The 72,089-nt window shown below is 39.8% G+C and overlaps 1 non-coding gene across 1 annotated transcript; it reads right to left on the bottom strand.

The window, feature by feature from the left end:
- Window positions 1-55,159: 55,159 nt before the first annotated feature.
- LOC132224190 (U6 spliceosomal RNA) lies at window positions 55,160-55,263 on the bottom strand. The gene has a single exon (XR_009450618.1). It is a non-coding gene; the product is annotated as a U6 spliceosomal RNA (small nuclear RNA).
- Window positions 55,264-72,089: the final 16,826 nt, after the last annotated feature.

The raw sequence follows: 72,089 nt of genomic DNA, 5'->3' as shown, positions 1-72,089 counted from the left end.
AGCTCAGCTTATTGTATGAGACTGTAGAGTTATTTACCCAATGCATGTATATTTTAGAAAGACTTCATAGAGGTCATTTGTAAAAATGCTTATCAAATTAGAAGATAATTTTTTGTTAAATTTTCATTCCAATTGTCAGTCACCGAAAGGCATGCTGATTGAAATTAGAAACCTATTATACATGGAATTTTATGGGCTCAGAGACTATTTTCAAATCACTTAATAGCTTAATGTCACATCTAACCTTTACCATATCACCTTTCTCCAAATCTCTGAATTATGAAACTTTCTTTCAATAATCACATTTGTTTATGCCCCACATAACTTGTTATGGTTTAATCTGCGGATAACTAGCTCCTTTTTCTTGGTAACAGATAATGGGGTAAATAAGTAACAGAACATGAATTGATGTATGCAAAAATTATGAAGTTGAGAAACCAAGGTACATTATTGGCAGAGAGATGGTAGCAGATTTGAAGTATTTTGGAAAGAATGTTGAATAATGTGTAAGTGAGATGATTACCAAGGGCTTGTTTTGTCTTCTGGAAATATGACTCAGATGATTACACTTTCTTTAAAGAAAACAGGATCTAGCATGATGCCATAACAACACTCAAGTGCATAATAAAGAGCTCAACGCTGATGTGGAGGAGCAGCCCATGAACACAAGAGTAACTGGTCAACTGAACTTAAAGTTAGAAATGCAAGTAACCTGAATAGGCTGGATAACCTGAATAGTCCAGGAGCTGGTGAATTCAGAGGCCTTAGTCTTCTCTGGGTTTGCTCATTTTCTGTGCAGCAGTCATACTATAGACTGAGCTGACTTTTCTAATGCACGGGACTATTTGACAGTCTTCATAACATGCCCCTTAAATTGACTTTACTCATAAAACATGGAGTGCTGAAATTTCCTCAAGTAGCGTGCTGGCTAAACTTCCTGTAATCTGAGAAGGAGAGGGTTAAGTATTGTGATCATCAACCGTACAGTAATTGCTCTCAGATCTATTAGCCGAATGTCTTGCATAGAGTGTCATCCTGCCACTCCCCACGGGTCCTGTTCACTAACCCCTTGCATTTTGACAGTTATTATCATCCAAGCACAAAGCACCGTTTCTACAACACAGAGCTATCCACCTAGTAATGTATCAACATCAACTTGGTTTCTGAGAATAATTACCAAAATTCTGATTTTAATTAGAACATGGGAAAGTAAAGTTGATATTTTACATTTATTTTTCTAAAAAGATGATAACAACAAAATTAACTTCATAGAGATCACAAGAAACAACTGCATGCATCTCCTTTGTAGGCAATGTTTTCACATTTACAGGCAATCAGGAGTCCTGGGCATAATTCTTGTGCACTCACTTTGAAAATATTGCCTGTACATCTAGCTCTCTTTAGGATTTCATGACATGTAAATGATACACTGAGAAGTTCTAACCTTTTTTTCTTCAGTAAGATGGAATGTTTTCCTTCTGATCTCTTTTGCTGTGATGCTTGCATTAAAAAATCGTCCTATTCACCACATGGCTCATTTCTCCTTTATCCCTGTATGCATTTTTTTATTTGTGGACTTCATATTGGTTTGCTTTCTCTCCTTAATTTTATGACTCCTTTAAAAAAGGAAGCTGTTTTAAAGAAAGAGCTTCCTGAATTCTGAAGTTGAATCTTCACTCATTAGGTAAATATTCATTATATTCAACTTTTAAAATAACAGACTGGGATTCACTTGTCTTTTTATTCATTCATGTAATGACTGAGTGCCTACAATATTGCAATATAATAGGGGCTCTCCTAAGTGATAGATATACAAAAATAATAAAAATGCAATGTCCGCGCTCTTGAGAAGCGCACTGTGTGGCTGTGAACTATAGTCTATGGTCATGCAGTGAGTCGGAAAGATGAGATCCTATTACAATGGTTTAATTTATACATATCTACCTTACTCTGAACCCTAGTCATCGTCCATTTATCCATCTTTGAGTAAAACAAAGCCTAGGGACTACTAAATGCTACAGAAAATTTATAATTGGTAAGAGCATTTCTGGCTTCAAAGTGTAACTTCTAGTTTAATTCATTAAGTCAGAATAATGCTACATAACACTTGACCCCAAAACTCAGTGGCTTAAAATAACCAAATTATTATTGTTCACAGGGCTTCAGGTTAACTGGGAGGTTCTTCTAGGCTCAACTGGGCTCCCCGTGAGCTGACAATTAACTATGAATTGGGTGGGCAGCTCTGCTCATTTTGGTTAAACTCTCCCACATATTTGGGGGTCAGTTGATGGATGGCTTGTCTGGAATAGCCTGAGTGGCAGAGGTTTAGGAGTAAGCAAGCCCGAATGTGAAGTGCAAGCAGAAGTACACACACATGCATTTTTTAAAGCCTCTGCTGTCACTCCACTGGGAATGTGAATTTGTGTTTCTTCTCTAAGCTCTTCTAAGGGATGTCTTAAATATCACAGAGTTCTCATTTCTCTTCTCTTCTCTCCTCTTCTCTTCTCTCCTCTTCTCTCCTCTCCTCTCCTCTCCTCTCCTCTCCTCTCCTCTCCTCTCCTCTCCTCTCCTCTCCTCTCCTCTCCTCTCCTCTCCTCTCCTCTCCTCTCCTCTCATCTTCCCTTCCCTTCCCTTCCCTTCCCTTCCCTTCCCTTCCCTTCCCTTCCCTTCCCTTCCCTTCCCTTCCCTTCCCTTCCCTTCCCTTCCCTTCCCTTCCCTTCTCTTCTCTTCTCTTCTCTTCTCTTCTCTTCTCTTCTCTTCTCTTCTCTTCTCTTCTCTTCCATTTTCCCTTCACTTCCTTTCACTTTTCCTCTCTTTTTTCGTTCTGTTTCCTGGTCTTTCCTCCCTTCTCTTTCCCTTCCCTCCTGTCTTCCTTTCTCCTACTTTTCTTCTTTATCTTCCTTTCCTTTCCCCCTTCCCTCTGTTCTTTTTCCTTTCTTCCCCTATAGTATTGGAATGGATTTGAAAGAATTGGTATGAGCTCACATTTTTCAATGTCTTTTGATACATCTATACTAATAATAGAGATATATGCAAATTGTCTGGGATGCCGTAATGTAACAACCAATCAAGACAGGGGCAGGGCCACAGTGGAGAGCTCTCAGCATGCCTGCACTGGGGTCCAAAGGGCACAGAGAGGAAGGGAGAGCAGATAGGCAGTTAGGGGAATCAGGCCAGGAGGAGAGGGCAGTTAGGGGGATCAGGCCAGCAGGGGGGAGCAGTTAGGCAGCTAGGGCCATCAGGCCAGCAGGGGAGCAGTTAGGGGCATTTGGCAGGCAGGCAGGTGAGCTGTTAGGAGCCAGTGGTTCTAGATTGTGAGAGGGATCCTGTATTGGAGAGGGTGCAGGCCAGGCTGAGGCACCCTCTGCCCCCCATGCATGAATTTCATGCACCGGGCCTCTAGTACAGAAATAAACACAGATCTAAATATACATACATATATTCCCCACCTTTGTCCAATACAAGGGCTTGGGAGAGGAGGCATCACAATGGCAGTTAACACCTAGATATTGGCTTCGCAACATTATTTTACACTCACACAAACCAGGGTTCCTTGAAGAAATGGATGATTACCAGAGCTGGAGCAGAGAAAGTGAAAGCTGAGGCTGGAGCATCTTGTGTTGCAGTAAAGATGAGTAACATAAGCTATAAAGACATGAAGCCCACTTGAAGGAGCTCCCATTGGCCAAATCTGGAAAAATTTTAGCATCAAATAAAGAATTGTAGCAACTGAAAATAATGCAAAGAATGAAATATGTGTCCATTTACATGGAAATAGAAATAAAATTATAATTTTGATGACAAAACAGGAAATATAGAATTTCAAAATACCATCCTGCAAAATGTGTATTAATGTAACAAGGAGAGTGTCTTTACAGTGGAGACAGCTAGCACTAATCACTAGACAGAAGTGAATACTCTATGTAACAGGACAAATTAAAACTGGGCACCGACTGATGGGCTGCAATAAAAACACAGCATCACTTCTGTGATGTTTTTGCCAAAGGTACATAACATGACTCTAAGCGTGATGAAACATGAAACTGTAATGGAGGAACATTCAACCAGACAACTGGCCCGTTGTCTTCAAAAGTGTGAATGTCATGAAAGACCAGGTAAGGCTGAGGCACTGTTGTAGTTTGAAGATTAAACAGACATGACTAGTAAATGCCATGTGTTATTCTGAACTGCATTATTGTACTATTAAGAACATTATTGGAACAATGGTGAAACTTGAATGAAGACAAAGACAAATCTACATACAAGTCACTGAACAAATAAGACTGCTCATAGATATATTCCATAATTTTAATATTAATTAAACAAAATTATAATTATTTCTTGATAATTTTTTGTGTCTCACTAAATACATAGTTATAAATATACATATTTTAATCCTTTACTATTATTCACTAGTAAAGTCTAGGAAAATATGTTTCTGGCAAGTTAAGTCATACTGTTAGCAAGGAGTGCAGCTGAGATTTAGCTCCATCTGTCATCGGCTTCAGAACACCCTCTCCAGCTGCATTGTGCAGCCACCACTTTGCCAGAAGATACAGCTTTCAGATGTTGTGGTTTGATATGGGTGTTCCAAAGTATTTCCATTTTCTTAAATATTTCCCACATTACCCTGACACATACCTGAATTCCCCACTGTTATAGTGATGTCTTTGAGATAAAGTGTTCTTGTGTGGTTTTTTGTTGTGTTTTTTTTTTTCCAGAAGCCTTTGGAAGAGTAATCACTAATGATGTGATATATTTTGAAGAATAGTGGTGTTTTGTATTTCAGGGAAAAGTAGCACAAGGGGACTAACTGAGGGTTGGGAATTAGAATTGGAAGAAGGGTTATTGCCATGAGCATAGGAATGTTTTACTTACAATAGTGTCTACCACATAATAGGTGCTCAATAAATAAACTTTGAAGGAATGAATGAGTACGTTGGAAATAAAGGGATCCCAAAGGGGGGGGGGATGGCCTACTCTACCATTTTGCCTAAAGCTAATTTGTATAGATGCATTTAATCAAGTTATGCTGAGTAACTGCTCCTTAAGCAGTGCTGGTTTCAATAAGGAACATCATATTCTATGATGTCTATTAAACCTAATGTAAATCTCCTTGATGCTGCATAATGAATGCTAATCCCGAATAAAAAATAGATGACGTCTGTTCAACTGCATTATAATTTGATTTGGCATATCCAAAATATTTCTGTCCCCTGATGAAGCTCTTATAATAAATGTGTTCCTGCTAGAAGATATAATTTGACAAATACAACAAAACTATCCAATGCAAGTCAAGAACAACTTGAAAGTGTGGAACAATTCCCAAGTGTCTCTGGATAGATAATACAGAAACAAGGTGCTCTTCAGTGATTGGTATTATGTCCGGGTTTTGATAGCAGTAGAAAAAATCACCACACAAAGCAAACCTCAGACTTCCCATCAGTCTTTCTGGATGAAGCCCAGCTTGTAAGTCTGCCCAGAATTGAGTAGGAATTAATTCTTTCTTGACACCATGTGTCAACCTAATTTGTGGATTCCTCCCCTCCTGAGTTATTGGCAGAGGAAGATAGTCAGTTGCATGTTCTCACCTGAGCCACAGTTAGTTCATCCTAGTGTTTATCTGAACAATGACCAACATAGAAATAAAAAAGTGGTGATTAAAGTAAGTTCAAAATTTTAGAATTTTTGAGATCATTCATTTAAAATCCTCTGCTAATGTGATACATTTTATGTATGAGAAACAATAGAAATACCTTGTTTCTAAAATTCTTTTGGTATATCACTAAATGCTTTATCTTTCCCTGGAACGCTGTGTATCAGCAGCTATATGTCCATCCTTCTTGTAGATCTACATGAGTTAGGAACTACATATAATCCTACATGTAATAATAATGTAATACTATCCTATATAATAAAGGAATAATATGCAAATGGTCATCATGTCCTCACACCCTCATGCCGTAATGGCTCAGACACTCAACATTGGAGAGAGAGGATTGGGGACCAGCCAGGCACAAATGAGCTCGCGAGAGAGGAATAGGGACCAGCCAGGCTGTGGCCAGGAGAGGAACAAGCCACCCACCCCATGGTCCCGGGTGCCAGCGGCTGGGGCTGCGGCCTGGAAGAGGGACAAGCTGCCTGCCCCTTGGTCCCGGGTGCCAGCGGCTGGGGCTGCGGCCTGGAAGAGGGACAAGCTGCCTGCCCCTTGGTCCCGGGTACCGGCAGTTGCACCTGCACCTGCGGCCCGGGAGAGGGACAAGCTGCCTACTCTGTGGTCCCAGGCACCAGTGCCTGTGGCTGTGGCCTGAGAGAAGGATGAGCCACCCACCCCATGGTCCCAGACACCAGCACCTATGGCTGCAGCCTGGGAGAGGGACAAGCTGCCCGCCTCACGGTCCTGGGCACCTGCAGCTGTGGCCTGGGCAAAGCCACCCGCCCATGGTCCCCTGTGGCTGTGGCTGGCCCAGGCGAAGCTGGCCCAGGTCCTGGGTGCCTGTGACCAGCCAGAGGAGGGAATCCTGGGTCCCAGGTGTGGGATGAGGCAGAGGCAGTTAAGGGCAATCAGGTAGGCAGGCAGAGGGGTAGGAGCGATCAGGCAGGCAGGCAGGCGAGCGGTTAGGAGACAGCGGTTCCGGGTTGTGAGAAGCAGCCGGACATCCCCCTAGGAGTCCCAGATTGGATAGGGTGCAGGCCTGGCTGAGGGACCCCCCCACCATGCACGAATTTCATGCACCGGGCCTCTAATATATATATTCCCAGGCCTTTTATATAGTGGTCATGAATAAAAAGAGACTATTTATAATGTATTATTTATCTTGATTGGTGGGGCCACCATCTATCCAATAATCTATCTAATAATCTCAACTAAAAACTTAGGACTCATTCTTAAATTTTTCCTCTGCTAATCTCCCCCAACTCCATCCTACCTTATTTTGAATAATTATGTCCTATTTGTTTTGCTTTCTAAATATTTCTGGAATCTATCTCCTGTCTATTCTTACTACCACTATCTATCTTTCGACTCCCTCCAAACTCAGATTACTGCAAGAACTCCGTAATTGTCTCCTTGCATCTAGTCTTGGCCCTGTCAAATCTGTCCTCCACATACAGCCATAAAGTTTTAAAACCTTACTTAAATTTCTCAAATATCCCACCATTAATCATTCTACAAAAAGGGAGACCTCAACTCTCTTGTTCAATGGTGTATACCAGTGATGGCGAACCTTTTGAGCTCAGCATGTCAGCCTTTTGAAAAACCCTAACTTAACTCTGGTGCCGTGTTACATATAGAAATTTTTTGATATTTGCAACCATAGTAAAACAAAGACTTATATTTTTGATATTTATTTTATATATTTAAATGCCATTTAACAAAGAAAAATCAACCAAAAAATGATTTCGTGTGTCACCTCTGACACGCGTGTCATAGGTTCACCATCACTGGTGTATACTGTGTCTGGAGCATTGCTTGACACAAAGTAAGCACTCAACAACTGTTTGCTGAAGGAATGACTATATGGTTCTGAACAAGGAGAGCAAGACAGACTTACTTGGGGCTATTCTTCACGCTGCACACACTGGCCTTCTACTGGAGTTTCTGATAAGTTCCTGACCTAGAGAACAGAGTCTATGATTCTTAGCACTGTGTGCCAGGGTCTTCCTGATCTGGCTGCTGTCTACAGTTCCAGCATCAGCTTCTGCAATACCTTTCAAATCAGCCATTTAAGTAATGACAACTTACTTGTAGTACTGACACACTGCCCAATATCATGCCCTGTCCATTAGAAATATATTTTACCTCATCTTTGCCCCTACTAGGAATTCTCCCCTGGTAAGTCCCCCTCCCTCCCCTGCAGCCACACCCACACCCACTTCTCAGGCTAAGGAAGATACTTAGACTATTCTGTGCATTTAACTGTTTTTGTCTTCATTTTGCAACAATCTGTTCAAGCATCATTCAACCTCCATTTAGTGTCATATTTTGGGATTAGGGACCATGACTTACTCACCATTGTATCTTAATACAAATCACAGGCTTGGTATACTCAGTGTCACCTTGTTGAATAAATAAATGATGCCAAAATTAGGGAAAAATAATAAAAGTAAGGATTATGATGTATCTATGCTTTGATAATGTTGTGATTTTTAAGTTAAGATATTCTCTTGATCAAGTCTTTGGTTCCACTGAGCAATGATAAAAAGTATATTAAAATTTCAGTAGTCAGATCACATTTTATCATTATTTTTGCCTTTCTCAGAACAAACCCAGACTTAACTAACACTTTCTTTGCTGGCATCTGTAATCAAGACATTAGCTTTCACCCATACCAATCAAATATTACCAATCATAATAGAAATGTAAGGAGGTCATTGCTTAAATGTGTGACTCTCTTTTTTTGTTAAGACATTTTTTGTTTAGTGAACAGAGTTCATATAAGCTCTGTCTGACCAAGTTGCTAACACCATGTTTGAGATGGAATTAAAGACTTTGTATAGAGCTGCTTTTAATGTGGCTGTGAAGTCTTTCCTTTAATTAGCATTCATGTCTGCTGTTTGAAAAGCATGCTGTTTAGTCCAATTTCTATATTAAAAAAACCCCCGCACACACAGAAACATTTCTTGCACAAAGAGAATGTAACAGAAAAACATGTTTGAACTGTTTTAACCAAAGTGGTATGAGCTGCTTAGGCTCATTCACTGTCCTTGCAGAGTTCTGATGGGCATAAGGCCCACGGGCAGCATGGCTTGGGAGACATGCACTGGGGCTGAGGCTGGAAACCTAGCTGGATGTAGCATGTCTCTCTGAGAGGCATGGTTAGAGGTAATTGATGGTCAAGAGGGGCTGGCTTTGTCATTTCTGTTCTTTTGAACTGAACCTGATGGGACTCTTGTTATTCATGGAAATGTTACCTTTACCCCCACAGAACTTTTTAATTGTTACCCACTTTAGACAAATGATTGAGTCTTTCCATAATACCTTTAATGGACACTGTGCTGCTAAAGCAAGAAAGCTCAGGATGTAAGAGACAAGTATTTATTTTTGATGGAGTCACCCCATATCAAGTGAAACTCTGTGCTTATGGGCCAAATGCAAGTGTCACACTGAGTGGATGTTTCAATAAGATGAGCAGGGAGTAGAGCTTGCTCACAACTGGTGGCATGGAATAGCAAGACTCAAGGACAGAAGGTGTCCATTTTTTCTAATTTACATAAATATTTTGCCTTTTTGATATTTCAGACCTAGATATTCCTAGCATTTGAGCTTCTCTTTATCTATTATTGGGAAGATCTTGGTAAAATATTAGATTTTTCCTTGACCTTCTGAATAGGATTGAACTAATTTCTGTAATTAAAATATCCCTGTATTGTGGAATTTATATCTTGAGAATAACTTTACTCTTCTTCAAACTTTTCACCTTCAATACTTTCAAACATATTATTCGTAAAATAAATTAAGAAAGCTAACATTCTATTCTACCCTTGATGTTAAACGTATGCATTAGAAATAAAAAATATATTAAGGTTTTGTGGCAGGATAGTGAGACATGAGTGTGAGCCATTGCGTTCCTTATCTCAAGTAGTCAAGGAATGAATTCATGGACAAGGGAAGCGAAGTTGTAACAAAGCTCTTGGCACTTGAGAGGGGTCCTGAAAAGAGATGCCGCAGAAGCTCACTAGTCTAGGAGTTTATATTTCCTGCTCTTACCCTCTATTGGCTCTTTCAAAAAAACACCAGCTAATCTCCTTTTGCCCTCAACTCCCTGCTTTTCCTTCCTGCTCTTGGGTTCAGGGGGAAGGGCAACTCTAAGGTGGACTGGTACATTCTGCCTATCTTGCTCACATCCTGCCCATCTGGCTCATCTCCTCTTTATCTACCAACTTCCCTCCCTGTGGCCCTTACCCTAAGCTGCCTGATCCCATCTAACTCCTCAATAGTAAGAAGCTAGGACAATTCCTGAGCAAGTGGAATAGAGAAACTGAGACAAGACACTTAAACCAGGCCAAACAATTTGAGCAGCTTTTGGCCAGCCTGTGAAGTCTAAGACCTTATCTTCCCTAACCAAGGACATTGAGAGAAAATGGTTTATACCTCTCCTCCCTAACCAGAGAATACATAGCTTAAATCACTCTGGCCTGGGAGACCAAAGAACAATGACCCAATTAATACCATTTGTGCCAGCTAAACCCAAGGGCAAATAAAGTCTGGGGGGCAAACGACCAAACCCCAAAAGTATTAGAATGGTATCACCTGGGGGGATGTTAGACACATAGACAGAGAAAAGGGGCCATTTGGATAAATCCTTGGAGGGAAGGTTGGGCAGAGGAACCAAAGGGAAATTTCATGAAAGATAACTTCGAAGACCTATTTTCAGCAATGTGCAGACATTTTTCAGTTGGCAGTATGAGTCACAGTATGGCAATGTTTACATGTATGTCTATGAGTGTGGATATGGGAGGAGCAAACAATAGAGAGGCAAAAAGCTTGAGTCAAAGAAGGAAAGTACTGAGAAAAGTTATATTTTTACTGAAAATAGCATTACACAGATGAGTTTTGTATAGGTAAAATATGTTTGGTTGATATATTCCCCCCCTCCCCCCCATTCAGTTTGTTTGCAGCTATAGAGACCCTGTTTCAAATAACTCTTGAATCAAAAGAAAATGCAGCCCTAGCCATTTTGGTCAGTTGATAGAGTGTCAGCCTGTGGACTCAAGGGTCCCAGGTTCGATTCTGGTCAAGGGCATGTACCTTAGTTGCAGGCACATTCCCAATGGGGGGTGTGCAAGAGGCAGCTGATAGATGTTTCTCTCTCATTGATGTTCCTAACTCTCTGTCTCTCTCCCTTCCTCTCTGTAAAAAAAATCAATAAAATATATTTTTTTAAAAAGCAAATTCAATGTTAATTTATGAGAAAAACCAAATGACACAGGACCTACTAATCAAACATGACATATAATCTTTTGCTGTATATCCTATCCAATAAAAGAGTAATATTCAAATTAACTGTCACTCTCTCACTCCCTCACTCCATTAGTCCGTCACAAAGATGGCGGCAGCCATGGAGCTGGAGTGAGCAGGAAGCTTATATTGCCCCAGCAATGGAGGAAGCCAAGCTTTCTGCCTGCCCTGGCCAGCCCTGAGCTCCGCTCAAGGCTACAAAGTTTCAATTATAGAAGATAAATAAACCCCAGATACCTGCTTCCAGCGGGCATGGCCTCCACTCAAGGAGGGGCTGGGAACATGGGTTGCCAGGGGAAACTCAGGCTTTGAGTGGGACCAAGGCTACAAAGTTTCAATTATAGAAGTTAAATAAATCCCAGATACCTGCTTCCAGCCCATGGCTGTGGCCATCCTGGAAACAGCCCTCAGCCCCTCACCCAGGCTGTCCAGGCAACCCAGTAGGGCCTCCCACCCTAAAGGGGGTGTGGCCAGCCTGAAAACAGCCCTCAGCCCCTCACCCAGACTGGCCACACTCCGATGGGGTGAGGGTCCCCACTGTGGGGCTTGACCAGCCTGCAAAGAGCCATCAGCCCCTCACCCAGGCTGGCCAGGCACCCTAGTGGAACCCCCAACCTGATCCAGGACACCCTTCAGGACAAACAAGCCTGCCCCCACCCATGCACCAGGCCTCTATCCTATATAATAAAATGATAATATGCAAATTGACCCTAACAGCAGAAAGACTCGGAATGAATGCTCACTATGACACACACTGACCACCAGGGGGCAGACGCTCAATGCAGGAGCTGCTCCCTGGTGGTCAGTGCACTCCCACAGTGGGAGCTCTGCTCAGCCACAAGCCAGGCTGACGGCTGCCAGCACAGCGGTGGTGGTGGGAGCCTCTCCCACCTCCTCAGCAGCACTAAGGATGTCTGACTGCAGCTTAGGCCTGCTCCCCACTGGCAAGTGGACATCCCCTGAGGGCTCCCGGGCTGCCAGAGGGATGTCTGACTGCCAGCTTAAGCCCGATCCCCCAGGGAGCGGGCCTAAGCCAGCAGGTCGTTATCTCCCGAGGGGTCCCAGACTGCGAGAGAGCACAGGCCGGGCTGAGGGACCCCCCCAAGTGCACAAATTTTTGTGCACTAGACCTCTAGTATAAAAATAATTTGTTTATTACTTAAATAAATATTTCAACCACATCACAGAAAAATTTGCAAAATGAAAGAAAAAAAGGAATTCATTATCATATCACAATGACTATTGTCTTTCATTTGGGGGTTCCTTCCATTTCTTCAAATTTGTTTTTTTGTTTTTTTTGCTCACATACAATAAAATTCACTATTTTTTATGTATAGTTTTGAGGTTTGACAAATGCATAGGGTCATAATCATCACCACAATCAAGACACAGGATGGTTTCATTACCCTTAAAAAATACCTTATGCTGATCTTTTGATGTCAAATCCTCCCCTCTCCCATCCTTACCTTTAGCAACTACTTATCTATTCTCTATTCCTATAGCTTTGCCTTTTACAGAATGTCATCTAAATAGAATCATACAAGTGGTAGCAATTTGTATATAGCTTCTTTTACCTATCATAATGCGTTTGAGATTCATTCATGTGGTTGCATGGATCAATATTTCTTTCTTTTTTATTCTTAAGGTATTGCTGAGTATGTTATTCTATGGCTATTCCACAGTTTATCATTCATCAGTTTAAGTACATTTGTATTGTTTCCAGTTTTTAGAGATTATAAAAAAGTTGTTATAAACATGCATGTACAGATTTTTGTGTAAATATAAGTTTTCAATTCTAGAAGTGTGACTGTTGGACCATGTGGTAAGAGTATGTTAAACTTTATAAGAAGCTGTGAAACTGTTTTTAAGGAGACTTTAACATTTTGTAGTCTCACTAGAAATGTATGAGAGTTATAATTACTTTGAATCTTCATCAGCACTTGGTATTGTCAACTTTAGATTTTTAGCTATTCTAATATATATATATATATATATATATATATATATATATATATATATATATATATACACTAGAATATCATAGTGGTTTTAATTTGCCATTCCTAAATGACAAATGATGCTGGGCATTTTTTCTTATACTTATTTTCCATCCAAATATATTTGTTTGGGTCAAATATCTATTCAAATCATTTGCCTATTTTAAAATTGTGTTTGCTTTCTTACAGTTGAGTTTTAAAAGTTCTTTTCATATTCTTGATAAAGTCTTTTGTGAGATAGTAAATAATTTCTCTCCTATTTTTAATTTTGGTGAAAATATATTTCTAATTTTTTTTCTTATATAGCTGATGCCTTTGTTATTATTTTTCCTTTTTAAAATATTTTGAAATTTTGTATTTTTTATTCTCTATTTTCTTTAAATGTTATCATGAGCACCTTTTGGGGTTATGATATACTTTTCACAGTCATTATTAAAAAGAACATACTTTTCCATAAAGGCAAATAATTCATCCATTCAATATAAATTTATTAAGTACCTATGATGTATAAAGTATTATGGTAGCAAACAAAACACTAAAAGTTATTTTCACATTAAGCTTTCATTCTAGTACAACATTCTCTAAAGTTACTTGATTTATTTCTTTAAAAATGCAGATTATTTGGTTCTTTCCCTGACAATTCTGATTTAATTGCTATGAGGTACAGACCCCACCCCCAATTTTTTCTTACAAATACTTATAAGTCAAAGTTTTAAAATGATTAATCACATGGATATTAACAATATTTTGTTTTATAGAAATTTAACCTTATTGAATGTTTAGATTGCTTTTTGTTTTTCTATAATAAAAATTATGTTAATGTGCTTTCATTGTTTTTAGCAAAGCCTGTCAACACAGGGTAAGAAAATGATGAACACTAACCACCAACGGGCTGATAGAGAGATCCACATATATTGGTATCTAGTGAAAACAAATTGCATTCTGTTTATGAAAAGCCTTCATCAGCGAATATCAGGCATGTCCAGGTTGCTTGAAAAGTAGGAATTATTATGTCTTTGTTTTTACCCAACTTGAGTTCACATTTATAGAAATAAATTAACTATTTATTCTCATGATTAACTCAGATGAATAGTAGGAATGAAATTTACATTGCTTTCCTAGCATCTCTTGATGTCATGTCAGCAAGCTGGAGCTACAGAAGAGGAATAAAAGACTATGAAGGATCTATATAATAGGAAAATACAGAAAAAACTTCCCAGCCAAACAACTGATATTCTTTTCAACAAAAGTTGTAGCCCAGTTGCACTATATTTAGTTCTTTGAGCTTGTAACTCTACAGTTGACACTTGAGCAACACAGTGTTCAGGGGTGCTGACACCTCACCTCACCCGATGGTTAAAAACATACATATATCTTTTGACTCCTTAAAAATTTAACTACTAATAACCTACTGGACCCACTCAGTATGAACTTGCATTGTTCAAGGGTCAACTGTGTCTTTGTTTCTGAGGTAGAAGAGTGAAATACCTAGGAAACTTGACAAAATATACATGATTATCATGATTGGGTTCAAATGTGAGGAATTGAAATGACACATTAATACAAACCCATTATTTTTTACTGGCCTTAGCACTGCCCCAGGCTGTGTCAAGATAATATATTTATGACCTGGTTGTCCACTTCCTGACTCTCCAAACTCTTCAATTGGCTTTTAGAATAGACCTACAAAGAACAAGGAAAAATGTACTTGAGAAGATTGTCAATTCATGTACTGAATATGCACAGTGAACCTTTCTAGAAAGAAATGAACTATTACTCTAGGACAGTGGTCGGCAAACTCATTAATCAACAGAGCCAAATATCAACAGTACAACGATTGAAATTTCTTTTGAGAGCCAAATTTTTTAAACTTAAACTATATAGGTAGGTACATTGTTATTAACTTAATTAGGGTACTCCTAAGGCTTAGGAAGAGCCACACTCAAGGGGCCAAAGAGCCACATGTGGCTCATGAGCCACAGTTTGCTGACCACAGCTCTAGGACTTTAGGATTAGTGTAGAATACAGTATTCAAATAAATGATGGATAAATACAGTACAAGTATCTTCTATTAGCTACAAACTTCAAAAAGGTGTAAAAGTAAGGAATGATAGGTTTACATAAAGAACATGGGTATTATGAGAACTATATCTTCAATACCTGGTTTTCATGTCATAATTACCACATCTTACATGATGCAACTTTTAAAAAAATCTTATGGTTCAAAATATTATGATGTAACTTTTTAAATATTTTTGGAAAACACAAAAATATTTCCAGACCTCCATCTGAGAATTTCAGCCCTTTTACCCCTTTTCAGGATTAAAGATACAGCCCATGAATTTGTACTATTTCTTAAAAATATAAAAGCTACTCCAATTACCAGAAGAAGAAACAAGGAACTTATACTATCTGGGTACAAGTAATTTTGCATAGTTCCTCTCATTTAACCCTTAAAATAACCTTTCAAGGTCCACATAATCTTTTAAAGGATGATGAAAGTAAGGTAGAATAACCCCAAAGTAAACCTTTTAATCTTGATGTCTTACACCTCCCGAGATAGTAAAACATCATTCTTTTTTGATGGAATATAGTCAGATGATCTCCTGAATGTGTTATTAATTGACTAGAGGCCCAGTGCATGAATTCATGCGCCAGTGGGGTCCCTCAGGGTGGCCTACAGAGATCAGGCCCCAGCTCGCACCCCCAGCCTTGCAGCCCCAAAGCCCCGCCTGGCACCCCGCCTTGGCCTGGAACCACCCCCTCACCTGCTCCAGCATTCCCCCATTGTCCTGCTCTCTTTGGGGCCCATCAGGAGCGGCAGCACCTCCACTGCCACTCGCCAGTGCCAGTGCTGTGTCACCAATGCCTGCCATGTTCTGTGCCGCCCCCTGGTGGTCAATGCACATCATAGTGAATGGTTGAACTTGTGGTGAAACAACTGCCTGAAGGGACAATTTGCATATTAGTCTTCTATTATATAGGATGTAAGGAGTGAAAATAGAAGAACATGTCACATCATTACAATGCCCCTTGTCATCCTAAAATAATGCACTTAATATGTATGCAGGATGAATGCATCTAAATGGTTGCCTATGATACTTTTTTAAAATATGTTTTATTGATTTCAGAGAGGGAGAGAGAGAAAGAGATAGAAACATCAATGAGAGTGAATCATTGATTGGCTGCCTCCTGCACACCCCACACTGGTGATCAAGCCCGCAACTCGGGCATGTGCCCTGACTGGGAATCGAACTATGACTTCCTCCTTCATAGGTTGACACTCAACTACTGAGCCATACAGTCCTGGCGCTTATAATACTTTAGAAAATGAATGTGATCTCCTCAATAAATCCTTTGTCTACAAATTAATCAATTAATTTATCTCTCTTTAAACATGTATCAAGAAAATATTGTGAAACTGGTGCTTTAACCCACATTATCAGTTTTTTTTAAAAAAAAATCCAAGCAGGATTTTGTGATTGCTGATTTATACATGAGGAGATTAAGCCTCAGAGATGTGAAGGTGACTCAGCCAGCCAGTGGCAGAACCAGGATTTCCTCCAGATCAGCTCAAATCTAAGTCCAATTGTTGCCTCAGTACAATTTCTTATCTAGATGCTTAACAAGTTGCTCAGTCTGCAATGTATGTTGCACTTTCTACATTGAATTTTTACACTTTATCTTAAATGAGCATCCTGGCAATTCCACCTGAGGCTTATTCTCCTTTTCTTCTACTTGGCTCATCATTTCTCCTCTCCAGGTTGGTATCTGATAAAATCTCCCAGTTTTGCTTTAATTGGCATTGGCAGCATGTGGTCTCTGATAAAAAGCATATTTTCTTTCGAGATTGCATTCATCAGTTGGGCTCATTTTTTTGGCCCCTCCATCAAGCTGAACTTATTTGGAAAAAGAAACAGCAGCTTGTGGGTTACTAAATGCCAGAGAGCTGAACTTTAAAAAAGAGAGAGAGAAAAAGTCACCCAGGAAAACAACTTAAAAATACATTTAGAAACCGTGTGTGTGTGTGTGTGTGTGTGTGTGTGTGTGTGTGTGTGTGTGTGAGTGTGTGTGTGTGTGTCCGTGCACGCACATAGACTTGCCTCGATCACTCTGTTCATGTATAATACATATGCAAGTGTAGTCTGTGTATGTAAAACTCTTAAAGGGCATGATTTTTAACCGTAGCCTATTTAGTCCAAACATAGTTCAATGAGGAGGCCAAATACAGAAAGTGATGCTCCAGGGGCACTACGCCCTATATAGAATTTAAACTCAAATGATTTGCAAAATCACTACTAAGACAGCTTGCTCATACTGTCAGCACGCCAGCGCCAGAAGCTTGTCGTGTATTTTTGTCTTGACAGATGCACATTCTGTTATAAAGGTCTGTTCATCTGAGCCTTCCTTGTTTTCAGGTAACGCTCAGTGCCTTCTTGCAGGGGGAGGAGTGTCGCGAGCCCTGTCCCTCCTCTCTGTCCTGCAGGAGAGACCGTCTGCGCGCATGGACTCTGCTGGTGGGACTGGTGTCCTGGTTTGCCCCCAGTCCGAGTTCATTTCTGCTCCTCAAAACTACAGGCCATGGTGTTCTCCTTTCTTCCTTTTTGTATGATCCGATTTTATTTTCCATATTTGCCAGAGCAGAGGGAAATGAACCAGTGTCAGTATCCACAATGAGTATACTTCATTAAAAATCACCTTAGGTTGTGAGGGGGTTGGAGGGTGGTTGTTTTTTATTTTAAAGATTAAAAATGGTTTCCCAAACTGATTAGCATAGTTTTTCAGCCACTCTGAAGTGTTTGTTAGGCTTGCATGCTGGTCTCCATATGCCTCTTTTCAATTACATGTGCCGCCACAAGTATGGCTAAACGAAACGCTTCTTTAAAAACAGAAAGCAAACTGTTAGGCTTTGTGCAGTGTAACTAGTTAGAGTGCAACATCTCAGACTGCCCTGATTTCATCACCGAACTGCTAAGTGTTCTGACTGCAGAAATAGCCACTAAAATAGTACCTTAAAATGAGATGTTCTGGGAATTAAAGGGGAAGTAGGGGGATTGGAAGGGATTAAAGTAATAGGAAATGGAGTTTCGATCATAATTGTCCTGGAAGCTCTCTGTGAAGAGGATTTTCATTATTGATGGTGGTAAAAGTAATAATAACAACAATGCTGACAATAATGATAGCTAATGTTTATGGAACACTTGCTATGTGTTAGGCATGATTGTAACATCTTCACATTGTCAATTTTTAACCCAATTAATTAATTATCACAGCAACACTATAAGGAAAGTATTATAATTTTACATATTTAGTGATTTTCCTAAAGAACAGCTTTGGGAAAGTGGTGGAGCTGAGATGAAGAGCAGGTATTGTAGTTCCAGAATATGCATCTATTTTAAGGTTTCTTGGAGAAATAAATGCAAGGCTTCTATTAGGAAGCTCTTTGTTCATGCATTTGTGTTGAGTTACATTGCCAGATTGTAACTTGTCTTGTATCACCCACTAGAGTGCCTGTCATATCCAGTTTTCAGGAAATGTTTGTGGAATGAATGGATATTGAATGAATGATATCTTACTTTCTAGGAAGTGCCATAAGTAAACCAATTAGAGTGCAAAACAAGACGTCAGTTGGGCAAAACAAACAAACAAACAAACAAAAAACTTGTAAAGATCTTCAGTTTCTCATTTGCTCTTTTCTTTTTCTAGCTTTACTGATTTATAATTGACATAATATTGTGTGAGTTCAAGGTATTCATAAACATGAGGTACTGTTCCATTTATTTGTGCCTTGTTCAGTATTTTTCATCAGTATCTTATAGTTTTGAGGGTATAGATTTTATACAAACTTGGTTGAATTTACACCGAAGTATTTTATTGCTTTTGATGTTATTGTAAATGAGATTGCTTTCTTTATTTCTTTTTTGGTTAGTTCATTGTTATGTATAGAAATGCAATTGATTTTTGTTATAAAATAATATTCTTTTACTAGGTTGAAAGGCACTGTGACATTTTAGGAAATACATACACCCTAATTTGAGAGCCAACTCAAGTTCTAGTCCCACCTCCAAGGCAGCTACAAACTCATCATTTGATTTTATTTGGTCACTTCAAGTTGGACTTCATCTGTTTTTTAAATAAATGTATTTATGTAGAAAGCAAACCCTTCTAATTCTCATATCTGAAAATATTATTAAGCAATTGAAATTAGAACTCTCTATTTTTAAAGTAGTTGCTGAGTGCCCATGGAATGGAGGCAAATATCTATTTAAGAACATGGAAAATATTACTTTTATCAATACTATAAAAGGCACATAATCTCTATGAGAGAAAGAATAGTTGGTTTTTTTTGTTTGTTTTTTTTGTAAGTAAAGTGAGATAAGTTGCTTAGAGAACAGTAGAAGCTGTTGATTTCAGCAAAATTTGGTACTTCCCTCATCCACATTCCCTCTGGCTAACCCTGGCTCATTAGCACCCAGAACTCAAATACTAGAAGATCCACAAAAATAGGTATGTGAAAGTTCTGAATTTTCTATAACACAATGGAATTACCATCAAATCCATTTATTCTTCTTTTATGTAATGGCTGTTTTTCTGAAAATGCTGTGTATCATTAAATAATTATAAAACCAATAATATTTTAAACATACTAGAGACATTTGAAAGGGCTTATAGGGGGTAAAATAGGCAGGGTTAGGGAGTTTTAGAAATAAAGAGGGTCCATGGGGGAGGAAGGCTTGGAGCCCATAAGTGGGGGCTTGGAGCTGCCAAAAGGCACACATTCATCGAGAGCAAAAGGTGCCACAGGATAAGGGGAGAGGAAGACACCCACTCACAGAATTTAGGGAAAAGCCACAAGGTGTGGGGAGAAAGAGGAAACAAACTTTCACAGAAGATAGAGAAATGCTGACAAATGGGAGAAAGAGGAAAACAGATTTTCACAGGAGGTAGAGAATTCTACCACTGGAGGGGGAGAAAAAAAAGGGGACACCATGTGGGTTTGGGCTTTGAAGTTGATATTCTACCAATTGGAAGGCAGCACCAAGGAACAAAGAACTGCAGCCTTTATAAACCTTAGGAATAGGGGCTTAGACGGCTATCCCCTTCGGGACCCCCTCCCTATGTGGGACTCTGTACTGGTTTCCAATAAATTTCCACCTTTCCATCTACCACCTTTTGTCTGTGGCTTCATTCTTTGAATCCACTTAGACAAGAACCCGGGAAAGAAACCATCATTGCGTCCCTCTCAGGAAAGGCTATTTTTCTGAACATTAAATAATTTTAAAATCAGTAATATTTTAAACATACTAGAGACATTATTTAATAAAAATATATAGAGAACAATCCTTTGAGAAATGTATTCTCAAACTTTAAAGGTTCATGTACGTAATTTTTTACTTAGCAAATAAAGTTGGGATCCAAAATACTACAAAATCCATAGGTCCCATATCCACAGAAAACATGGGAACTAGCTGTAGATGATTCTGCTTGTTTCTGGGACAGGATTTTGAGTTACAAGTATACCTGGCCACAAGAAATCCAGACACATGAAAAATCAGATTCACACATAGGATAAATTATTTGAAGGGTTGCCTGAGCACCAATGCCATCATCCATCAGTGTGAAGCTGCTTCCCCTACAAATGTGCATGCGTTTCCTGAAAGGATTTATAATCCAGCCAATACGGTACATTTTGAATGTGTTACAGAAAGGACAGATTTACAGGAGACAATCTGCCTTCATGATGATTGCATATTGTGGCATTTCTAGTCCATATGGATCAGTAAGACTTGGATAGCAGGCATTTGACCTTCAAAATCATGCAAATGTGAAACCAAACTTCTACTCTTACAGCTGGGAACGTCAGAGGGATTTCTTTAGCTTATTCTGGACGCATTGATTAAAAACATAATTTGACTTCTAAAAATTATTGAGATTTTATTTCACTGCTTACTAGGTATTTCCCTCCTTGGAGAATGATTTAGTTTTTTGCTCCCCTCATCCACATTCCCTCTGGCTAACCCTGGCTCATTAGCACCCAGAACTCAAGTACTGATCATTTAAGAGAGAACTTGCTAACTCAGAGCCACAGGCTAACAATAAATAAGACTTCCAACCTTTTTGTTCATGCCATAGCTAATCTCAAATAATAACTTTTGATGAGCTTTGAAAAGGTCTGAGAATGGCTTTGTCAGAGGCCTTAGGAAATGGTATGTTTTCTCACTGTGAAACCTTGATCATGCCAGATATAATCAGAGGGCTTCTCTTTAATGTGAATTTTTCTTGGTTTACAGTATAATACAGTATAATAATTCTCAAGCATTACTGGAACAAAAAAGTTATATTTGTTAATTTTTTTAAAAAAAAATTCAGTGCAAAATGGTATCACATTTTCTAGAGTATAGACAAGACTGTGCTTTAGCCCTAGCTGGTGTGGCTCAGTAGATAGAACTTTGGACTGTGGACTGAAAGGTTCCAGGTTCGATTCTGGCCAAGGGCACATGCCTGGGTTGTGGGCTTGATCCCCAGCAGGGGGCGTGCAGGAGGCAGCTGGTCAATGATTCTCATCATTGATGTTTCTATCTCTCTATCCCTCTCCCTTCCTCTTTGAAATCAATAAAAATATATTTGAAAAAAAGACTGTGCTTTAATAAATGCATTTTGTCAAAGCAAAAGTGCCAAACAGAAATCTCAAGATTGAGCAAAACAATGTTAACAGTTTCCCTCTCTGTGTGCTCAGGCTTTGAGAGCCCCACAGGGAATGGAGCTAGAGGCATCTTTGTGACCACATTCTGAAGATGACAAGCAAAACTATCACACAAGGAAAACAAGAGGTAGATTTGGGCAATATCTCTGCTTCTAAAAGGGCAAAATGGGATTTCTCCAACCATCCCAATTACTCCGCAATCCTATGTAATAAAAGCCTAATATGCTAAGTGTCCAGTCATCTGGTTGGCCATTCAACCAATCAAAGTGTAATATGCTAAAGACATGCTAAGGCTGCTCAACCACTTGCTATGATGTGCACTGACCACCAGGGGGCAGACACTCCAACCAGTAAGTTGGCTTGCTCTTGGGGTCCGGCTGATTGGGATTGACCAAGATGGGCTGGACATTCCCTGGAGCTCTCCCATGGTCCCTCCTTGGCTGGCCAACCTCCCACATCCCTCCCTGGCCCCGATTGTGCACTGGTGGGGTCCTTTGGCCTAGCCTGCATCCTCTCTCAATCTGGGCTGAGGTACCCTCCTCCCCGAGTGTACGAATTTCATACACCAGTCCTCTAGTCTATATATATAGACTAGATATATAAAGATATGTCTCTCTCTCTCTCTCTCCATATATATATGAGAGAGAGAGAGAGAGAGAGAGAGACCGTTCAACCATTCAACTGTTCAACCAGTAGCTATGACACACACTGACCACCAGGGGGAAGACGCTCAATGCCCAGGCATGGAAACATGGAACAGACTGATGAATCTCAGAGGGAAGTGGGGAGAGGAGAGGATAGGAAGAGATTAACCAAAGATCTTATGCATACTAGAGGCCCGGTGCATGGATTCGTGCACTGGAGGGGTCCCTCAGCCTGGCCTGTGGTGACTGGGCCAAAACCAGTAGTCCAACATCACCCGAGGGGTCCCAGATTGCGAGAGGGTGCAGGCCAGGCCAAGGGACCCCACTGGTGCACGAATCAGTGCACCAGGCCTCTAGTCTCTAATAATAAAAGCATAATATGCTAATTAGACCAGACAGCTGAACGACCTTCCGGACGTCATTCTGGATGTCCTTCCAGATGAAGCCACAGTGACAGGGGCTGAGGCAGAGGTGGTTAGGGATGATCAGGCAGGCAGGAAAAATGGTTAGGGGTGATATGGCAGGCAGGCAGAGACAGTTAGGGGTGATCAGGCAGGTATGTAGAGTGGTTAGAGGTGATCAGGCAGGCAGGCAGGCGAGCAGTTAGGAGCCAGCAGTCACGGATTGCAGTCCGACATCCCCCAAGTGGTCCCAGATTGCAAGAGGGTACAGGCCGGGCTGAGGGACCCCCCACCTCCCATGCCCAAATTTCGTGCACCAGGCCTCTAGTATTATATAAAGGGATGGGTTAGAGCAGTGGTTCTCAACCTGTGGGTCGCGACCCCTTTGGAGGTCAAACGACCCTTTCACAGGGGTCGCCTAAGACCATCGGAAAACACATATAATTACATATTGTTTTTGTGATTAATCACTATGCTTTAATTATGTTCAATTTGTAACAATGAAAATACATCCTGCATATCAGATATTTACATTACGGTTCATAACAGTAGCAAAATTACAGTTATGAAGTAGCAACGAAAATAATTTTATGGTTGGGAGTCACCACAACGTGAGGAACTGTATTAAAGGGTTGTGGCATTAAGAAGGTTGAGAACCACTGGGTTAGAGGCTTCTGGTTTATACAGCCTTTGGGTTTTTGGCTGGAAATCCTTAAATAATTTATTTATTTGCTATTTTATGCATTCCTGCTTCAAGATTTTGCTTCTAGCAACTCATTTTAAACTTCTGATGACCTCATCATTGAATAAAGAATAAATTTTGTGTCACCTGGTTTTGTCTCGTAACTCAATTTAGCCATTTTCCAAGTGGAAATTTCTTTCTGTCCAGCATTAATTGGCAGTAAATTTTAGCAGATGCAAAGTTTACTGTCTACATTTATTTATGACTAGGGCCATATTTTCTAGTTTTGTATTTGATAGGTGTGGCCATCCAGTGTACTCATAGTCCAAAGCACTTAATACTGACAATTGTTAGCATGTATTGATAAAGCTTATCATGGGTCATTTATAGGGTTAAGTTTTACCATGCATTTCTGCCCATTTATTTCTCACATCAACCCCATGAAGGAGGTGCTCTGATTGTCCTAATTTTACAGATAAGGAAAATGAGGTAAAGAAGCTAGTCACATTTGGGCCTCACAAACCAGAGTTTGAAACCGAGCAGTCATTCCCAAGAGCCAGCAATCTTGACCATTTGCTTGTACAGAGAGAAAACTGCCAATGCATTGATGGGTACTTATTTTCATTGTTTATAGACTTGCTCAATTGTTACATTCAATCAAGAACTTCAGTAGCAAATTGAAAATTCTTATCAATTTTAAATTCATTCTAATACGCAGTTCAAATGATAGCCCAGAACCTTTAAGGTACAAATAAAGAATCGAGAATGTGATAGATGTACATGTAGTGGTAAAGTCATATTCTCTCTTGTTGCTGGTGGACATCCTGTTCTTTCTTGGGATCATGATAAAAGCATTCCAAGGACCCGTGCATGGGAGATGGTGGTGTCCAAGATTTATTTGCGTTCTTGATGCAAAATCAAGAGTGCCAACAAAGGCCAGTGTCCAGAGGTTCTGTTTCATATTAAAGCTTAGTCCTTTGGAGCCTGCAGGTGACTGCTAAGCACTCGCAATTCCATTTCAGGTAGCTTAGCGCTGTTCCTGGCTGCACTGCAGTACCCAAGCTCCTGCCTCCTGCCTGGAGCTTGCATTTGGAGTCTATGTGGCCAATGGACCATGTGGCTACTCTGGCCACATGGCTATGGAGAGAGAACACACAAATGAATGGGGCCAGTGCGGCAGGAGAGAGAGAGAGAGAGAGAGAGAGAGAGAGAGAGAGAGAGAGAGAGAGATATTCTCTGTCCCTGGGATTTTATTATCTTGGGCTTGGTAAGAAAGAACCAGGAGCTTTTTCGAAATAACCAATCAAATTCCCAAGCTTTCTCTGGCTTCTGATGGGTCCATCCCTGAATAATGACACCTTTCCTAGGTTAAACTGACAGGTCATGCACTTTGCCCTTCACCACTTTGACTTCTATTATGCATGTGCTTACCTCCCTCTGCTCCACCCCCCCACCCCCCCACCCGCAGCCCCTTAACCTGGTCCTAAAGTGGGGTAAAGGGAGTATTAAATCTTGATGGGGCAATACTATGATCCCTTGGAGTGTATGTGAAGCTGTAGCTTCCTGGTGAAGCAAACAGTCTCAATGTCCGATTACCTTTGCTTCCTTGCTTTTATTAATAACTAGTGACCTGGTGCACGAAATTCGTGCACATTAAAAGGGAATTAATTAAAGGAAATATTTTAATATTGCTATTTTCCCTTTCTCTATAATAGAAGTGTCAGAGATGAAAGAAAATTAGTAAAATGTGTATGAAAAATCTCCCTCCTGTCAGAGTCTGGGGTACGCTGGAGGACCCAAGGTCAAGTCCCTGACCGCCCGTGGGTGCCTTGAAAACCCAGACCCAGCTGGCCCCACCCCCATCAAGCCCTGCAGAGTTGGGGGGGGTGTGGCCTCAGGTCCCCTGGCCCTGGCACTGGGGCAGAGGGCATAAACTCAGGTCCCCCATCAAGCCCAGCTGGGCATGAGGTGCAGCCTCAGTTCTCCCATCAAGGCCCACTGGGTTGGGGGCGGGCAGCCTCAGGTCCCCTGGTCCGGCCTCAGTTCCCCCAGTCCAGGCATGCGGGCATGACAAACATTTGCATATTAGCTCTTTATTATATAGGATTAGCTACCTATGCTAACATTCTGAGGTATCAGTTTCCCTATATAAAATAAATAGTTGGATATATAAATTCAAAGGTCCCTTCCATAGCTTACATTCTATGACTTTATGTTGAATCTTTAGTGGTAGACATAACAATTGTGGTTTAGAATGTTGTTTTCATTTATAAAATTTGGTATATGTAATCATTACTCAGAAAAAGATGCTCATTACATTTATCTGTAGAAAAATAAGCCATATCTGAAAGCTCTACTTCTAGCATATTTAGTCCTGTGTACATGACTCAATATAGAAGCAAAGAGGGGTGTGATTTCTGCCCTGGAAGAACCAGTGTGGCACTTTCAGAAGAGCCATATAAAAAGGAAATTGCAGATTGATTCCTGTAAGACATTTTTCCTACCTTTAGTATATTCCTACTATTTGTGTTTATATACCCTATCAACCTCAATGGTCTCACCTATCACAATATACATTTTACATGCTTCAGGGAACATTTAGAACCTTATCTCTAAATATGTTGAGAGCTTTTGAATATTTCCTTAAGAAAAATATGCATGACAACTACCTTTAGCATAAATTCCTCTTTGTTTCAGGACCCTGTGTTTGAAGTCCAATCACAATAACTCTTGCTTGGAGACCTTTTATGATCCTCAGAAGAGTTATAATGGAGTTTAGCAAAGAGCAAAGGAGAATTAGTATGAATAAAGCAACGGATTTTCCCCCTAAGAGAGAAGATGGTGACTGGCAAGATGGCAGTGAGGAAGAGAGTGTGAGAGAGTGAGGGAGCGAAGGGGAAGTGTGTGGACTTGTGTGGTATGTGGGTGGGTGAATGAGGGACAGTTAGATTCAGCAGGATTTTCGTGGGCTGCAGACCAGGCTGTCGTAGGCAGGCAGACCCTGCTGTAGCTGCAAGCACTCCCAGGTGGCCAGGGCTGGCACAGGAACCATGCCACCTTGAAAGGTAGAGCTGCTGTGACTGGGAGCCCAGCCTCACTACCACCCAGACTGGCCTCAGACGCAAACTGGACAAAGACCTGCTACCATAGCTGCAGACCACAGACACCGAGACTCCAGCCATCCTGGCCGCAAGATCCTGTGAGTCCCGGAGCATGCTCCCCTCCTGCAGGCCTCTCGCCGGCCTGCAGTGGCCACACCACCTGGCCACCAAGCACCCGTGACTCTGATTCTTGGCGTATGCACACAGGGCTGCTGCCGAGCAATGGTGGCCGCACTACCAGTCTCTGAGTGTGCCCGCAAGTTTGAGTCTTGTCGCAAACTGTGTGAGGAGCCCCCGCTGACCCACTGTGGCCACACGACACACCCACCAAGCCCCAGTGACTCCAATTCTTGGTACATGCTCACGGGGTTGCTGCTGAACCCTGGCAGATGCACCACTCAGACCCTGAGAGCCAGTGACTCTGACTCTCTACTTGCATGCACAGGGCCCCCACGAACTCCCATTGTGGCTGCACAGGCCCATGATTCTGATTCTCCATGTACATGCAGCTCCCACCAATCCACAGCAGCTGCGCATCTCAGCACCTCACCTCTCTCATGACTCATGATGCTCCCGTAAAGCCCACTGTTGTGGCTCAGGCCCCTGCAACTCGGCACTTGGACACTTGGACACTTCGGTGACAGAAAAAATGGGGAAACAACGAAACAATCCCTAAAGGAAAGAAAAGGAGGAATCACCCCCCTCCCCAGAAAAAGAACTAAATAAAACAAAGGCATGCAATATGTTAGAAAAATAATTCCGAGTAATGGTCATTCAGTTTGTAACCAGATGGCAGAGAAAATCAAAAAACTATGAAAGAATCAAGAGGAAATCCAAAGTGATATAACTACAATAAAAAACACAATGTATGGTTTCAACAGTAGACTAGGAGAAGCAGAGGGCCGAATTAGTGAGATAGAAGATAAGGTAGAGAAACAAGCCCAATCTGAACAGCAGGAGAAAAAAATTAGAAAGCAGGAGGAGAGCTTCAGGGAGCTTTGGGACAACATGAAATGAAGCAACATATGTAAAATAGGGGTGCCAGAAGGATTAGAGAAAAGCAGCAAGGATTAGAGAACTTATTTGAAGAAATAATGACAGAAAACTTCCCTGATATCGGGAAGAAAAAATTCTCCCAAGCAAGGGAGTCCCAAACAAGATGACCCAAAAAGACCCACCCCAAGACACGTCATAATGACAATGGCAAACATTAACGACAAAGAGAGAATCTTAAAGGCTGCAAGAGAGAAACAGAGAGTTACCTACAAAGCATCTCCCATTAGTCTATCAAATAATTTCTCAATAGAAATGCATCAGGCCAGAAGGGAATGGAATGAAGTATACAAAGTGATGCAAAGCAAAGAACTGAATCCAAAAATTCTCTGTGAATGCCACATCCATTTGAGGCTAGGGTCCAAGGTCTGGAGAAGGGGTTGATGCACAAATGAATATACTAGACAAGAAATATAAATTTAGAAGGCATGGGGGAGCCAAGCGATAACTTTCCTCTAGTAGAGAAGTTCTCTGAAACCCCGGACCCATCAGCTTTTATTTACTAGAATATACATTTGCCCTTTAGCAAAGCAAACATATCAATGGTAAAATTTGTTAAACAAAAAAAGGGTTATCAGGTTAAGGGATTTTCTTCAGCCATTTGGCCAGCAGCAGGGTAATATAATGCTGATTTTCAGCCCTGCTGAATATCAAAGTCCATTAGTCTTCTAACAGACTTCTCACATTTATATATTGACTACTGTTGGTCTTTGCCTCCAGCACTATCCGGCGATACTATCATTCAAAATTAAAGGGGCAATTAGGGACTATGCAGACACACAAAAAAAGAATAATGGAGTTTATGACCCCCAAGCAAGCAATGCAAGGAATTCTAAAGGCACTGTTGTAAAAAGAAGAAATAGGAAGGGAAGAATGAACACAAGCATAAAGAATAAAAATGGCTATAAACAAGTAGCTATAATAATAAAATTAAACGTAAATGGACTAAATGCTCCAACCAAGAGTCATAGAGTAGCTGAATGGATAAGAAAACATGATGCATATATGTGATGTCTACAGAGACACACATCAGAACAAGGGACTCAGACTGACAGTGAAGGGATGGAAAAATATTTCTTAGGCAAATGGAAATGAGAAAAAAAAAGCTGTGGTACTAATACTTATGCCTGACAAAATAGACCTCAAAGTGAAGTACATAACAAGATTCAAGGAAGGCTACTTCATAATACTAAAGGGATTGATACAACAAGAGGATATAACTCTGGTAAACATATGTACCCAATGCAGGAACACCCAAATACACAAAAAAACTTCTGGAAGATATCAGTGGAGAGATTGCCAGCAATACAATCATAGTAGTAGGGGACTTTAGTACCCCTTTGACAGGATAAATACTCTAGACAAAAAATCAGCAAAGAAACAGCAATCCTAAATGACTCATTAGATCAGATGGACTTAATCGACATCTTCAGAACATTCCACCCCAAAGCTACAGAATATAACTTTTTCTCAAGTGCACATGCTACATTTTCAAAGACAGACCACATGTTGGGACACAAGCAAAGTATCTCAGAATACAAGAAGATTGAAATCATATCAAGCAGCTTCTCAGATCACAAGGGCATAAAATTAGAAATAAACTACAATAAAAATAATCTCAAAATTCAAACACTTGTAGATGGAATAACATGCTATTAAACAATGATTGGGTTAACAAAGAGATCAAAGAAAATATAAAAAACATCCTGGAAACAAATGACAATGAAAACATAACAATCCAAAATCTATGGGACACAGTCAAAGCAGTCCTGAGAGGGAAGTTTATAACTCTACAGGCCTACCTCAAAAAAAAAACAAAACAACAACAACAAAACTTGGTAAATTATCTAACTCTACAACTTGAAGAATTAGAAAGAGTAACAAGAAAAGCCCAGAGTGAGCAGAAGGAAGAAAATAATAAAGATCAGAGCAGAAATAAATGACAAAGAGACCAAAAAATAAATAAATAAATAGAAGATCAATGAAACCAAGATCTAGTTCTGTAAAAGGATAAACAAGAATGATGAACCTCTAATCAGGAACACCAAGAAGCAAAGAGGGGACCCCCAAGCAAGCAATGCAAGGAAGAACCCAAATAAACAAAATCAGAAATGAAAGAGGTGAAATAACAACAGATCCCACAGAAATACAAAGAATTGTAAATATATATATATACTATGAGCAACTCTATTCCAACAAACAGGTCAACCTAGAAAAAGTGGACATATTCCTAGAAAAATATAAACTTCCAAATCTCAATCAGTAAGAATAAAAAATCTGAATAAGCCAATAACTATGAAGGAAATTGAAGAAGTGATAAAAAAAAAACTTCCAACAACAAAAGCCCTGGACCACACAGCTTCACAGGGGAGTTTTATCAAATATTCAAAGAAGAACTAAAACCTATCCTCCTCAGGCTATTCCAAAAAATTCAAGAGGAAGGAACACTTCCAAGCTCTTTCTATGAAGCCAGCATTACCCTAATCCAAAATCCAGATACAAACAGTACAAAAAAAGAGAATTACAGGCCAATATCTCTGATGAACATAGATGCTAAAATCCTCAACAAAATCCCAGCAAATAGGATCCAGCATTACATTAGAAAGATCATACACCATGACCAAGTGGGATATATTCTGGGGATGCAAGGATGGTACAATATCCACAAATCAATAAACGTGATACATCACATAAACAATTTAGAGATAAAAACCATGTAATCATATCAATTGAAGCAGGAAAAGCATTTGACAAAATCCAACACCCTTTCTTGATAAAAACCCTCAGCTAGGTGGGAATAGAGGGATCATACCTCAACATAATAAAAGCCTTATGTGATCAAGCTACAGCCAGCATCATACTCAATGGGCAAAAACTAAAACCATCTCCATTAAGAACAGGAATAAGACAGGGATTCCCACTCTCACTACTGCTGTCTGACATAGTACTGGAAGTACTAGGCATAGAGAGATCAGTCAAGAAAAAAAATAAAAGGCACCCAAATTGGAAAAGAAGAAGCTGTCATTATTCCCAGATGACATGATATTGTACAAAGAAAACCCTAAATACTTCATCAGAAAACTACTTGAATTAATACATGAAGTCAGCAATGTAGCAGGATACAAAATTAACACCCAGAAATCTACGGCTTTTTTATACACCAACAATGAACTCACAGAAAGAGAAACAAACAAACAAACAAACAACCCCATTTGCCATTGCACCAAATAAAATTAAGATACCTAGGAATAAACTTAACTAAGGATGGAAAAGATCTGTACTCAGAAAACTACAGGACATTGAAAAAAGAGATAGAGGAAGATATAAACAAATGGAAGAATATACCATGTTCATGGATTGGTAGAATCAATATCATTAAAATGCCCATAGTACCCAAAGCAATCTATAGATTCAATGCAATCCCCATTAAGATACCAATCGCATATTTCACAGATCTAGGACAAACTCTCCAAAAATGCATTTGAAATAAAAAAAGACACCAAATAGCTGCAGTAATCTTGAGAAAGAAGAACAAAGTAGGAGGGATCACAATACCAGATATCAAGCTGTATTACAAAGCCACTGTTCTCAAAACTGCCAGATACTGGCACAAGAACAGACATATAGACCAATGGAACAGAACAGAGAATCCAGAAATTGACCCAAGCCATTATGCTCAATTAATATTTGACAAAGGAGACAAAAGCATACAATGGAGTCAAGACAGCCTCTTCAATAAATGGTGTTGGGAAAATTGGACAGATACATGCAAACATATGAAACTAGACCACCAACTTACACCATACACATGCACAAAAAACTGAAAATGGATACAGGATGGGAAACCATACAAATCTTAGAAGAAGCCATAGGCAGCAAAATATCAGACATATGTCATAGCAATATCTTTACTGATACAGCTCCTAGAGCAATGGAAACTAATGAGAATATCAACAAATGGGACTACACCAAAATAAAAATATTTTGTACAGCAAAAGAAACCATCAACAAAACAATAAGAAAGCCCACTGCATGGGAGAACATGTTTGTCAATGTTATAGCAGATAAGGGCTTAATCTCCAAAATTTATAGGGAATTCATATATCTTAACAAAAAGATATCAATCCAATCAAAAAATGGGCAAAGGACATAAATAGACACCTTTTGAAAGTTGACATACAGAAGGCCAAGAGACATATGAAAACATGCTCTAAGTCATATGGAGAGATGCAAATCAAAACGACCATGAGGTACCATCTCACGCCTGTCCGATTGGCTATCATCAACAAATCAACAAATGAAAAGTGCTAGTGAGGATGTAGAAAAAAAGGAACCCTCATACACTGCTGGTGGGAATGCAGACTGGTGCAGCCACTGTGAAAAACAGTATGGAGTTTCCTCAAAAAATTAAAAATGGAACTCCCATTTGACACAGTAATCCCTCTTCCAGGAATATATCCCAAGGAACCAGAAACACCAATCAGAAAGGTCATATTCACCCCTTGTCATAGCAGCACAATTTATAATAGCTAAGATTTGGAAACAACCTAAGTGCCTATCAGCAGATGAGTGGATTAAAAAGCAGTGGTACATCTACACAATGGAATACTATGCTGCTGTGAAAAAGAAAGAACTCTTACATTTTCAAAAGCATGGATGGAGCTGGAGAGCATTATGCTAAGTGAAATAAGCCAGTCAGAGAAAGATAAATACCACATGATCTCACTCATTTGTGGAATATAAAGAACATCATAAACTGATGAACACAAATAGATCCAGAGACAGAGAAGCATCGAACAGACTGTCAAACTTCAGTGGGAAGGTAAGGGAGGGTGGGGTTAAGGGGGAGAGATCAACCAAAGGGCTTATATGTGTGCATATAAGCATAACCAATGGACACAGACACTGGGGGGGATGGTGAGGGCATGTGCTGGGTGGTGGGGGTGGACAGGGGGAGGTCAATGGAGGAAAAAGGAGAATTATGTAATACTATATGTAATACTTTCAACAATAAAACAAATAAATTAAAACAAAGGATTTTCCCCCTAGAGATACATCATCAGGGTTTGAGCAAAGGGGTTTGCGGGGAGGACTAAGAGAATCCATTGAAGTAATAGTCAAGACTTTCCCGCCATGTGCACACAGAAAGAAGCCATCATAGTCTCAAAATGGTGTCCACACACAAAACAAAACAAAAGGTCTGTTAATAATGAACATAGTCAGATGGTTGCTGAAAAGCCAGGATCCAGGTTGGGGAGTTGCTTGCTCACCGTAACAATATTTGTTCTATTAATCATGTTACCTCTTACCCTTGCTTCCAGTATCACTGGACCCCCTTCCCCCAAATGGTTTGGTTTAACGTCTGCTCCTGAATAAGTCCTACCAGTGCTTTTGGATTGGAAGAGGTCAAAACTTAAAAACTTAGATGAATTTCTCTACATGGGAAGGAAGTTAAACACATTTTTAACAAACACAGAACTTTTGTGTTAGACAGAATTTTTTAATAAGTTGAGATAATTAGTGGATCAGGTGCTCATTTGTTCTCAGATTCATCTTCCTTCCCCTGCTCTGCGTTTCAGGAAGAAAGAGTCTGATTTTCTCTTACAAAGCAAGACTCTGATAGAAGAATGGAGGCTGAGAAAGGGAAATCAAACATTCCAGAAGTGGCCGGTCTCCTCTAAGATGCCAGCTGCCACTGCACCATGCTCTCTGTAGTCCCACTCCCTCTGGGCAACTCTTCACATGATTCTAGCTCCTGCTGAGTGGCCTGGGCTTTTGGGTTTTCGAAATACCACCTCCTCCCTTTGTTCCTCAGCTCCATGAGTGCTACTTTCTGTCGTTACTGAGCTTTGGTTTGTCTCACCATCTCTTGTTTGACACTCAGCTCCTCCATAGCTTGTCAACCTAAATTAAATTTCTTCATTTGAGGATCCATAATGGCTTTTATTTTCCTGGTTGGACTCTGATTGCCTCAGGTAAACTAGTTGTGGTTGTGCTGTTTCTGGTGCAGATGACAAAGGAGTCGGGGCAAAGGAATCTGAAATATTAGAATAGTGGTAGAAAATCTCTGATCAAAGATATAAGTATAAAACATTTTAGGACAATATGGACAGTTTTTATGACTCACTTTTATACAAACACGTAGAATACCTGTATATCACTTATTGTATTCATTTTCAGACTTTTTTCTTGCTGCATTTTGCACTATGGAACCTAGAGGTCTTTTTATGTCAAGATATAGACTCCCAGAATAATTTGAAAACATAAATTGCCTAAGGTTGAATAAAATTCTTTTTTAATGGCTTTGAAGCGAAGGGACGATTACAGGAGTGCAGGTATCACTTTACAAACACACAGTTTCGGCCAAAGGAAATATGTAGATAAATAGACCTGCAGTTTTATACATTGTCCTCTGTGAGGTTCAGTGGGTAAGCAGCAGTCTGGAACTCAAAAAGCCTTTGAAATATCCTCTACTCCGCCCCTCATGATCAGTGACCTTGAGTAAGTCACCTAGACTGCAGGCAACTCCGGCGGTGGAGAGAATGATGTAGTGTCTGGGAAAGCCATTCATTTGAAGATAAAACAGTGCTAGGGAAACTTAAACAAAATAACATTTGGAAATGTCCATGTGCATGAAGCTCTCAACCTTCTGGCCCTTTAAATACAGTTCCTCATGTTGTGACCCAACCATAAAATTATTTTCGTTGCTACTTCATAACTGTAATGTTGTTACTGTTATGAATCATAATGTAAATATCTGATATGCAGAATGGTCTTAAGCGACCCCTGTGAAAGGGTCGTTCGACCCCCAAAGGGGTCGCGACCCACAGGTTGAGAACCGCTGCGAGGATTCTATTATCGTAATCTGTCATGTTTAGTTATCTCTGTTCATGTTGATGTATGGGATTTATTTTTCTAACACCCACTCCCATGAGCTCCATAGGCCCCCTAGAGAGAAATTCATTTTACCAATTCGAAACAATTGCTTAGTTTTCATTTGAATTAAACGTCCCATCATTTCCCTTTGTAATAAATGTCAACTGGTTAATGCAAAAAACAACGAAACACTGAGACTCAGGTTGAAACTATTGGCAAACATGCAATGAAGAATTGACTAACGCAGTTGTCTACTTCTGTGAGTGTTGAAAACTTCCACTGCCATCTTCAGCATTGCAGGCCAGGTTTCCTAGCAAATTGTTACATTCCTCATTTCAAGGGGCACTTTACCTCCAGGCCTGACTTTGTTTTTAAGACTGCTTACCATGACACAACTAACTCTGGAAACCTCTTTTTTTTTAATATATTTTATTGATTTTTTTACAGAGAGGAAGGGAGAGAGATAGAGAGTCAGAAACATCGATGAGAGAGAAACATCGATCAGCTGCCTCCTGCACATCCCCCACTGCAGATGTGCCCGCAACCCAGGTACATGCCCTTGACCGGAATAGAACCTGGGACCCCTCAGTCCGCATGCTGACGCTCTATCCACTGAGCCAAACCGGTTTCGGCTCTGGAAACCTCTTAATCCAGTCCCAGCACAGTCTGATTCAAGTTGCCAATAGTAAAATACTCTGCAGGTGCGTGACCCATTTCCTTGACAGACATCTGCGATCACTACTCACTGAACTCTTCTTTTTTTTTTAATATTTTATTGACTTTTTACAGAGAGGAAAGGAGAGGGATAGAGGGTTAGAAACATCAATGAGAGAGAAACATCGATCAGCTGCCTCCTGCACACCCCCTACTGGGGATGTGCCCGCAACCAAGGTACATGCCCTTGACCAGAATCGAACCTGGACCCTTCAGTCCGCAGACCGACGCTCTATCTACTGAGCAAAACTGGTTAGGGCTCACTGAACTCTTCTTAACCCAGTGTTTCAGGAAGCCCTTACCAATGGGTTGATGCTATCATAATGGACATAATTATTCTTTAGACTTGCTTTGGAAATATAACACAAGCCCTTTAACACACAGCTGATATCAGATATTTATCTTAATATGAGGCTCTCAGACAATTGTAGTCAATCATGTCTATCAGAAAGTATCATTGTGGGATTTTTAACTTGACAGATCTGGAGAGAGTACTGTGGAATTTGTTGGAACTAACTAGTGCTCAGAACCTTTGGTGCATGAATTTTCTCTAGGAACAGGAAAAAATGAAAACTGAAGGTAATGGGAAACAACAGAGAATTGTTTTCATTTCACAGTGATGGATTTCTGAGTCCTGGGAGAGTTGCCACTTGGGTATGATATCTAACTTGGATCTTGAGCAAGTACAGTGGTGGGTATTTAGTGATAATGAAAAGAGAGATAATGTTTTGGTTAGACATAGAGTAGGTATCATCTCACTAAATACCCAAAGAACTTGTATGCATATATACATAACCCATGGACACAGACAATAGTGTGGTGAAGGCCTGGGGTAGGGAGTGGAGATGGGCTAGAAGAGGTCAATGGGGAAAGAAAGGGAACATATGTAATACTCTCAACAAAAAATATTTAAAATAAAATAATAAAATGACAACTTGGCTCTTTGAGAAAATTTCTGTAGAGTTCAGTGAAATAAATACTTATTGAGTAATTACTGCACAAGAGGTAGTGTTTGGTTATTGCACTCTTAATCCATGAAATGCAGATACCAATGTTAAATTTTGTTTACCTCACAAGATTGCTGGAAGGATTAAACAAATGAATGATATAAAACCATTATTGCAATATCAAATATTATTTTATTATAGTAATATTTTAATGAAAAGTGTTACACTATGAGAGAAAAGCTTTAGTAAGTATTAATACTTAATATAGAAATGTGAGGAAAGGGAACATCAACAAGTGGTTGCATGAGATTACCAAAAACAGTCAGGAATTTTAGGGAAAGTATATCCTATATAATAAAAGGGTAATATGCAAATAGACTGAACAGCAGAACAACCAAACAACCAATCAAAGCATAATATGCTGATGATATGCTAAGGCTGCTCAACTGCTTGCTATAACATGCACTGACCACCAGGGGCAGATATTTTGACTGGTAGGTTAGCTTGCTGCTGAGGTCTGGCTGATCGGGACTGAGCAAAATGGGCCAGACACGCCCTGGAGCCCTCCCACGGTCTCTCCCAGGCTGGTCAACCTCCCGTGTCCCTCCTTGCCCCCAACCATGCACCAGTGGGGTCTCTCAGCCTGGCCTGTGCCCTCTCGCAATCTGGGACCTCTCGGGATGTTGGAGAGCCAGTTTCAGCCCGATCCTGCAGGCCACTCCGCTTGGGAGGGCGCCAGACTCAGGGCTCACGGCTGATGAGCACTGCTGTGGTAGCATGAGCCTCTCCCGACGGGGGCTAATTGGGTGTGAGTCCACAGCAGGCACAGTGGGGCCAGAATGAGCGGGAGAGGCAGGTAGGAGCTGCAGGTGGCGTTGTACTGCAGTTTTTGGCCTGATCCCTGAAGGCCACCCAGAGGGACCCCACCCATGCATGAATTCGTGCACTGGGCCTCTAGTTTTTAAATAAAAGTAATAATTCTGTTAATGCCAAACAAGATTTTTGTAGGATTAATTATTTTGGATGAACTTCTCATAGATCAATTTTTGTTTCTTTTGGGTAATAAAACTATTTGTAGTAAATCTGAACAATGCTTTCACATTTAAGGTGAAGGAAAAATAAGAATGTTCTCAAAATTAATTGTTATTAATGAAATTCAATATAAATAGTAGCAAGTGATTTATACTATTGTGTTAAACTGACCTCAGAGTTGTAGTATTTTACTTTTGCGGGTATTTTCCAAATTACTGAGAATCAATTATTGAGAATACTTCTCAGACTCAGCTCAAAATACTGGTCACTCCAAATATGAAAATAGGACTCTCTCATCTAATAAGCATATTTGTTTTTATATGTATAACTATCTGCATGGACTATCAGACATAAAAATAGGAACTAGTCCTATTGTTTAAAGATAAGCAAAGTAACAAAAAGAAACAAACATTCAAATGAATAATGAAATACGTTTGATCTATAAATTTGTCATTGTTTACTTAATCAAAATTGAGAATTGCAATACAGAAAAACTTAAAAATTGTATAAATTGTACTACTGATGGTGATATTTAAATGTCCTTTAACTCAATAGAAACTAGAGATACTTTTTATTTACTTTAAAAAAATATGACACAGGTTTCAGAAACCACTTTTTCAGGAAAGCAATTAAAATTAATGGAGTGGCTATAATTATTATAAAAGAGCCAAGAAAATAACTTTGCTACTTAGGCCTTTAGGTGGAATAAAGGCATTCAAAAATTATGTTGTTTTTACTAAAAATCGACTTTTGTGAGGGTGACACTTAGTGGGACACGTTCCCTGTCCCTTTGGCTCCAGCTTCCTAAATATTCTAATAACTCAAGTAAACTGCTGGGACAAACAACACAGCTATGAATGTGTCTGGAGATTCTGCATCTGCCTTCCTTAATCAACTTCCTTTCCTGAATATGAATTGCAATAATGAGTCAATTAACGTCCTCAAATGCCAATGAGATGCAAAAGAGATTGGTAGTGGTGGTGGTGGCAATGCATCTCGGGAGCTGTTCCAATGTCTGGATTTTAACGAGAATCGCACACTGAGCTCACAGCTGATTATTTATCGTATGCAAACGTGACTGGCTGGCGCTCTCCCCTGCAGCTTTCCCCACGCCATCCCAAGAAAGTAGGCAAGACAAATTTAACCTTATCAAGACAGTCTCTTTGGTTTGGAGCCATTACTCATAAGGCTTAATTTCTAACCTCCTTACTCAAATGGAAAGGCATGCTTTGATAATTTTTCCTATCAATTTTTCCTATCATTGATACTTTACACATCTTCTGAAATTACAACCTTTTTTAGTATCTATAATAATAAAAGTGTAATATGCTAATTAGACTGGACAAAGCTGGGGCTGTGAGGGAAGCCTGGGTCCCGGGTGCCAGAGGGAAGCCAGTGCTGGCAGTTGGGGGAAGGAAGGCCTACTCTTGCATGAATTTTGTGCATTGGGCCTTTAGTATACTAATAAGTGCTTAGCCATCCATTTTCAAATCACAGCCTCTAACTGCTCTTCTTTTAAGCATTTAAACAGTTTATTGCCTTTTATTTTCCAAATGTTTTAAATATATCACTATATATCAAAATACATTTTCTTTTTTTAAAATACATTTGCTTTCATGGGTCTTGGAAATATGATTGACATGTAACATTGTATTACTTTTAGGTGTAGAACAATGATTTGACATATGTATATATTGTGAAATGATTACCACAATAAGTGTAGTTAACATTCATTACCACAGATAGTTTCACATTTTTTTCAAGTTAAGTCTTCTTCTTCCCATTTTACAGACAATAAGGCTGAGGCTCAGAAGGAAGTTTATACAGTGACTGAATAGCAGTGGCAAATTTGGAAATCTAGGCCTCTCAGACTTCATAGCCTTCGTGCCCATGAACAAGGCTCACAGCTGTGCAAGATCTGATTTCCTACCTGTTTACATGGAATTAAAGGGAATATTTATTCAAACTTCAAATTTCAAAACAGCAATTCTCTACCTCTTAACTTTAGTAAAAACCCTGTCAGTTTAATGAATATTAAATGCTCCAGTGCAATTTGCCTCTCAGACTTTTTAGTTTCCTCATTTTAAAAGCCTGGACAGCTGGCTGCCCACTTGGCAAACACAAGACCCCCAAAGTAAAATGATGACTCTGGCCGCATGGCCACTTTTTCCTGACAGATTGGAACCCCTCACTGGCCATATTTTAATATAAAAACTGAACTACTGAAATGCAGTCATATGCTTTCTTCCCAGGGAGTCCAGAAGTGTCTTTCTGAGGAGCACGTCGGCATCCACAATCAGATCTGCCATGCCACATGACCAATTTCAGGCTTATTCTCCTAAAAATGTATCTTTCCTGATTGTAGCCCTAAACAGAATGGACAGAAAGACATAGTTTAGTGAATTTCCATGAAGTCAAGTTATTCTCAAGTTAAGTGGAGTAAAAAATAAAAAGCTATATACTAAGATAATACCTTTGTTTGCACAATATTAATGCTAGTTTAGCAATGCCTTCTGTGGACTTGTGATTTGAGACATGTGTAGTTCCTACTTATTATTTATATCTGTTATGAAAAATTCTTGTATTTTGGAATGAGAATCTTTTTATGCTAATAACCCTTTTTGTAAATGCCGATGCTTTTCCATTTAGCAGAAATTCCAGAATGATTCTCTCATTAAGATACATCCTAGGAAATAAAATAAGCTGCATTTGAGATGCAGTTAAAAGATGTGCGTGTCATTATCTATACTGTCTTTACATGTGTTATTATGAAAAAGGGTAAAATATGATGACCTTTCACTCATTAAATGTGTTCCCTATCAAATGAAGGCCGATAAGTTGTTGCCTTAGCCACATCTCCTAACCAAACATAGAGGATGTGTTAATAAATGTGCATTGATCATTCACCCCTCTGCAATGTAACAGCTTAGAGGCTGAAGGCAGTCTACTTTTTAATCATAGAGTGTTGACTTCTTCAGGGGAAAAAAAAACACACAACACCACCTAATGAGACTTTAGTTTAAATGCTTTAGGAATTAAATTTTGCAGACGGAAGATTGGCTTGCCATACTTTACCTTTGGAAATCCCTACAGAAGAATTCCAAAACATGCTTACCTATGAGTAGTTCTTAAGATAAAAACAACAGCATTATGCGTTTTAAATCCAATATGAAACAAAACAATTTAGCTATTACCAGGTTTTGCAAAATGGTACACAGAAAAGTATATCCACAAAGGAATTTCAGAGCAAGTCACTGCTGTAGACAAATCACACTTTCACTTGCTGCAGTTACTTTCAAGATTAGATTTTAAATTATAGAGCAGAAGCAAAAGAAACTAAAAAATTATCCTCTTATATTTCAGTGATGTGGCCTGGAGGTGATAGCTAAGTAGCTCTTTACACACATTACTGAGTAATCTATACACGCGAATAATTAAAAGCAACAATCCCCGTTTACTCATAAAAACTTCTTCCAGGGTCCCCTTCCGAGTAGTTACAGATGTTCCTCTGCTTCCAGTCTTAAATGAGCTTCAATAAAATGTATTTTACAACCCTCCTTGGTACATTTGGATTCCTAATCAATGTCAAAAAAAATTCCCCCTTCCTTCAACTGTATTTAAATAAATTGGACACTAAGTTCTTTACCTTTTCCAAAACTAATCTAACAATTTCATCTAAGAAAAACTTTTTGTAAAAACTTTTATGTCCAGTTTAGTTCCCTATGGCTCTGAAAATGTGTCTGTGTAGCATATGACTTTAAGCCAGGTTCTTATTTGATGAGACCACATAAAAATTGGCACTGAGCGAACCTGAGGGGTGGGCTTGGAGTTGACTGGCATAATGGATTTCAAGTAGTTTTGATTTTAACCTAATACCTGTAGGAAACTCTTCCTTATCAAATACTGAATTTCTATGTCTGGATTCCTGTGGAAGTTCTGAATACACTCAAGTGAGGATGCTCACTAAACCAGGAAGGAGGTTTACAGAATCTCACCGAAATAACAACCAGTGGTTAAACTTGAACCAAACTGCAGCAGTTAATAATCATAGCCACTCTTACCATTTGCAACAGCATGGATGGAACTGGAGAGCATTATGCTAAGCGAAATAAGCCAGTCAGAAAAAGAAAAATATCACATAATCTCACTCATTTATGGAAAATAATGAACAAAGTAAACTGATGAACAAAAACAGATTCAGAGACAGAGAAGCTTCTTTCAGACCGTCAAACCTCAGAGGGAAGGTAGGGGAGGGTGGGGGTAAGGGGGAGAGATCAACCAAAGGACTTGTATGCATACATATAAGCATAACCAATGGACACAGACCCCACGGGGGTGAGGGCATGAGTGGGGGGCGTTGGGGGGCAATGGGGAGATAAGGACACATATGTAATACCTTAATCAATAAAATTAAATTAAATTAAAAAAATAATCATAGCCATCTCCTCTATATGCTCAAAAAAAGTTCAATATGGGACCTTTTGATAATATATTCAGCAGAATCTCACATTCTGCAAACTGGCTTTTTCCCAAATTCTGCCATCTGATCTGTTTTCTGCTGATGCCTTTCATTCTCTCTTAGGCAGGTGGTCAGATTGAGCAGACAAGTAGGCACCTCATGGTCAAAAAGGCACGTATGATAAATTGACCCCAGGACTGCAAAGTGTTTTGCATTTTTCCTGGAGCACAATCAACATTTTTTAAAATATACAGTGATTTGGCAATTAAAAAAATTATTTATTTATAAATAAAATCTATGCACATAGATTCTGATAATAATAAAACCATTGGGAAAAACCCACAAATATTCACCAGAGAATATCGCAAAGTTCCATTCTTTGCAGAATCTTCATTTTCCTCAATAAGAAGAGACATACATATAATGTTTTGCAAATGATTCTGATGCTTAAATTATTGAGGTGAGTAAAGCAAGAAATATTAGCACATTGGTGAGTTTGTAATTCATGAACTTTCTTTTTTTTTAATATATTTTATTGATTTTTTACAGAGAGGAAGGGAGAGGGATAGAGAGTTAGAAACATCGATGAGAGAGAAACATCGATCAACTGCCTCCTGCACACCTCCTACTGGGGATGTGCCCACAACCAAGGTACATGCCATTGACTGGAATCGAACCTGGGACCTTTCAGTCTGCAGGCTGATGCTCTATCCACTGAGCCAAACCGTCAGGGCCATGAACTTTCTTAACTTATAAAAACAATCGTCTCTCATGAATTAGAAAGACACACCAGTCATAGATGGTCCATTGATAATGTTTTACCCAATATTACATCATAGGAAGGGTTGGCCATTGACTGAAATAGGCAGTGAAGAGTTGGAACATATCTCTAAGATTCTGTGAATAGACTATAAATGCCCTTAAGTATCAATTTAAGTGTTCTGTCTTAAAACTTCTCGAGATAATTTTTTTCTTGATAACATAATTTTTCTGCCACAGACAATGGAAGTATAAGGTGTGTTTTTGTTTTCACAAAATGTATAATCATTCAAGATTATTGTCTAAAATTGTAAAAATATTTAAAGTGCAGCAATGTAGCTAAATCACAGCTATAATTGCTTGCCAGTTAAGTGCCAGAGAACCACTTTGGCTGGCCAGCCTTTCAGAAGTCTTCATGTCCCAACAGTGATGGGGGCAAGGCTGGGTAAGAGCAAAGATCTGAAATGTGTTCACCTTTTGAATTAAGCCTTTGATTTTGTAAAGAGATCAATAGATAATTCCATGTTTCCTAATGGGGTGACTTGAAAAGCATATTTCCTAATTTTCCATATCCTCCATGTTGAGAGCTTTGGCCTTCCTGCTGTGGTTTGGACACATCGAGCACACTGTTGTCTCAGGCTCTTTGCAGTTGCTTTTCCTTCCACCTCCCATGCTCTGCCCCTGATTTCAGTATGCCTCACTCCATTGCTTCTTCCAAGTTTCTGTGACATGTCTTCTCATCAGAGAGACCTTTCCTGTCCATGCACTGTAAAATATTAATACTCCTCTTCCAAAATTCATCACTCTCTAGCCCTTTATGCAACTTTATTTTTCCTCTTGGTTCTTAGCACCTTGTTGCATGTTATACTTTAATTGACTTAATGGTTTATTGCTTCTCCCATTAAAATTAAGTTCCACAAGAGAAGGAACTTTGCCTATTTTGTTCATTAGTGTAGTGCAGCACCTGTAACTATGGCGGGCATAGGAGTGGTGCTCAATAGACATTTGTTAAAGGGATAAATAAAATCAATTATCAGATACCTGGAGAAGTATTCAGATGACTCTTCTATATGAATCTTTTGACAGAACGATTGCTATGGATTCTTAATTTTTAAAATAATACATGTATTTGAATATTTTAACTTTTAATTCCAATTATTTACTTTTGAGGTCTTATTTTTTTATTTTTAAGGTGAGCTGCTTTTTGTGCAACTAAATAAAGATATTTGTTCTTCTGAAATATAATCTCATAATTCCATTAAGGTTGTTCATGGAACCTTAATGGTCAGAATAATAATCCCATTATCAATGATCCAGCAATTATCTTTGGGTAATTGGGCCCATTAAAAAAAATCAAAAGATTCCATGTTTTTATCATTGTCCTCCTTTCTAGAAAAACCTATGGAGAGCTACAAAGAAAAGCCATGACTGAGGCTTGCCAAAATTTTCAGAGTTGCCTTATACACATGAGATGCTTTCTTATTCAATTTGAGGGAATTAGGAAGTTTCTTAAGCCATTAATTTGTAGGAGTTTGACTTTTGACTTCAAGAAGTTCTTGATGTGTGTGTGTGTGTGTGTGTGTGTGTGCATTAACATAATTAATGTGCCTATAAGTATCAGATTGAATCATTGGACTCAGGTTTTAAAATTTTTTAACAAATGTATTAATCATACAGAGTTAGTTAATTAAAAATTTTTCCTAGAAGTCAAAATGAATGCCATTAAAAATGTTATTCCTTTTTTAATATATTTTTATTGATTTCAGAGAGGAAGGGAGAAGAAGAGAGAGATAGAAACATCAATGATGAGAAAGAATCATTGATTGGCTGCCTCCTGCACACTCCTGTACTGGGGATTGAGTCTGCAACCTGGGCATGTGCCCTTTACTGGAATTGAACCCGGGACCCTTCATTCTGCAGGCCAACACTCAATCCACTAAGCCAAAACAACTAGAGCAAAAATGTTATTCTTTTTGAAGCATAGGATAGTGTATAATAAGCACATCCAGTAGAAAACTTTGAGGGAACATTGGGAGCAAAATAATATTTGTGACTACAATGATCTCCAACTATGCAGACACTGACTCTTAAAACATTAAAGGAAAATGGAGGTCTACGGTTTATGCTGGCCCATTGTATTTTGACACTGTAGATCTTTGATAAACAGATCAATGAAGTATATACTCCAAATTTTTAGTTAGTAGATAAAGAAAGAGTTCTAGAGTCATGTAAGAACTTGTTTGCGTTCACACATTGTTACAGCCAGAATGCAGTATCTTGATTTCTTATCCTGTGGTTTTCCTATTATGTGTGAATTATTTCCATGTGTATAAAGAAGTGAATGAACATTGGGCTAAATTCATAGACCTTTCAGGGATAAAATTACTCATTGTTCAGGTTGTGCTAAACAAAACTGTCTTAGATCCGTGGTTTACAACCTGTGCCCTGCTGATGTAAAGTTCTGAGACATGAGACTGAGAATGGTCAGGGCTCCAGGACCTTCCCATTTTCCCATTTACACACTGGGATTCCATGAAAGACTATATTTGAATAGGAAATTGTTACTACAAATATCTATCTAATAATAGGATAATGTGCAAATTGGTTGAGATGCCGTCACATAACGACCTATCAGCAGGCTGCATCCCCACCCCCTGCACCGGCCCAGAGACATGAGGCTCACGTCCCCACCCCTGGTGATGGGCCCTGAACATGAGGTTTGTATCTCAGTCCCCTGTGCTGGCCCGGGGACTTGAGGCTCATGTCCCCAACCCTGGCAACAAGCTCAGGGATGTGAGGCTCCCATCCCCGCGCCCCTGTGTTGGGCCCAGGGGTCTGCAGGTGTGCAGAGAGTCCTCTCTGATGTGGGCCTGGCCAGGGGTCCACAGGTGCATGGAGGTCCACAGGCCTCTGCCGCAGCCTGGCCCGGGGGTCCGCAGGCCTCCCCCGGCTCCGGCCTACCTCTTTGGGGCAATCCATCAAGGAGCCTCGGATGGGTGGGTGGGTAGGGCCTACCTCTTTGGGGCAATTGATTGTGGGGCTCCTGCACTGTGACAGGGCACAGGCCAGGCTGGGGGACCCCCAACCCACCCTGAGGGCATGAATTTTGTGCACTGGGCCACTAGTAAGTAAATAAATAAGTAAATAAATCACTATTCTATGTTATTAATGCTTCAGTTAATTCCTGATGTGAATTGTGCATATCTATTTGGGTTAAGGAAGGAGGCCAATTTTTATAATGCAACCACTAGAATTGGTGACAATCACTTGTTATTAAATGACAAGCATTAAAAAGTGTGTATATAATCTACACAAGTTTATACATTTATTCAATCTACCTTCCATGAATTTAAAGTTACTTGCTTGAAGGGCAGGGGACACACACAAGGACCTGTTTTTTCTGTGAGTCCATACTCAAAAATTGCCACTTATATAGACCCACCATTTTATCAGAATAAGCCATGAGTGAGAGGAACATTTAAACTAAATCTGACTAACTAAAAATTTATTTCTGGAAGAAAAAACAAATTGCAGTGGAAGAAAATTAAATGGTGACTTAAAGTCACCCTTTGTTCTTTGGGGCAATTAAATTACACAGCATTATCGCTTTGGGGTTTTCATTAAAGAATCCTTCGAACTGCCTGGCTTGGGAACTTCGAAGTTTGGCAATTTATTATGTTCGGCATTTCACCCTTTCCTCAGCTCGCCTGTTCAATACCCTCCCCTCAGGTCACCATTGTTGCCCTCACCTCTCATGCCTATGGCAGATATTACTAATTGGTCATGGCATTCTTTTCTGTTGAACCTAAACATGGCCTCAGAATTTGTACTAACATGGTACTCTAGGTAGCCAAGACCAATTGATCAACATTTTCACATGTGATGAAAGCTATTTGCCCTTGCTGGTGGAGCAGGAAAAAACTGAGGGCATTGAATTAGAGGGTTCTGTTCTAATAATAACTGTAATTCTGCATAATTCTGAGCAAACCAGTTAACCTCCCCGTGTCTCAGTTTCATTGACTATATAATGGAGAAAATAATTACTTTTATAATAATTACTTTTCTTAAGTTATAGGATGGTTGTAAGGATATATGACAGTGTGTACATGAACATCCTTAGAGAAAAAGGAAAACCTCACGAATACCTATACCAATTAAATTATTACAATCACCTATGTATGGAGAATTCCCTACCCATATCCAAATTCAAATATCTGCTGTTTTTGCTTCTTTTACCACTCAGGTTTCCCTTTCCACATCTATAAAATGTCAATAGTAATAGTTACAGAATTATTATGAGGATTAAATGAAAAACATGTGCAAAAGGCCCTACCACAGCTTTTGGCAGAATTCAAACTCAATAAAGGGTCATTATTATCCTCTTCACTAGCCAACTCTCTGGCCAGTGCTAGCAAAGCTAGGGTTGAGTTGGCTCTGGTCCCCTAGCATAAATGAGCACACTCAGGACACATCAACATAAAAACCAGGAGGATCTAATGTACTACCTGGTGACTATCTTTAACAACACTGGATTATATACTTGAACATTGCTAAGAGAGTATCTTAAATATTCTCACTACAAAAATAAATGGTAATTGTATGAGGTGATGCAGGTGTTAACTAGGCCTCCTGTGGTAACCATTTTGCAATATATAAGTAAATCATATCATCAGGTTGTACAGCTTAAACTTATACATGTTATCTGTCAATTATATCTGAATTAAGCTGGGGAAAAATATAAACCCAGAAAATAAAATCTCATGAAGGTTTGGAGTGATCTGTAAAACTTGTTATAATAGTTTGATGATACATTCCAGAGAAAAGTAGATGAAGTGAGAAAGGGGATGCAGTGCTGGGGAATGGAGGGTGAGATGAGGTCAGTGCTAATCCAGAGGGTATAGCTCTATGACAATGGATACATCTTGATGATATAATCAGCACCAGTGCTAGTACTGGTATGTACTGTGGGCTTACTAACTGTCAGACTACAGTAACTGTTCCATATGTTACCTTATTTACTCCCGTTAGCAATACTAAGAAGGCCCATTTGACACACATGAAAACTGAGACCTGGAGAACTTAAATAATTTTCCCAATGTCATAACTTGAAAGTGAGGGAACTGGGATTGAATTCAGACACAACTAAGTCTTATTCACAAAATTATTATAAAAACCAGACTGTAGCTCAATAATCCAATAGATTTCTTAATGAGAAGAACAGGAAGATGGAAGAATGAGATAAGAAGGCATTAAGGAGTAGAGTGGCCACATAAAATACAAAATGCCTAGTTAAATTTAAATTTCAGTTAAAAATGAATAATATTTTAGAACAAATATGTGCCAAATATTATTAATTTTATTTGATGCACATATATATTGTGAAATGCTTTACCATCATAAGGTTAATTAACATATCCTTTGCTTCACATAATTACCATTTTGTTGTTGTTAAGGTGAGAACATTAAAACTTTACTGTCATAGCAACGTGCAAATATACAATATATAATCATTAACTATAGTCACTATGCTGTACATAATGTTCCTGGAATTTATTCATCGAATGACTCAAAGTTTGTACCTTGTGACCAACATGTCCCCATTTCCCCCACCTCTCAGCCCCTGACAATCATTATTCTGTTGTTTCTATGAGCTTTATGTTTTTGGTTCCTCATATAAGTGAGATCATATACAATATCTGTCTTTCCTTGTCTGATTTATTATGCTTAACATAATGCCTTTAAGGTCTACTTATGTTGTCTCAAATGGAAGATTTTTGTCTTTTTAATTACTGAATAATATTCCTTTGTGTATACATACACCCCATTTTCTTCATCCATTAATTTGTCAACAGACACTTAAGTTGTTATCATGTCTTGGCTATTGTGAAAAATGTTGTGATGAAAATGAGAGTACAGATACCTTTTTTAATTTTTAAAAAATTTATTCATTTTAGAGAGAGAGTAAAAAACATCAATTGTTGTTCTGTTTATTTATGCATTCATTGGTTGCTTCTTATATGTGGCCTGACCAGGAATCAAACCCACAACATTAGTGTATGGGGACAATGCCCTACCTGTGGTCGGCAAACTGTGGCTCGCGAGCCACATGTGGCTCTTTGGCCCCTTGAGTGTGGCTCTTCCTAAGCCTTAGGAGTACCCTAATTAAGTTAATAACAATGTACCTACTTATATAGTTTAAGTTTAAAAAATTTGGCTCTCAAAAGAAATTTCAATAATTGTACTGTTGATATTTGGCTCTGTTGACTAATGAGTTTGCCGACCATTGCTAAGTTAGCAGGCCAGGGCCATAAGATATCTTTTTGAAATAGTAATTTCATTTCCTTCAGATATATACCGAGTGAGATTTCTGGATCATATGGTAATTCTTATTTTTAATTTCTTGATGACCCTCCATAATGTTTTTCATAGTGGCTGCACCAAGTTGCATTCCCACCAACAGCGCACCAGGGTTCCCTTTACTGCACATACTCACCAGTATTTTTTTTATCTCTTGTTTTTTATCCTTTCTTCTCCCTTTCCTTCCTTCTTCCTTCCTTCCTTCCTTCCTTCCTTCCTTCCTTCCTTCCATCTTCTTTATAATAATCGTTGTAGCAGGTGTGAGGTGATATATCACTGTGGTTTTATTTTGCATTTCCCTGATGATCACTGATGTAGAGCTCCTTTTCATGTACCTGCTGTCCATTTGGATGTCTTCTTGGAAAAATGTCTATTCAGTTCTCCTGCTCATTTGTTAGTCAAATTGTTTGTTATTTTGCTATTAAGTTGTTTGTGTTCTTTATATAGTTAGATATTAATCCCTTATCAGATATATAATGTGCAAATATTTTCTCCTATTCTGTAGGTTGTTGTTTTTTGTTTGTTAATGGTTTCTTTCACTGTACAGAAGATTTTTAGCTTGATGTAGTCCCAATTGTATATTTTTGCTTTAATTGCTTGTGCTTTTGATTTCATATCCAAAAAATCATTGCACCACTCATGTTAAAGAGTTTTCTCCCTATGATGTCTTCTAGGAGTTTTACAGTTTCAGGTCTTAGGTTTAAGTTCTTAATCCATTTTGAATTAATTTTTGAGAGTGGTGTAAGTTAGGGGTTCAGTTTCATTATTTTTCATTGGATATCCAGTTTCCCAAACATGCCAATACCATACTATTTTGATTACTATGGCTTTGTACTATAGTTTGAAATGAGAACGTGTGACTCCTCCAGCTGTGTTCTTTCTCAAGATTGCTTTAGCTGCTTGGGGTCTTTTGTTCCATAAGAATTTTAGAATTATTTTTTCTATTTCTGTATAAAATGCCATTGGAATTTTGATGGGATTTCATTGACTCTATAGATCAAACATGTCAAACTCAAAGACTAACACAGACCAATTAAACAAGGTTTAAGTTTATGTAGGCCGCAAAAAAACAAAAGCTTCAATTTTCATAGAAACGTATGTTTATTTCTATAGAGACATGCTGACTACAAAAGGCTGAAATAAATGAGTAATTGTTAACATAAAATAATAGGACATTTTAATAAAAATTAATATTTTTTCTTAAACATTAAACCAGACACTGGGTAACTGCACAAATAAGCATAACACAAATAAACCTATTTTTCTTGTTCTCTGAAAGCAAAATATTTCCTGTTGCGCACACCAAACAAGTCAGTCTAAGACTAATGACATGGCAATTGGCTGCTAAAATATTCACTGCTAGTATTAGTGGAGAGAACTGGCGTGCCTGCGCATAAGGAGTGTAAAAGAAATGAATGCAAAATGATTATAGTAATCAGTCATTAGTGAACATTGTAGTTGGTTATTAAAATTATGTATAAGAGAATATTGTAAAAATTAAGTGTAAAAGTTTTATTAAAACGTTTCTTACATACCGTTATATTGGCTGGGCCACAAAAATATTCGTTGTAGGCCACATGTGGCCCATGGGCTGAGTTGGACATACCTGCTATATTGATGGTTTTGCATAGTATAAACATTTTAACAATGAACTTTTCTGAACTATGAACATGAGGTATCTTTCCATTTATCTCTGCTTTTTCAATTTATTTAATCAATGTCTTATAGTTTTTGGTGTATAAAGTTTCCATTGACTTGTTTAAATTTATCCTACATATTTTATTGATTTAAATTCTATTAAGATGTGAATTTTTTCTTGTTGTTGTTGTTTTACCAAAAATGGGAACTGTTTTTAAGAAGAAAACAGCAAGGAAAGAAGGTTTTATTGAGTAAAATGTACATAAAGAACATTTTCTGGAACAAATAAGGGGGAATAAATTTCTTAATTATATCTAATGCAGGCTACTTGATTTCCTTATTTCAAATAAAAAAAATGCAGGAAATACAAAAATTTTCTTATAGAAATGCCTGTTGTCAATTTTTTAACATTAATTTACGGAGTCTCTGAGAATCTAACAAAAGCTATGGACCACTTCTCCAGAAAAAGCTTATATCCATGCCCATACCCCTCTCCCAAAGTCAACAGAACCCACAATAAAAAATCTATGTTTCGAACCATTTAAAAGGAGACAGCATGGCTTACTGAACAATGTGCCTTAAAGTCAGTAAGATGTCTTACATAGTGGTAGCCTAACAATCATTTAAAACTGATTCTTGGGAAGGGAGAGCCCTGAATCACAGCATTTGCCAATTTCCACGGTATAAATTTCCACTGTGGCTAATTTCAAGTTACCTGCATAGCATAGCATCACTCATCAGAGTTGGGAAGAAATGTATAGTAGCACATCGTAATATTCCAAACATATGCATACATAAACAATATATGTAAAAAAATCTCAAGGACATAGATAATGGTATCCTATATAATAAAAGCCCAGCGACCATAATGGCAGAATGACCAGAACGACCGCTCAACTATTCCCTATAAGGTGCACTGACCACCTCTAGGTCCCTTTCCCCTGCCAGCAGGCTCCAATCGCCAATGGTGAATGGGGAACCTGGGTGGATGGCAGGGGATGCAGGAGGCACCAGGCCAAAACCCCAACCCTGCTGGTCACCCCACACACAGAGGGCAATCCGCGGCGGGGGTGGGGCTGGCAAGTGGGCAACAATGGCTGACTTCTCAGTCCCTTTCCCGGCCATCAGGCTCCCATCACCAGATGGCAAACGGGGAACTGTGGTGGGTGGTGGCAAGATGGCCCTGATTGCAGGCTAGGCCTAGGGACTGTACTTGTGCATGAATTCATGCACCAGGCCTCTAGTAATATGATAAAATAATTAGGATATGGTAAGTTTTGAGTATTTATTACCTCCTTAAAATATAATTTATATAATGATAGTTTATACGATTTAATTTTCAATAATGGCTATGTTTAACAATAGCTTGCACATTTCCTGAAAATTTAATAGGCAGCTCTCGTTGATTGAGTACCTCACTGGCTTGGCTCCTTATGGAATCTGCAAATAAATCTCATGATTGTCACAAAAATTGAAGAAAGGTAATGTATATGAAGCACTTAGAAGTTTCTAAATAGAGCAAGTAACATTTTCTTCAAAGTATACTAAGGGTTCACTTCGGCACTGAAGTTTACTTATTTATTTTCTCTCATCTGCACTAACTGCCAATTTTAGGTGCCCAAAGAATAACTGGATCTCAATTACATTTCTATGCTCTCATTAGAACAATCATCTTTGCTGGATTAAAAAAATTATTCATTAAATAATATATTTCCTTATCTTGTTCTGCTTTTTTTTTCTCTTTCTAAATGTGACACGGATGTTAAAATAGTACTGTGATGTTTTTTATAGGCTACCTAACCCCTCAGACACAAGGAGGGCCCAGCGAAATCAGTGAATTTATATATTTTAAGTTTCATAAATTACCCCTTTGTTTCTATAATATGTCAATAGACTACAGACACTGTGTTTCTCTATGTCACTTTCCTACAACAAAATGAAACTGCCCGGGCCCTATCTATAAGGTCATCATTTATGGAACAACCACAAATGTAATCAATCAAGTCATTCCAATGGAGCAATAGCCAGTGTGACCTCAACAGACTTTGGTTTTTGGAGCCAGATCTCTTTAGTGACAGACATAACCCTGGTGGGTCGGCAGCATCCTTCACTGCTCACTCTGCCATCTGCCACTGTGGAAACTTCATCATTAAAGGCAGAGTTGTTGCTGGACAAATTTGCAAATGGTTTTGAGAGCATTATTACTGCACAGAACATTACCATCTGTAAGCAGGCAAATCTGAATTACAATGTATGTCTACCTTTCTTTCTCTATGTATATCTTAATAAAAATACGCATGTATTAATGTCGAAACTGGGGGCATTTTCTTTTGTATGGAATTATAGCTTTTCAAATGCCTACAGAACTTAACTTTCTCCTTTTAAATACATCCTTATTTAAACCGTCACAGATCAAAGATTATCTATATTATTTTGCATTTAGTTGTCTGTCCTTATTCACAAAGTACTTTTGTTTGATTTTATTCACTTATTATATTATATTATTATTTATTATGTATATGAGTGTATGTGTATATATATATTATAGCATTTAAAAATACTATGTTACTTATGATATATACTATGTAATTTAAAGAATAATACGGTATTACAGGTTTAACACTTTTCAGTTATGTCTTGGAGAAAGTACCATCTGCCTTCCTTCAAATTTCAACCATGGAATAAATGACAAACTCATAAAAACAATATAATAAAAACATTAAACTAGATTACCCAATTAATAAGCCAGGTAGTTTTATATATATGATATGTATGGGGTATGTATGTAAGGAATATAATATATATATATTATTTTTAAGTCCTGCTTTATAGTATTCAGATTATGACAACTGTAATTATACTATTATAACAATATAGTATTTTATATCATATTATTATTATATTATTATTATTATTGCCATTGTACAGAGAAGATAACCAAGGCACAGTTTGGTAAACCATAGATCAAGGATTCTGAACTTAGCAAATCTAGGCCCAGAATCTGCACTGTTCATTTATCAGAATCTGTGGATCACTAGAGTCTAAAAATATGTCAATGGATTGAAGGTTTATCTTAGCTTGTGATGCTAGAACAAAATGTCATAGACTGGGTGTCTAAAACAATAGGTATTTATTTCTCACAGTTATGGACACTGAAAAGCCTAAGTTCAAGGTGCTGGCCAATGCTGTTCCTGGTGAAGTCCCTCTCCTGGCTTGCAGATAGCCACCTTCTTGCTGTGTCTTCATATGGTGGGGAGAGAGAGAGAACTCTGGTCACACGAGTGGCGAGGGATGGAGGAGACAGAGAGGTGGGGAGGTGGGGAACCTGATCAGCCCTGATCACCAGCCAGGCCTAGGGACCCCACTCGTGCACAAATTTCATACACGGGGCCTCTAGTCTACACTAATAAAAGACAAACATGCAAATTGACCATACTTCGCTACACCTTAAGCCACACCCTCCAGCCAATCAGAGCGACTATATGCAAATTAACCCAACCAAGATGGCGGCCAGCAGTCACTGAGCTGGAGCAAGCAGGATGCTTGGTTGCCCCAATGATGGAGGAAGCCAAGCTTCCTGCCTGCCGCAGCCGGCTCTGAGCTCCACTCAAAGCAACAAAGTTTCAATTATAGAAGATAAATAAACCCCAAATACCTACTTTCAGCTGGCTGTGGCCACAAAGCTGGAGCGAGCAGGAGGGTTGGTTTGCCGATGGTAATGGAGGAAGCCAAGCTTCCCTCCCGCCCGCCCTGGCAGGCTCTGAGCTCCTCTCAAGGCTACAAAGTTTCAATTATAGAAGGTAAATAAATACCAGAATAAAAAAATAGAAAAAAAGGAGAGGCTGGGAGCTTCTGTTGCCGGGGGGGCTTGGCCAGCCTGAAAACGGCCCTCAGCCCCTCACCCAGACTGGCCAGGCACCCCAGTGCGGACCCCCCACCCTGAAGGGGTTGTGGCCAGCCTGAAAACAGCCATCAGCCCCTCACCCAGGCTGGCCAAACCTCCATGGGGTGAAGATCCCCACTGGGGAGGGCGGCTTGACCAGCCTGCAAACAGCCATCAGCCCCTCACCCAGGCTGGCCAGGCACCCCAGTGGGGACCCCCAACCTGAAGGAGATGTGACTAGCTGCAAACACCCATCAGCTCCTCACAAAGGCTGGCCAGGCACCCAAGCGGGACCCCCACCCTGATCCAGGACACCCTTCAGGGCAAACCAGCTGGCCCCCACCCATGCACCAGGCCTCTATCCTATATAATAAAAGGGTAATATGCAAACTGACCCTAACAGCAGAATGACTGGGAATGACTGGTGACTATGACACACACTGACCACCAGGGGGCAGACGCTCAATGCAGGAGCTGCCCCCCTGGTGGTCAGTGCACTGCCACACGGGGAGCTCTGCTCAGCCACAAGCCAGGCCTGCTCTCCGCTGGCAAGTGGACATCCCCCAAGGGCTGCTGGGCTGCCAGAGGGATGTCTTATTGCCAGCTTAGGCTCAATCCCCCAGGGAACTGGCCTAAGCCAGCAGGTGGCCATCCCCTGAGGGGTCCCAGACTGCGAGAGGGCACAGGCTGGGCTGAGGGACCCCTCCCCCCCACTGAGTGCACAAATTTTTGTGCACTGGGCCTCTAGTTTACAATATAAAAAATATTACTCACTTAAATTTTTTAAATGTTTTTTTATACAAGATTGATTTATACAGCACATTTGTGATAATTTAGACAGTGATTATGACCTCGATGACCAAGCTCTCAATAATTCAAGTAGTATAAAAGGCAAATGTAGATCTTTTAGCATGTGGAACATTGTTACAATGCTTTCTTCTCAAAACTACTATTATTATTTTACTGCTTCACAAATTTGGGTGTAATACTTGCACAGGCATCATGCTAATCTCTGTATCATTTCAATTTTAGTACATGTGCTGCTGAAGCAAGCACACAAAATATTATTTTAAAAGTAAAATGAACAGTGGTTCTGTCAGATTAAATGACAAACTTAAAGTGGAAGCTTGATGGGTGAGAGTCAGAAGTAACTGGCAGCAGTGTGAATGATGTACCACGAACAGGAGATCGGGTGGTTAATGTCTTGATTACCTGAACTCAGTCAGCTGCAGAGAAAATGGACACGATGACCTGAATTTCAGAGATGTTTCAGAAGTGGGGATGGAGTAGAGGAAATGTTAAAGGAAAAGTCAAAATGTAAGCACAATTTAATAGCTTGGGTGAATGCATACTTAGCTTTACAATAAGAGACAAGATACGGATTGCATGGTATTGAGAGGTGACCAGGAGAGAGGAAAAGCGTTTGCAAGTTCCATATAACCATATAACAGCATGACATTTAAGACATTTAAAAGTCTAAACCTATCTTCCCATTCTCATCTCTCTTCACTCTCTAATAAACCTGTTCCTTATCCCCAGGGCATCCTCCCCAGGACCTAGTAAGTCAGTGGTATAAACCCGTTATGCAGTTTCCCACCTAGTGTTGTTATTTATATCATCTTTTTTCCTTTGTGAAATGGCCCATCTCTCACATATCGGCTAGTTTAAATCACACTGGCACTACAAGGCTCTACTGAAGTGTTGTGTGTACTTCATCCCCCAGGCAAGATCTATTGCTTCTTTTTCTAAGTCTCCATAAACCTAAGTTCAGAACTTGATTACAGCCCTCATCACATCAAGTTATTTTAAATTGCATGTTTCAGTCTATCCCACTAGAATGTAAGTGCTGAAAGGCTTAACTTGCTTCGTTGTATAAATGAAAGTTTTCTTATGTAAATTGCTATGTGCTATTGAACATTACCTAATTAGGATGTGTTTATTTACTCTTGTCATTCACTGGTTAAGCTGCTGAGGTTGCAACCGTAAGTTCTGTTGTTATGGTCCCTGCCCTCCCAAGGGTAATACCTAGTAGATGACACATAGAACCAAAAAGACCAATAAATCAAAGAGTGTCATAAGTTTAGAAAGCATGATGATGATGATGATAATGATGATGTTAGCGAATAGCCATTGAGTACTTTAGGTGCCAAGCATGGTTCCAAGCACTGTACATGTATTTTGTGATCGGATCCTCACAACAGCTCAGTGACAGAGAAAGTAGAGAGTAATTTCATAGAAATCAGAAGGAAAACAACCAAGACTGGAAATCAGCTAAAGCTTCCCTAACGAAGTCAAGACCTGAAGAGGAAGGTGGGGGAAGGTTGGGAAGAGGATAGAAGAGAAAGGGTGTGTGTGTGTGTGTGTGTGTGTGTGTGTGTGTGTGTGTGTGTTTAGGTTAGAAAAAGGAAAAGTGCATCTATCAGGAAACAAATGCCAAAGGCCGATCAATATATTATTATTTAGTAGATATTGGGAGTATATTTCCAAAGTCAGACTATATCTAAAAGAGCTTAATTCCTTTAGAAAGAGTCACAAAGCTAGACCAGACCTCTCATCCTCATTTTACAGATAGGAGCATTGACTCCCAGCTCAAGGAAATGAATTCCCAATGCCACGCAGAGTCATTGGCAAGAGGCCATTCCCAGCCAGGCTCTTTCCAGAACACCATGCTGCTGCCTCATGGATTGTTAAATGGGTCCTACTTCAGCCAGCCAGCAGTAAATGCACACAGAAAAATAACATGACTCCCAACCATCACATTCCAGTTCACATTATTCTCTTGATTATTATTTAATAAGAAAAATATAAACAATGGGACACAATAGTACATATCTGTACTTAATCTCCAAACAGATGTGATCTAGAAATGATTCCTTTCAATCTTCTCTCAACACATCAGTTTCACTCTAAAAATGTGTCCTGCCTTTTTATCCTGCAGGCTGTAATAATTCCATCTTAATCATATTCCTGACGGACAGTCTTAGTTTAGTCTTATTTTGAGTTGCAGGAACATGGCCTTTGGAGGCAGGTAGGCAGGGGTCTCAGTTATGGGTCTGCCACTTACCAGCTATGTGATCTTGGGCCAGTCACATAGGTGCAACCTTCATGTAAAATACAATGTACAGTGCTTGGACACAGTACCTTTTGAAAACATTTAACTTATGAGATATACACTTTAATAAAAAATCATAAAATCGCCGCTAAAAAAACAAAAAGTGGCTTTAAGTCTTCCACTTTACTGAGAGAGTCTGTAGACTGGTCAAGTTCTTACTTGCTAAAATGAAATACCCATTTAATTCTCCCCACTACACTGTGGACTTTGTAACAGCAGGACTATGCATTTCCTCTACATTCTGGCATTTAGCAATGTGATGAGCAATAATAGTAAACGCTTATAAATATTGGTTGAATTATCTAATTATTTGATGTCTGAGCCAAGGCTAAAAACTCAGGCTTCCTGATATCTAGTTCTGTAATTTTTCTTTTCTTTTTTTAAAATATATTTTATTGATTTTTTACAGAGAGGAAGGGAGATGGATAGAGAGTTAGAAACATCGATGAGAGAGAAACATTGATCAGCTGCCTCCTGCACACCCCCTACTGGGTATGTGCCTGCAACCCAGGTACATGCCCTTGACTGGAATCGAACTTGGGACCCTTGTGTCTGCAGGCCGATGCCTTATCCACTGAGACAAATCAGTTAGGGCTGTAATTTTTCTTTTATAGAACCCAAAATTGAGGTAAAATAAAAATCCCTGGTTCTTCATTCTGTAAAGAGTATTCTGGGGAAAATTTGGTCTTAGAAATTTCAAGTTATCTATGATGTTCCAATATGTTGCTTTTCTTTCTGCCTGGACCCCATTGATACAAATTCACATGAAAATGGACAGTTGGGAAGGGAGTGAGGACTTCAGTTGAGCAATTAGTAAGTGAGGCAGTGCTTAGTGTGAATGCCCTGCTGGGTGGTGGATATACGGCAGGGCTCAGGCACTGTGTTTATGCATTTTAAATTGCTTGCTTTACAACTCCAGGCCAGAGGAAATATCACCTCTGAGCCAAACTGGAACAGCCCATTCCAACACAGTGAAGTAGAATCAGGCAATCTCAAACAGGCGTCATACCCCTTGAACTTAGCTCCAGTTAATTATGTAGAAATAAATCCCACAGTGAGATCCTTTGACATACTATACTTAACCAAAATCATAACCTTATAAAGAGACCATGAACAAATGTTATTGCTAAACCCCCTTAAGTTGCTTAAACTGTGGAGTTCCCGGCATTAATTTTAGTAGCAGTATTAACAGCTGATGGAAATAATGCTGTGGCTTGCAGACATGAAATACCATAGAAATCTGACCAGTTTTGCTTGAAAGGATGACATCAGATTCTCCCAAAAAACAAGTGGAAGCTTTTGGGATTCATCTACTTATAAAACAAACAAACAAACAAAAACCCCAAAACCATTATTGTATGCCTAAAAACAGTGGTTCCCACTCCTCTTTTTGCTTTTCCCTCTTGGGTCAATGATAAAATATACACAGAACACATGATCCCCGTCTGTCAATTACGGTGGAAGTATAACATTATCCTTTACCTTAACATGTATGAAGCAATTTGCTATAAGAATGAGAGTGATGTGATAGTTTTCATACAATAAGCGGTGCTAACTGCTTGAAAATGCGCACAATTTAGGAGATGACAGGTTCAATTCTCAAGTCGAGGCTGTATATTGTGATGTTTTGGCACTGGTTAAATATTCAATCATTCCACTGCCTCGTCTGTGGGAAATATGCTAATAGATTATCACCACAGCCCTTGACTCCCAGGGCACTTGAAGCCCAGAATTCCACAGCCCTGATGCCAGTGGGGCTCATTGCATTTGATGGATGCAAATAAACTTGGCTTTAATATTTTGATTGATCTGGAAGGTATTAACAAGGGATTTTTATTGCAAACAGAATTCTACAGAATCCATTCGGTTTACTCTGATTAACATCTAGTCTTTGATAAATAAACGTCTCCTGACTTTTCAGACTCCATATTAACAGTCATTACCCAACAAATTAAAGTGAGTCTTTAAAAATGGCATGTTTCCAATATCTCATTTTTCAGCAAACAAAACAAAACCTAAGTAAAAATAACAGACCTCTTCTTTTGTCAGAAAATTGTAAAAGTCCTTAACACTAGGAAAGTTTATATTTTAAAGGAAAGGACAGCCAAAGGTCTGGTTTGGCATAGGGAATAAAATTGCAAGTTGAGAAATGGGAACAGACTATTTTTTTTCTCAGTTACAAAAGAAAGACAGACATCCATGGCCTGTGGTAATGTGTCCCTGTTATGAAGTTCATGACTCAGAGTAGAAAGTTCACTGAGGGACAAGAAATCATTTTTACTGGCTACGCCTCTGGATATGTTTAAGTGTATATACTGAGCAAATATTTAGAAATATTTATATTAAACTTGGAATGTCTGACACAACTGAAATTTGAACTTTATTGCATAGATGCCTAATAAGAGTAAGGGTTTTTCTCTCCTCTTCTAGTTAGTGCCCATGTTGTATTTTTATTTTTATTTCTGGAAGGATAGGCCACCAGAAGAAGAAGAGGTGAATCTTTGAGATAGTGCACAAAATCTCCCTAATTAGATATAAAGTGTGGCTTTTGTTGCTGTTCCTGTCAAATGGTGAGCTCTTTGGCCACATATAATCATGTTCATATTCTCATTTTATGACAATTTTATGGGACCATTGTATGCCAGGTCCTTTTCTCTCACAGCTATAGAAACCCTTTCTCAATCACACAGCTGAAGGAAACATGTAGAAGTTACTATAATATTAGACATCTACTCTGGCAGCCCATCTCCTGCTTGGACGGCTTTGAGTTGGTCTTCATTTGGGAACAATGAGCTGAGCCAGGACACACACATAAACGTTAACCCTGGCACTGCAACCTTGTTGGCTCATACCATGCTCAAATTTATGAGGTCTCTTCATAGAATTAAGACTCCAATAGTGATTTAAACCAAATTAATCACACTGGCCATATTGGTTCAGTTAATCTCTAGATGTCTTAATTTGGTCAGGAGTACATTCACCAGCAATTAAAATAAATATAAGGGTATTTATTATTGTCTCACTGACAGGAAAAATTAGTAAGAATAACATAATTTAATTGTTCAATTATTTCATTTTTGTCAACGCTTTGATATTTAAAATGTCTTATAGTAAGAATGTCAGAGCCTATTTCACAATGTATATAATATAAAACAGTTTGTATTCATAAAATTATTGATACTTAAAAATTATTAACCATCTTTTCATAATAATTTTAAAATTATTTCATCTGAAAATAAAGTTTATCCATAACACTATAGTTCTAAGCTAAATAATTCTCTTTTGTATTCCTCATAACATCCAGCATAGAGTTTTGCCAATATTTCTATGAGGAAAGAAGACTATTAGGATGTGGAATTGAAACTAATGTAGCCCTGGCTGGTGTGGCTTAGTTGGTTGGCATATCTTTCTGTGAACTCAAACGTTGTAGGTTTGATTCCTAGTCAGGGCATATACCTATGTTTTAGATTGGATCCTGGTTAGAGAACATACCAGAGGCAACCAATCAATGTTTCTTTCTCACATTGATGCCTCTCTCTCTCTCTCTCTCTCTCTCTCTCTCTCTCTCTCTCTCTCATCAATGAGCATATTCTTGTGTGAGGAAATCAATCAATCAATCAATCAATCAATAAAACTAATTTAAACTTTAGGTCATATATCTGCCAACCAGTAGCCACAATAATGCTGTATTATAAACCACCCCAAAGCTCAGTGGCTTAAAACAAGAACATTCATCCTACTTCACCAGTAAGTTCTCTTTTGCAGTCATGTCAATATTGTAGGACCTTATCCATTGCAGCTAGGAAGGATCACTAGCTATTTTTTTCTCTTTGGGATTCTCATAGGTGACAGGTTTACTGAACTTTTTTACCACTATGCAGAATTTTGTCAGACTCAGCTCAAAGTTTCTTTGCCCTCTGCTACCTTATTCCAAAGCTGATGTCACATAATCCAGGTATTTGTTATGGTAGCACCCCCTTCTAGGTACAAGTTTTTGCATTAATCAATATTGGCACAATAATACCACTCATCAAATCACCCAGCTAGGGTTTGGCTGACTAAACTCAGTTTGCTCAGCTGGTCTTGGTCCCTAAATGTGGGTGGGGTGGAGTCTGCTCCAGGCTCTACTGCGGGTTAGTCTCAGATCTGCTCCATGAGTGATAATTCTGGGGTCCAGGCTGCAACTGAGATAGCTCTCCAGGGAAGCTCTTCTCATGGTAACTGCAGGAGGGTACGATGCATGGCCAAGCACTAACACATCTCAGTCCTCTGCTTGTGTCACAGCTGCTAACATGATTTTGGCCAAAGCAAGTTACATTGATGAGGGTTAGGGAAGTATACTTAGTCTACTGCATGGCCTTGGCAAAGTATAAACATATGTTATTGCTAGAGGGAGCTAAAGAATTTTGATCAATTATTCAGTCTACCATAATCCGTTGAAATTTTATTAAAATAATCAAAGTTACTATTATTCTAACAAAAATTATACAAAGTAATACTTAACTTATTTTTTCAATTCCACATGCAGCATTCTTGTTATATTTTCTAAAATTATGGTAATAGTAGGTAACATTAAGACACTTTAATAATTCTATAATTAGCCTGATCATATGGTGAAAAAATTACTAAAGCAAATAATCACTTGATCATTTTATAAATTTTAACAATTTTCTTAGGAAATAATAAAATAACCAAAGAAAATAATCAGACATGACTTTCTAACTTATTTTGAAAGATTCTTTCCTATGCAATCCCATTAGGGAATTATTTTTGTTAATCTATTCTCTCAAAAACACCTGGCAAGCTTACATTAGTGTAAGCTTCTTGTCTGAAATAGAATTCTTTATCCTGGTTCTGATTTGTATATATATATATATATATATATATATTTTTTTTTTCTGTAACAGCACTGTTAACTTACATATGGTGCTTCCTGAGTTCTTTGAGTTGTTCTAAATAATTATAAAAACTGAGGGGTGGTGGGTGAAAGGGCGAGGGCTACGCCCTCCATCTTGCTCCGAATCCTCCATTTTTGGGCAGCCATGTGCTCAGCAAGGCTTCTTCCAGGAAGACCAAGCCTCTGCTAGCCACACACAGGATTTTTTTAAACTAACCAATGACAATCAAGGGAAGTGCGCGCCATAGATACGCACATCCTGTGTAACGAGATACTGACTTGCGCTTGGCCAATTGGCAGAGCCCACAGTCCTCTCTCCTCCCCTTACTATAAAACCTCTCTCCCCACCAGGCTAGCCCTCTCTCTGCCACTTGATGCTGTGTCAGTAAGGAGGGTAGGGGAGCCAAGCCTGGGTTTGAATAAAAGACTCTCTGCTTTTGCATCGGACTCGGCTGGCTCCCTGTTGGTCTATTGGGGATCTTGAAATCTGGGCATAACAGTGGGAAACTCAAATTTGTAGTCAGTTGGTCAGAAGTGAGGGTAGCCCTGGGAAAAGCAGGGCTGGTGGTCAGCTTCAGTATTGCAAATGGTCAGAGAAGAGCCTGCAACTTGCTTATCTTGAATTTTATTTTCAGGTTAATATGCAAAGTGAAAATAAGATTTAAGATAATCAAGTTATGTTTTTGTTTTTAAGATATTCAGTTTTCTTCATACTTTATTTTAATTTAAAGTAAAGTGCTCCTTCATGTTAAAATTCTCCATTTGAAAAGGTATCAAAGTTATGGGTAAGGTATGGGAGACTAGCAAGAACTCTAAAGTTTGTTGTGAGAGTTAGAATAAATCTACAAAGCAAAAATATTTTTTAACTAGACTTAAAGAGCAAAATTTAGTGAGGAAATGTTGGGATTAAGATCAATAAAGAACACCGTTTCTTGTGTTCAGAACTAGTTGAGAATAAAGGCATAAGGGGTCAATAAATGGAGATAAAATTACCAATTTAGTTGCTGAGAATTGACTGGAGGGAGTAGCTTCAGATTTTGGCCCAAAAAGCTTTTCTAATGCTCTGAATTCGTTTGTATAGAAACCCGAAGATAGGCCACTGAAGAGAAAGTCAGGAGAGATGAACTTCCCAGGATTGTAATTTAATCCATCTAAAAAACAAAGAAGAAAGGCCAAACAGAAGAAATCTCCAGAGTTTAAAGTTGTTTCCTAGATCTCTTCCACCCGCTGTGAATCACTGACCAGTGATTATCACCTGCATGCAGGTTACTCCTGCCTTCTGTGACACCTCAGCTATCTGGTACAATTGGATACAAAACAATTTTCTACAATTTTTTATTTTATTATAAAGCTAGGAATGAGCTCCTGAAGAAAAGGATGTCAACATTGTTTTTTCCTCTGATGCTTTATTTTACATCAGTTTTTCGGTGAAAGAAAAATATCTTTAGAATATATGGGTTTGTGCAAGGTCAGGACTAAAGTCAGATGAATGAGGCACTTGTTTTTCAAGCAAAATGTAAGGGGCTGCCAAATAACTCAGTAATCAACATAAATAGTATTTTATGCAATATTTAAAAAATAATAATTAGTGCAAAGCATCCATGATGAATAAAATATCAAAATGTTAAGTTAAAAACAGTTTCAGTATTAGTAATTTTTTTCCTTTTGCCTCAGGCTCTAATGTGGCTTAGCATGCCATTGATTTGTTGACTAAATTTAATATATTTTAAAAGAGTATTTTTCAAGCTCTTTTTTTAATGTAAGAAATTCAAAATCTAGAGTTAAGATCTGAGAAGTCCAAAAAAGTGTTTTTAAATACTCTGAAAGTTCCAAAATTTTTGCTTACAAAATCTACTTGGTTAGTGGTGTTCATTAGCATCCGTTGAAAACCAATGGCAATACTCAACCAATGCTAAGAAATATTTTATGCTCAAAAGTTTAGGGAAAACAAAGTAACTTTGCAAGGCCCAAATCTTCTCAAGGGCCTGTAGAATACCCTTATTATTCAATAAAATTTTGAATACCATGTGCTGCTAGGTGTTGAGGACACAGAGATGAACAGAAGGCATTTTTCTTAATCTTCAAAGATGCACTTTGAGCCCAGTGCTATTGTATTACAAACAGTGCCCTGCAGGGTGAAATAGGAAAGTACCTTTCTTTTCTTATCAACTTCATACCAATGCATTTAGCAAATGGAAATGACCACCCTGAGAGTCTCTCTTACTTTATGAGATAGGAAAAACTTGACCAACTGTCTTCTACAGGCCAAAGAAATTATCGGGGTCTTAAAATCCAGGAAGTGCTTTGAGATCCTGTAGTTTTTAAAATATATATATTTTTATTGATTTCAGAGAGGAAGGGAGAGGGGGAGAGAGATAGAAATGAAAGGAATTCTAGGGACAAAATAGGCAGGTTTAAGGAGTCTTAGGAATAAAGAGGGTCCATGGGTGAGGGATGCATAGGTGAGAGTTTGGAGCCTTCAGAAGGCATACAGTCACAGAGAATAGAAAAGTGCCACAGGATAAGGGGAGAGGAAGGCATACTAGTACATTCACGGAGGATAAGGAAAAGTATGGGGAAGAAGGAAACATACTTTCACAGAAGACAGAGAAATGTCAACATGCTGGAAAGAAGAAAACATGTTCACAGGAGATAGAGGAATGTTGCAAATTGAAGGGGGAAAGAAAAATGGGGGTCACCACGTGGGTTTTAGACTTTGAAACTGATATTCTGCAAGAGAGTGATCAATTAGAAAAGCACAGGGTCATAAAATGGGGAAGGGGTCCAATCAGAGGAGAGCATGCAGAGATAAAGAACTGCAGCACTTATAAACCTTAGAACAGCGGTTCTCAAACTTGGGTCGCGACCCCTTTGGGGGTCGAACGACCCTTTCACAGGGGTCGCCTAAGACCATTGGAAAACACATATATAATTACATATTTTTTGTGATTAATCACTATGCTTTAATTATGTTCAATTTGTAACAATGAAAATACATCCTGCCTATCAGATATTTACATTACGATTCATAACAGTAGCAAAATTACAGTCATGAAGTAGCAACGAAAATAATTTTATGGTTGGGGGTCACCACAACATGAGGAGCTGTATTAAAGGGTCGCGGCATCAGGAAGGTTGAGAACCACTGCCTTAGAAAAAGGGGCTCAGTGGGTTATCCCCTTTGGAATCCCTCCCTATGTGGGAGTCTGTATTTGCTTCCAGTAAATTTCTACCTTTTTACTAACAAGTCCTTTTAATCTGTGAATTTTATTCTTCAAACTTCATGAGGCAAGAACCCACAAGGGGGAGATCTGCTCCCCAAACTCCACGTTTCAGAAACATCAATGATGCGAGAGAATCAATGATGGGCTGCCTTCTGCACAACCCACACTGGGGATCAAGCCCACAACCCAGACATGTGTCTTTGACCAGAATCAAATCCAGGACCCTTCAGTCTGCAGGCTGTCGCTCTATCTGCTGAGCCGGACCAGCTAGGGCCTGAACTGCTTTGATTGGCAGCCCCTTGGAGACGAAGGATAGCCTGTCTCCCTCTTCACTGTACCCCAGAGCCCAGTTTAACACCGAGAGTGTTCAGAATGAACAAGGAATATGAGCTGCCACCCTTGGTCAGAAGACCAGCATTTAATACCAAGTCTGTCTCTTGGTAACTGTGATTTTTGTCAGAATACTTAATCTCTCTGGCCCTCAGTTTCCTCATGGAGAAAACACAGTAATCTATTATAAGAATTCATCAAGGCCCAGGAAGTAAATCCAACTTTAAACAGAAAAAGTCATCATCGATAAGTTGTTATTTCGCCTAGTACAGGGGTTGGCAAGTTTTTCTGTAAAGGATCAGATGGTAAACATTTTAGGCATTGCAAGCCATATGGCCTCTATCACAACTACTCAGGTCTGCTGCTGCAGCCCCAAAGCTGCCACAGGCATATTATCCGTAAATGAATGGGCATGGCAGTGCTCCAATAAAACCTTCCAGAAACAGGTGACAGGCCAGATCTGGCCCTTAGGCCATTATCATGCAGGTTCCTGACCTAGTAAAACAGTATAGATTTAAGCACTTAGGCTATCTTCTCATGTTAAAAATCACTGGATTCTAAACTCCATGAGAACAGGAACTGTTCCTCTTTGTATCATCTGTGGATCTCCAAGAGCTTAATGGGAGTTTTCCATGTTTTCAGGAAATGTTAGCTTCTAAACTCAGAGTAGTGCTGGAAATATTAAGTGTCTAGAACTTGATAACTGAATGAAAAATGAGATAGATATATTTCAATCGAAATTATCATGGCTTTATACAATACCAAAGGCCTGGCCTGTGCCCTCTTGCAATCTGGGACCCCTTGGGGGATGTCGGACTGAAACCGGCAGTACAACATCCCCTGAGGGGTGTAGTAGTGCACGAAGCGGCAGGCCGCTGGGGAGCAGCCTGAGCTCTGGCCAGGCGCTGCAATGCTCCCGCTCATCCAGCCCCACTGTGCCTGCCGCTGCCGCTCAGTTGCGCTGCTGTGGAGGTAGGAGAGGCTCACACCGCCACAGCTGCGCTCGCCAGCCGTGAGCCTGGCGTCTGGTGCCCGTAGGTCAGCTGAGTGGCATTCCCACTGTGGGAGTGCACTGACCACCAGGGGGCAGCTCCTGCATTGAGCGTCTGCCTCCTGGTGGTCAGTGTGTGCCATAGCACCTGGTCAACCCATCGTTCAGTCGTTTTGGTTGCTTAGGCTTTTATATATATACTAGAGGCCTGGTGCACAAAAATTTGTGCACTCGGGGGGGGGGGGGGAAGGTCCCTCAGCCCGGCCTGTGCCCTCTTGCAGTCGGGGACCCCACAGGACATAACGACCTGCTGGCTTAGGCCTGCTCCCGGGTGGCAGAGGACAGGCCCAATCCCTAGGTGCTGCGCCTGGTCGGGCTCAGAGCAGAGCTGATTGGGGAGTTGGGGCGCCTCCCCCTGTCATGCACAGAGCAGAGCGGATTGGGAGGTTGCAATGCCACCCTCAGGCATGCTCAGGGTAGGGCCAATTCGGGGGTTGGGGCACCGCCCCCTGTCACACTCAAGGCAGGGTCGATGGGGAGGTTGCAGCGCCACTCCGTGTCACACACAGAGCAGGGCCCATCAGGGGGGTTGGGGCTCTGTACCCTGTCACGCACAGAGCAGGGTCAATCAGGGGGTTGGGGAGCTCCCTCCAGTCACGCACAGAGCAGGGCCCGTCAGGGGGTTGAGGAACTCCCCCCACCACAGAGTAGGGCCGATAGGGGAGTTGGGGCACCGACCCCTGTCACACACAGAGCAGGGCGGATCAGGGGTTGGGGCACCGCCCTCTATCACCCACAGAGCAGGGCCGATCAGGGGGTTGGGGAGCTCCCCCCAATCAGGCACAGAGCAGGGCGGATCAGGGGGTTGGGGCGCCGCCCTCTATCACCCACAGAGCAGGGCCGATCAGGGGGTTGGGGAGCTCCCCCCAATCAGGCACAGAGCAGGGCTTATCAGGGGGTTGGGGCGCCTTCCCCTGTCATGAACAGAGCAGGGCGGATAGGGAGGTTGTGGCCCCACCCCCTGTCACACACAGAGCCGCAGGGCATTCAGGGGGTTTGGGCGCTGCCCCCTGTCACTCTGATCCCGGTGCCGGGAGGCCTCGCGGCTCCGCTGATCCCAGTGCTGGGAGGCATATTACCCTTTTACTATATAGGATAGAGACCTGGTGCACGAGTGGGGGCCGGCTGGTTTGCCCTGAAGGGTGTCCTGGATCAGGGTGGGGGTCCCCACTGGGATGCCTGGCCAGCCTGGATGAGGGGATGATGGCTGTTTGCAGCTGGTCACACACCCTTCAGGGTGGGGGTCCCCACTGGGGTGCCTGGCCAGTCTGGGTGAGGGGCTGAGGGCTGTTTTCAGGCTGGCGGGTGACTGAAGCTCCCAACTGCTCCTTTTTTTCTTTTCTTTTTTTTTTTTTATTCTGGGCCAGCTTTAGCTCTGGCTCCAGCTCTGAGGCCTCTGCTGCTGAAAGCAGGTATCTGGTTTGTTTGGGTTCTATAATCGATACACTGTATCAGCTCCAGCTCTGAGATCCCGGCTGGCTGAAAGCAGGTTTCTGGGGTTTTGTTTAGCTTCTATATTTGTTACAATGTTTCAAACTGCAAGCTCAGGGGCCGGCAAGGCAGGCGGGGAACATTGGAGTCCTCCGTCACTGAAGCAAGCAAGCCTCATGTTAGCTTCCAGCTGCCTGGCTGCCGGCCGCCATCTTGGCTGGCAGTTAATTTGCATATCGCCCTGATTAGCCAATGGGAAGGGTAGCAGTCGTATGCTAATTACCATGTTTCTCTTTTATTAGATAGGACTAGAGGCCCGGTGCACAAAATTCATGCATAGGGGCAGGGGGAGGGGGGTGTTCCTCAGCCCGGCCTGCACCCTCTTCAATCTGGAATCCCTGTGGGTTCGGGCCTAAACCAGCAGTGGGGCATCCCTCTCACAATCCAGGACCACTGACTCCTAACTGCTCACCTGCTGGCCTGATCACCCCAACTGCCCTCCCCTGCCGGCCTGATTACCCCCAAGTGCCCTTTCCTGCCAGCCTGATCTCCCCTAACCGCCTCTGCCTTGGCCCTCCGCTACTGTGGCTTTGTCCAGAAGGAAGTTGGACATCTGGAAGATGTCCAGTCAACCTGGTCTAATTAGCATATTACCCTTTTAGTAGTATAGATAGATAAGATAGTTTAAAATATATCTGTGTCATACCTTATGCTTGTTCTATCCACACCTGTTTTTAAACAATTTTTTTAAAAAAGTCTTAACCTTTCCCCTCAGTGAGAGAAAAAGAAGGAAATGCATATAACCTGGATTTTATATTATTTATGTCCAACCCCATAAAAAAGGTTAAGGCCCATGGGAGTGAACCTCACCTGTCATTATGATTTATTAGGAACAAAGGGATGATGGACCACTTCTGTGCAGTGCCCTAATATAGCAGTATTGCAGGTACGATACCACTTGGACCTTATAAAGCCTGCACATGAGCAGAGTACTCACTATATCATTTTAACTGACCACTTCTCAGCCTTTTGGCTAAGACAAACTGTAGTATAATTTTAATTTAAGCACAATATACATAATGATATACATCATTAAGCATTTCTTCGTTTCCTGGACATCCCGGGTCTTTCATTCTTTACATTTTTTCTTCTTTTTCTAAAGCTATTAAACATATGCAGGAGGGATTGCATTTAAAAACTGGACTGAATCCAACAGCTAATGTTGTCACTGAATAGAGATAACATTCACTGACACTTCTGCCTTTAGTGAGCCTGTTGACTGTAGGGAAAGACACGAGGCTTTCTACACTGTTATTTATGAAAGGCCTAAAATAATAAATGTGTAGAAAACAATGAAACAGAGAGCTTAATGTAGTTTTATACTTTTCTAAGAAATTTAAAAATACATATAATCATACACAAATATACTTATTTTGGATTACAGAGAATACATACTTTCGAGTTTGTGATCTTAAGAAAATAGTAACATTTTAATGTGAAAAATAAGGTAAATGTTAACTGAGAAGAATTTCATATAGATTCTCCATTAGCCTAGCCCCCAAACATTATGATATAGATGATTTTTCAGATCTATTAATTTACATGTCAAAGTTCTGATTGGATCTGAGAAGACCAAAAGATGCATCTGAAAGTATTCACCTGAGCACTGAAAGACCATGTCACGTGATCCAGGAATTAGACTGCATGCAAATAAGCCAAGGAAGTAAGCAAGAAAGAATGAATGAGCAAGGAAAGACATCGCTGTGCTGAAAGTGGCTGGATGTGGGCTAAGTGTTTTAGGAAGCCAAGCCTCAAGCTGAAATGTTATAATGGAGAGGAGGGTCCTATTTCAAATTCTATCCTAACACATGGTTAATGGTAAACAGCAACAGTGGGCACTGGCCCAGGAGCAGGGTGACTGGAGAGACTGTTAGGGATTACTACCAAAGGAGCATATCGACAAAAATACTCATACTCAGATTAGAAATGGAATTCGAGCGCTGGCCAGGGAGTTCAGTTGGTTGGAGCATCATCTAAATGCGCCAGGGTTGCAGTTCAATCCCTGGCACATATGAGAGTCAACCAATGACTGCATAGGATGGAGTAGCAAGTCAATGTTGATCTCTCTTTCTTTCTCTATCTCTCTCTCCCTCACCCCCCTCTCTCTGAAAATCAATTTAGAAAATAAAAGAATTCAAGAATGGTTGCCTTTCCTTTTTCTGGTATTTTAAAAATCTGCATTGTACTAAAACAAAATATGTTATTATCTACAGGTGGCACCATCTAGACTGTTCATTTTCTGACATCTCGACTACACTGAAAACAAACCCACCACCATCCTGATGGTGAATTCAGATTATGGAAATCAAACGGCAGGACTTGGATTTCCGACTAAAGTTTTCAATCAAAATATGAATGAAATACAATTTAACATCCACAGTTAACCTCTATCTCAAAATCACCCCTAGCATTTAGTGATCAGTATTAGGAAGTTCTATTTAAACTTTTAAAAAGGCTTGGGCATTTCTTAAATTAAACAGCTAGTTCAAAGTTTGGGAGTCACCAGGCTTAAGGATGCTGTGGAAACAGTTCATATGTCCTAATATTTCCTATCTAGAAAAAAAGGACATAATTTGTAATTTTTGCTTTGTGTGCAAGTGCTACATAATTAAAACACTCAGAGACTGCTAGAGTCATAAGGTTCAGTGCTGTCCCATTTTAAAACCATATCATGTGTGGGTCAGTGTCCAAGTAGATGTGGGGGCAGGAGATTATTACAATAAACTGGAAACCGACTCTGTTCACCTGAGACCAGAAAGGGAATTTTATTAGCAGAATAAAATAAAAGCCAAATATACATAAAATCTGCACATTAGGAGAACTCAGAATAGGTTGTGTGGAGATTTGTAGTGTCTGAATGACAATGGTGCATTTCTTTTTGTTTGTTTGTTTTGTTAATTCTTTATTGTTTAAAGTATTACATAAGTCTCCTTTTTCCCCCATTAACCTCTCCCTAGCCACCCCCACCCCCAAGCACATGCCCCACCCCCTGCCAGTCTGTGTCCATTGGTTATGTTCATATGCATGCATACAAGTCCTTTGGTTGATCTCTTACCCCTCCCCCATCCCCCGCCTTCCCTCATAGGTTGGACAGTCTGTTCGATGCTTCATTGACTCTGGTTCTATTTTTGCACATCAGTTTATGTTGTTCATTATATTCCACTAATGAGTGAGATCATGTGAAATTTATGTTTCTCTGACTGACTTATTTTGCTTAGCATAATGCTCTCCAGGTCCATCCATGCTGTTGCAAATGGTAAGAATTCATTCTTTATTACAGCAGCATAGCATTCCATTGTGTAGATGTACCACAGTTTTCTAATCCACTCATCTGCTAATGGGCACTTAGGCTATTTCCAAATCTTAGCTATTGTAAATTGTGCTGCTATGCACATAGGGGTGCATATGTTCTTTCTGATTGGTGTTTCTGTCTTCTTGGGATATATTCCTAGAAATGTGATTACTGAGTCAAATGGAAGTTCCATTTTTAGTTTTTTGAAGAAACATCATATTGTTTTCCCAGTGGCTGCACAGTCTGCATTCCCACCAGCAGTGCACTAGGGTTCCTTTTACTCTGCATTCTCTACAGCACTTGGCATTTGTTAATTTGTTGATGATAGCCATTCTGACAGGTGTGAGATGGTTGTGGTTTTGACTTGCATCTCACAGATAATTAGTGACTTTGAGCATGTTTTCATATGTCTCTTGGCCTTCTTATGTCCTCTTTTAAATGGTGTTTATTTTGGTCCTTTGCCCATTATTTGATTGGATCATTTG

This window comes from Myotis daubentonii, chromosome 1, assembly GCF_963259705.1.
Source record: "Myotis daubentonii chromosome 1, mMyoDau2.1, whole genome shotgun sequence".
Lineage (NCBI taxonomy): Eukaryota > Metazoa > Chordata > Mammalia > Chiroptera > Vespertilionidae > Myotis > Myotis daubentonii.
Note: the sequence above shows the minus strand (reverse complement) of the source record. Positions and strands in the feature narration are given on the sequence as shown.